The 53220-nt window shown below is 40.1% G+C and overlaps 2 protein-coding genes and 3 long non-coding RNA genes across 6 annotated transcripts; 2 read left to right on the top strand and 3 right to left on the bottom strand.

Moving 5' to 3' along the window:
* Nucleotides 1-3084: 3084 nt before the first annotated feature.
* Nucleotides 3085-4436, bottom strand: LOC112553303. Its single transcript, XR_003097028.1, has 3 exons — nt 4290-4436; nt 3434-3685; nt 3085-3200 (listed from the first exon to the last, which is right to left on the bottom strand). It is a non-coding gene; the product is annotated as an uncharacterized LOC112553303 (long non-coding RNA).
* Nucleotides 4437-6520: 2084 nt separating this feature from the next.
* Nucleotides 6521-7654, top strand: LOC112553302. Its single transcript, XR_003097027.1, has 3 exons — nt 6521-6672; nt 7004-7298; nt 7579-7654. It is a non-coding gene; the product is annotated as an uncharacterized LOC112553302 (long non-coding RNA).
* A 2218-nt stretch (nt 7655-9872) lies between these two features.
* Nucleotides 9873-11438, bottom strand: LOC112577381. Its single transcript, XM_025260443.1, has 4 exons — nt 11376-11438; nt 11091-11240; nt 10249-10533; nt 9873-9991 (listed from the first exon to the last, which is right to left on the bottom strand). Exons 1-4 carry the CDS (start codon nt 11436-11438, stop codon nt 9929-9931), a joined length of 561 nt encoding a protein of 186 aa, XP_025116228.1. The 3' UTR covers nt 9873-9928.
* Nucleotides 11439-12159: 721 nt separating this feature from the next.
* LOC112577208 lies at nt 12160-13143 on the top strand. Its single transcript, XR_003102023.1, has 3 exons — nt 12160-12261; nt 12642-12933; nt 13063-13143. It is a non-coding gene; the product is annotated as an uncharacterized LOC112577208 (long non-coding RNA).
* A 2968-nt stretch (nt 13144-16111) lies between these two features.
* Nucleotides 16112-43484, bottom strand: LOC112553127 (GTP-binding protein REM 1-like). Of its 2 annotated transcripts, none has more exons than XM_025220151.1 (5): nt 42823-43484; nt 29762-30481; nt 22466-22548; nt 18337-18529; nt 16112-17895 (listed from the first exon to the last, which is right to left on the bottom strand). In XM_025220151.1, exons 2-5 carry the CDS (start codon nt 30417-30419, stop codon nt 17621-17623), a joined length of 1209 nt encoding a protein of 402 aa, XP_025075936.1. In that variant the 5' UTR covers nt 30420-30481; nt 42823-43484; the 3' UTR covers nt 16112-17620. The 2 variants fall into 2 exon arrangements, with proteins under 2 accessions (XP_025075936.1, XP_025075937.1); XM_025220152.1 differs by lacking the exon at nt 42823-43484 and adding an exon at nt 31731-31962.
* Between the last annotated feature and the right edge of the window lie 9736 nt (nt 43485-53220).

Genomic DNA, 53220 nt, shown 5'->3' with positions numbered 1-53220 from the left:
GCTGGATAAAAGATGGCAGATACAGATTATGAATAAATAGTTCCCCTCTCTCTCTCTCTCAAATATATATATATGATGGGTATATATTGCACAGACTATACCATGTGGTAAATCTGATGTTATAGATGTGCCAGACTCTATCCAAACTTGCCATTTTTTTGAACTGCTTTTATTTTCAAGCCTTACTCCATTCATGTAAATGTCTGCATTACTATCGACAATGACCATGACTTTGATTGTGACAGTGCAAGTCATCCATGAATAGTAAGTACCAGACTAAGAAGCCCTGCAAATCTCTATTAATACCTGCTGTCGGATCAACGCAAAGCCTGAATATTAGTCTTCCACCAATGGAAATAGAAGTAATGGCCGTTGAGAGTTTCATGCATAATGTTGTTAAAAAAATGTTTACCAGTACAGGTGATAGTCAACATTTTGAGGAAAGTCTGCTGTCGTGTAAAAAAAGTCTCCTTTGGTTATTCACTAGAAGCATGTTCGTTGTAAAACGCTTCAACGACTTAGAAGGGACTCTCTTCGATCTTCAATTTTTGCATCACATGACACTGTATCCCGTACCACACTCTTTCAAAAACATTTTTGAAGTCTACTACGTTGTGGTCAAGGTCTCTCTTATGCTAAAGATGTTTTTTTATCAGGATGTGACCCACCCACCCGCTTATTCGCACGTCCACATGCGTACGCACTGGTAACCACTTTCACCCGCGTGTGCAAACACAACCGACACGACAGTTGTACGATGAATAAAATTATTCAAGAAAGAAAAATAAGGTTAATATGAAATCAGAGGTTATGAAATAGAATATGAATATAAACTACTTAAAGCGACCCGACATTAGGTCGTTAAATCGAGAGTTACAGAATTGTAAATTTGGAAGATAACGAGGTCTTATCTATACATACGCCTGGACACGCGGTCCGTTCCTGACCTGCAGTTCACCTCCTCGGAATCTGGTAGATCACCGGGATACGATTTAAATACTTGCACGGGTCATAAGGACAAAGAAAACTACTGACAAAACAGCAAAAAATGTGAATTGTATGTACAGTAGTAAGCTAATCTACAATGTTACTAATGTAAATAACTCAGATGCTATATACTAGGAAAGCAAAACTCTGCGGTTGTAGCATCAATTTTGACTAGCATTCTTTTTTTCAAAAAAAGGATTTCCAAAGGCTCAATACATTATTTCTAGACTGTACGCAAGAAAAAATAACCCTGTTCATATTTATAGAAAATATTGTACAATGCATCAATCCCTTTATCTTAATTTACTTGCATTTTGTTGTATCTCCTGTTCATCCACCAATCTCTTGTTGTACTTAAAACCTGATCATATTTTCATGTACAAATTTAAGTTCACAACACGCATTGACGCTTATATAGGCAATTTTAACAATGAAAAGGATAGATCATTCAAACCAAGCACTGTGAATCAAGCATGCATTAAAATACCATAATGGAACATTTGTCTGTCCAAGGATTTGAGAGAATGTCTAGAATCCATGGGATGCACCGCAACATCAAAAGCTTTTATTAACAAGGATGCTAGCAATACAAAGTACACTTGTATAATTCACCAACATGTATGTACATGACAGAATGTGTTTAGGTGTCATACTCGATCAGAGCTTGACTCTTCATCACTGTATTTCTCATGTGTGCAGAACATCTTACCTTGAACTTAGTAAGATCAGTACCATTCGTCATTAACTCACCATTGTTGCAACTAAAACTAATTTGTGCCTTTGTGCTTTCGAGGATGAACTGTGGTAAATCTCTTATGGCCGGCATCCCCAAGTATCTTGTTTACACACTTTAAATGGTTCAGAATGGTGCTGCTCGACTCATCTGGAAACCATGAGATGTGAGCAAACATCACCCATTATTCTCTGTCTGGGCCAAACAATAAAGACTTAGACCTGTGAGATCCATTGTATGGCTGGACAGAAGCATTGGTAGCCTGGATAAGTTTTTCAAATGATTTGCGCACTGTGGAGCAGCTTGTTACTAGATATCTGTAATCTCATCTGGCATTCTCTAGTTAACTATTTAGTATGTTATGTTGCATGCATCCATGTCTGTCTAGTTTTTTATTTTTTTATTTTATTTATTTTTTTTTTTTTTTGTAAAGAGTCATGAGCCTATCCATAGGACCGTGCTGGGGCGCTATACTAAGTTAACAATAATACAAACAAAAACAACAATAACAACAACAATATAATAATACAGTCAGTACTGACCTTCAGCCTGCATAATGTGTGTTTGTAATTTACTGTGTGTATGAAGTTAGTGTGTCTATGATATTCGAATATCAATGCATGATTATTTGCGATTCAGTCTGTATGTCATTTCTTTAAAGCGCTTTGAACAAATCATTGGAAAGCACTATAAAAAGTTTCATTGTTATTATAAATATAATTAGTTAAAAATTATTTAATATTTATTTATCAACCTTATCCCGTGAATAAACAGGGAGAGTACACTATGATTATATATATATACATAGAAACTACAAAATACACATCTTGAATTGTTAAGCAAGATCCATTAAAAAAAAGTAAAATAATAATAACTCGGTCTAGTGTGCACTGCATGTAGTGTAGCCTTGTAATGACAGCAATACCAGTTGCAGTCCCTAACATTGAATGCTGCTGCCTGCAGTGTATCTAGTGTTTTCATAATTGAATTCAACGTCCGTTCATGTCGGGAAGATGAGGCTTCTATCAATCCTCGTTTATTTTGCTAAAAGCCTGATTGACATAAACTGTTTATCATAGGGAAACCGTTAACTCTTAGACAAACCTGTTATTTGATTTTTGTTTGAACTACTTTTAATTTTAAGTTTAGAAGTCATCAGACAATCGCGATTTTCCAGTGTTAAAGAGACCTGTGCACCAATAAAGTTTAAAAACAGTTTCGGTGTTTGTCATATAGCCTCTCTTTAATTTTCTTACAGGAACAGCGTCGTATGTATTTAAATGTGAGCTGAGAATTGTTTTGCGTCTTTGTCTGTTTCAGTCACCTGCCATTCAAACATAACAATAAAACTACAATTCAAACAGTTATGTTTTTGATGACATTTTATTGGTTCCACATGAAGAAATTAGTGCAAATCAAGAAAACGATTCACCGGTAATGACCACATTATGACCACTTTGAAGGAAAGATGTACTGCAATCTGAAACAGAACAAACAAAAAAATGCTGAAATTTTCATGACAGCCAGCTTTTACTCTTTGCTCATATATTATAGTCAATTATCTAATTAATGAGTGCTTCGTGGATACTTAAAAAAACAGTTCCTGTCAATAAAATGAGAAAATGCAAAAAATATAAATTCAATGCTGCTTGTTTAAGATTTTGATGATAATCAGACCTAAGATAAAAGATGAGTAGAGATGCTCTGACTCACCAGTAGTACAAGCCGCCCTTGAAGCCTCCGTAAAGACCACCGCCCAGCAGGCCGAATCTACCGAGGCCAAGTCCACCGCCAAAGCCTAGTCCACCAAGTCCAAGTCCACCAAGTCCAAATCCACCTAGACCTCCAATTCCACCCAGACCCCCCAATCCACCAAGACCGAGGCCGTAACCAGGGTAGAAGCTGGCGGAGGTGATGGCCAGCACGGCGCACAGCATCAGGACAACAGCAGACTTCATTTTGAGGCTATGAAGAAAGACAAACATCGACCTTCCTTTTTTTTAATACAATGATATTAATTCATTTATTTTGTATTCTAATTAGCACAGTATTACATTTTTCTTCCTTGCCACTTTATAAATAGTTTTGCGCTATCAAAACTCCGATGAACAACTATCATAGATATATAGATATATATTTATTTATACGTAGACATATGTATAACTGTAGAAGTTAGTCACTATTACATGACAGTAGGCAACAGAGAAAATAAATTAAGAAACGAAAATTTAAAGACGAAAAAAGAATACATAAAAGAAGCAAGGAACAAAAAAAAACTCCTTTGAAAAAGAAAGTTTACAATAGTATGTTGCTCATACTGTTGTGTTACATTCTACAAGCTGATTGTATTTGATTATAAATGTGACAGACCACTCACATTTTCGTTGACATTAACCACTATGGTATTACAAGACACACGTTTATAAAGACGTACATGGTGGTTTTAAATACATTTACACCTTACAAAATGTCAACTAGTGTAAATCTTTGTCACCAGATGCAGAGTTTCTCCACATGAAGAAAGCTCTTGGTGATAGAATGACATGGAAAAATCTGCAAGACTACTTACATGTGGAGTGGTCAGAAGTTGATTTTCCCAAGGTGGTCTGATGTGATTCTAGCGGTGAGAAGTGAGTGTCGTACCTTTCAGATATCGTCTGTTATATACTCACCTTTTTCTCATAACCTTACATGACAGATCGGCCAGGTAAACACTAACGGATCGCCCATCACAATTTTATTTGACGCCCTCCTTCTTAGTACAGATTATTGCCCTTTTACGCTTGACAACCTCATGTAAGAAATTCGTTTATTATCTTCCCTTGGGCACTATTCCAATGTTCATGAGCCCAAAGTTTGTGGGTTAATCACTTAACCAAAGTCACAACCAAACTGGTTTTTTGTTTGTTTGTTTGTTTTGTTTTGTTTTGTTTTTTTTGTTGTTGGTTTTTTTTTTTTTTTTTGTTGTTGTTTTTGTTTTTACTTTTTAAACATATAGAGTTGCAAGTTTTTCGTCCTAGGAACATTTACAATTAATACTTTAAAGCGACTCACAGTCACGGGTATGAAACGCGGAGGATTTCTTCAACAAACGCGGGTTACTTCCCCCTTACATTGTGTTTCCACCAGAATCTCCTTCCAACCTGAATCTTACTCTCCAAAAGTTGTCACTGGGGTTCACCTTGGCACCTGATACTTGGAGATTCCAGACGAATCTTCCGATGAGAGTACAAATAATAACTTCTGTAGTCTCCGCTGAGAGCAGTTGCATTGGCTGTCCGAGGACGGTTACCTAAGATGGCCAATACATCTACAGTTGATCTCTCCAGACCGTCTCTCGTCGACATCCTGCACATCTGAGTTGCAGCAGCTACTTTTTTTTTTACCTAAACCATTTCTAACAATTATTTATCTGTATTAATTCTCTATGCATAAAATGTCTTCTCTTTAACATCACTAGAATAATTGTAATAAAGTATTGGGAAAAATAAAGCCTACTTTATTTTTAAAATAATTGGAGAAAATTACGCCGAGGAAATATTTTTAAACAGATGGTAGCTTTATTCATATTTATTGAGTTTGTTGGCTATGGAGTAGTAGAGTAATAGAATAAATTGTTATTGAAGGAGATTAACGACAAGCAAATACTTTTTTTAACAAAAACACGCAGACATGCAGCTGGATAAAAAAATGGCACATACAAATTATGAATAAATAGTTCTCTCTTCCATCTCTCTCTCAAAGATATATATATATGTGATGGGTATATATTGCACAAATTATACCATGTGGTAAATCTGATGTTATAGATGTGCCAGACTCTGTCCAAACTTGCCATTTTTTAAAGCTGCTCGCCTTTTCAAGCAGTCCTCCATTCATGTAAATGTCTGCATTACTGTCGACAATGACCATGACTTAAATTATGTCAGTGCTAGTCATCCATTGATATTAAGTACCAGACTAAGAAGCCTTGCCAATCTCTACTAGTACCTGCTGTCGGATCAACGTCGTCTGCAAAGCCTGAATATTAGTCTTCCACCAATGGAAATAGGACAAATGGCCGTTGAGAGTTCTATGCATAATGTTGTTTAAAAAATGTTTGCAAGTACAGGTGATAGTCAACATTTTGAGGAAAGTCTGTTGTCGTGAAAAAAAATCTCGTTTTGTTATTCAGTAGAAGCATGCTCGTTGTAAAACGCTTCAATGATGTAAAAGGGATTCTCTCCAATTTTAAAATTTTGCCTCACATGACACTGTATCCCGTACTACACTCTTTCAAAAACACTTCTGAAGTCTACTACATTGTGGTAAACGTCTCTCGTATGCTAAAGATGTTGGTTTTTTTTTTTATCAGGATGTGACATTTGATGATCCGAAACCAGTCTTTACCTGTGCTGGTCAGCTAATTAATCAAATAAAAAGAGTGATATTATTCTCAACCCCAAACTAAAACGTTTCACTATCTTCCTCTCTTTATTCGCATCATTTTTATTTGAATTCTACTATTATAAGTCGTGTTCTACTTCAGACACTACTTCTAGTACCATACAACATTGTCATCTATCTTCGTAAGGGTGTTACTATTGCAAAATCTTCATATGTCTTCAACCTCCTGGAACAAGAATTCAGTTCTCCTCCCCTCTAGCGACTGTCTACAGTGACGAAGCTATAAAAACCGCCGATGGTGACACTTTAAAGACACTGGTCCTTGTACCTTTCGATGTCCATACCCGTGTTTTTATAATCCCTCTAGGTAAGAAAGATGTGTTTAAAGTAGAATGTTAATGTCAGTACTTAATACCTACTGGTGAAATTATGATGGACAGTCAGTTAATGACTGCCTGGGGTTAAGAGAAGAACATATAAAAACGGTCGCTGTTAGAAGGAACATCATTCTGCTCTCGTCACAAGAACAAGTCCCCGTGCAACTTGGGAAAACCAGCTTTCAACTCGTAAGTACTATTGTCAATATAATCACTTGGTATGTAAATCAGCCGTTTTAATTTACGTAAAGTCACGGAAGCTAATGTTTTGTTCATAATTTATCCATAAAACAGTTCCTTACCTTGGTTTCATTTCTTGTTAACGTTGTTTGAAGACATTCATTCTTTAATTTAAAAAGCTAGTTTGTTTTTTTCAAGTCGTTGCTTGTCCATCTTTTTCGATCTCTCTTTCTCTTTTCTCGCCGCTCTCGATTTTTATACAATAGTTTGTATTATTGTTACGTTTGCTCCATTTACACTGTTATATTCTCTTGTGTTTGCGTAAATATTTCTCATGCAGATTCACAATGAAGGTTGCTGTCCTCCTGTTGCTGTGCGCCGTCGTGGCCATGAGCTCCGCTTTCATTAACCCTTACATATACAAGTACGGCGGTCTTGGTCTGGGTGGTCTGGGTGGTCTCGGTGGCCTGGGATTCGGCGGTCTTGGATTTGGTGGACTGGGTGGACTGGGCTTTGGCGGTCTGGGACTCGGCCTCGGTAGGTTTGGTCTCCTGGGCGGCGGTCTGTACGGAGGCTTTCCTTTCCTTGGAGGCTTCAAGGGCGGCCTGTACTACTAAATGGCTGTAAACCATCAGGTATGTCGGTCATCCCTACAGTTTACACACGTAAGCACGTAAAGACGTTTACGTCTTATCTGGTAATCCTTTGAATATCCTAATGAGATTTAGTCTGTAAAAAATCTGTACTATGGTTTCTTCCTGATACAGGACACGAATCAATAATATGATCGCTAAATACAGTAATTGCCTGCTGTTCTATATTCCAATTCGATGTAAATTAAAGCTTTTCTTTCTAAGTGATCTTGGAAATGTTTTTTTTTTTTAATTTATAAAAATATTTCATTTTCTATTTCAGATTTGACCATTGTGTCTTCTTCGTGAGTAATCAGATGTTGGTCCTTTTTGAAGAAGACAATAAACTTTAAAATATACGCAATTTGTGCTTTTTTCATTATCTCAGTTTGTTGATTCTTAACTGTGAGTGCTCTTTCATTTCTCTTCCTGGCTTTTGTTTTCTTCTCTCTTGCTCGTTCCTTATGTCTCCTTTCTTTTTTCTCTGCCTTTTACTACTTTCTCTGTAATTGCTTGTTTGTTGACTGCGTGTGTTTGTTTTCTATATGTGCGTGTGTGTGTGTGTTTGTGGTTTTTGATGTTCGTACCATATTATCGCTCGCAGCAGAATTGGTTACAAAATCTAGTGGTTAAAACTGCGGATGGAAACAACCGTGTAAATGATGTTAGTCCATCTGTAGGAAAACTGAAGTAAGACTAGTAGTCTGGGCACGTGCACAAAGCAATAAATAATATAAATTTTAGTAAATTACTAAGAATAACTAATCCACCTTTAGCTTTTTATACAGTTGCAGAAATTTACATTTAGAAAAGTGTCAGCTTTATCCAAATTCATCTACCTGTTGATGATTGTTTAGTATAATAACATTAAAAAATTCTACTTTGGAGGATATTAATTATTAGCATATTGTTGTATTTTTAACATAACTCTCTCTCTCTCTCTCTCTCTCTCTCTCACACACACACACAAGCAGGTGTGAGCACACGCACGCACATACACATGATATAGTTAGACATGGAGATCATTGAAGGCAGGCAAATATTTATTTCCTAATTGGAGGTTTACTGCAGTTTTACTTTAATACTTAATGTGAATAGAATACACGGAGATGAGCGACTGGCATAACTGTACTTGATAAACACACACACACACATAGACACAGACATAAGAGTGACTGACAGAAAATGAGACATATTTGACATGAATACAATGTCGACACAGATACAGGTTCTGATTAATGTTCTCTCTTTGTCTTCCCCTATTATTTATCCATCCACCTATCCATGCATGCGTACGTACGTGGATCCATCCATCCACCTATCGAGAGAACTATTCTCAACATAATGAGAAAGACAGCAACAGTCAAACAAATAGATGGTTAGAGACTAATAAAAGAGTTTTTCCTGCTTTTTTTCTGGGAAAATGCTTCCATCTATAGGCGATCTTTCATTACAAAAAAGAGATGTCATGGAAAATGGAGGTTCACAGTCATTCTAAAACTATCATGTATTCTTTTAAAAAATCAAACTGTTTTTGGAGACTGGCAATAGAATATGATGTAAGTGCAGCATCTGCAAAAATCAGTAAAAGGACCTTACTATGTCTGGAACAAGTTGTATGCCATAAATGCCGTTCTGAGCGCTAATTTATGAAAAACGTAAGGAGACTGAGCGACAAATACAACCTTGCCTTAATCCAGTCAGACAGTAAAATTACTTTGAGAATCAGTTATTGCACCTTACACATGCTTTGATGTTTTGTTAGTATGTTTCAAAATGGTGAGCATGCTGACTTCAACATAGAAGATGGCAAAGTTTGTTTCCATTAACTGTGTCAAATGCCTTTCTAAAATCCACAAAACATGCTTACACTTTACCCGATCGTTCATGAAAAATATCGTTGTGGAATAGTATACAGCATACAAATATGATCCATAGTGCAATGTCCTTCCCTGAAATTACTCCAACTTCAGCTGTCATACCATTTTCTTCTGACCGTTTTGTTAATCTCAAATTGAAACTATTTGAATACATTTTGCTTACTGTAATTATTAGTGATCCATATCTATTATTGTCCGGACTATCTTGCTCTCCTGTGTTGAATAATACCACGATTGTTGCACCGCTCCAAGCTTTTGGGTATTCTCTGTTGTAAAACACTTTGTTAAATAAGGTCACTAAGAAAACTATTATGTGTTCATAACAGGCTTGTAACATTTCTGCAAGTAATCCATCATGCTCCAGAGCCTTACTAAGTTTTAGATGATTAACAATCACTAATCACTTCACCTGGAGTTATTAAATGATCTAGATCAATTACTTTTGGGCACACTTCAGTTTCCAAGGCCTCATTATCCCATCCACTATCTACCATGCCTCATAATTCAATAACGCAGAATTGTAGAGGGAATCATTCTGGACTAGTGTTTGGTCAGTTCTTGTGCATTTGTAAATGCCCCTATAATAATAGATTAACCCACAGTAATTCACAGGAATAAAGATAAATGTTACCTAACAATTACTGATACATGATACTGGAAAATTTTATCAAACACACAAAAATACAAACAAGCATGCTTACTGTTATACTCTGCTTTATTTTTCTTACAAATGTGTGTAAAATATGTTATTTTTCATTGTGAAAATGAAGAAACGATAAGGCAGCAATATCTGGATGAACGACGCAAAACTTTGGACTGAAACAAAAAATAAAGAACTATTTCATTGATTGTCTAAATTTTTAATATTTTAAAAACTAAATTATCAGTCAATTTATTTAATAAGTGTATGTATAGATTGACACGCGCATCATCTTTGCCACGTCTCTTTTAACTAGCAGACCTATGTCAGTGTGTGCACGCGCACGTACCTACGTGCGTGTATGTATGCATGTGCTTGTTTGTGATGCATTGCTTTCGGTGTGACAGGCGTGTGCATCGACACTTTGACTTACCATGTGGACGATTTCGCAGTTTAGTAGTACAGGCCCCCCTTCAAGCCGTAGAGACCTCCGCCTAGTAAGCCAAATTTGCCAAAGCCGAGTCCAAGACCACCATATCCCAAACCATATCCTAGACCGCCGTAACCCAAACCATATCCCAATCCACCAAATCCAAGGCCGCCGAATCCCAGGCCAAGACCGCCGAACTTGTACAAGAGAGGGTTGTAGAAGAAGGTGGCGGAGCTCATAGCCACGATGGCGCACAACATCAGGAGGACAACAGCCTTCATGTTGAGTCTGAAACAAAATCGAGTCGTAAAATGTTATCTAGCTGTCTAGTACTAGGCGTGTATGTGTTTTATGGATATGTAGTTATGTCTGCATTCGTATCTTTGCCCACATGCTGGTGTTCGTTCGTGTGCCAACAAATTTGTCTGTGCATGTAACGACCTCTTGAGAATGGAAAAAATGTTATGTCATGAGTTAACAGTCGTTGACCTATATTTTAACGTGACTAAATACAAAAGAAGAATTTACCTACATATCTCCTTCTAACGATCTCAAAGTGAAACACAGTTAGGAACGTTGCTTAATTTTCAACATGCAGTACACAAGAACAAGGTGACAGAAAATATAAGAAATTCTGCAAATTTTCAGACATGACTACCCTAATAATTTGCTCACATACCTTCTCTAAACGCTCTCCAGGTAATTAAACTTTAGACTCTCAATGTCATTAAGCTTTAGACATAGCGCTTTCAGTTACCATACCTCTGACATCTTGTACAAGAAAAAACAATACAAACACATGTCTATCAATCAACTTTTCACCCATTGGTTACAAATCGACTTACATCTGTGAGGAGGAGAAAATCTTGTTTCCCAAGCTGGACGGGACTTGCTGTGGTGTCAAGAGCGGACTGCTCCTCCTTCAAAGGGCGGCCATTTTTATACTTGTCTTCTCCTGACCCTGAGGTCAATCTGCTAGCCACTGATGGATGTCTCTCGGGATTAAATCGTAAAATCACGGTTATATGGAGTACTAGGCACCTTGGGGGGAGCAGTTTTGACACTTGACAACGGAAAGAGCTCTGTGTATAGAAGCTAAGCTGAAGAAATATTGCCAAAGGCAAACTAACTCTACTCTGATAGTGGGCTGAAGTATCGCCACTGTGAAATATTTTGATAAGACATTCCCTCATAGGTCAGATGTGGGATTATTTGTGTGAGATAAAAAAGATTAAAGATTTGTTAGTTTTAATTAGTGTGGGTTTTAATGGCCGTTTTATTTAATTGTTATCTTAGAAGAAGAGTGGTCTCAGAGATATACCAAAAATGCAGTGTACTTTGCTCGTCCTTCTCAGAACCTTATGCACGAAGATAAAAAATAATATGTTTATTTATATATCACATTTCCTCACCGTTAAAGGTCAGCTTAAAGCGCTTTACTAAAAAAAAACATAAAAATAATGAATGCTGGCCTCAAAAACAATGACTGAGAATCAGCCCAATTCTTGTAGTAAGATCATCGTCAGGTTAGTTTTACAATCACCAAGAAGTAGCCAGATTCTGTTCAAGAATGTCCAGATTGAAATACTAGAGGCAACCACCAGCATGTTGGGGTGGTCATAGAATGTTCACAAGCGCTGGCCTCCTACGACTGTGGAGAGATTACAAAAAGCTTGTTTACAAAAGGTATTTTTGAAAGAGTTGGCCTTCGTAATATTTTTTTATTTCGAAACTCGTCAAAATTTGAATGAGAACCGCGTCTTGTCACTCCTCACACCACACACACACCTCAGATTCCTTGCTGTAATTACCCGTGCATGGACGATCATTAATTAGTCACTTGTCAGTCAAATGTAAACAGTGACAGCTCATCCATCACTGACCATCAGGCGGAATAGACAACCGGGGTCAGGAAGAGGATGCGAGGGTATATAAACGACCCTGCAGCATCCAGGTCTTATCACATCTAGCCCCCGTACAACTTGGGAAAAGCAGTTCCTCGACTTCTACATCCATGTGAGTGCCTTACAATAATAACTGTGTACTACACATGTTCTGTATTTGTTTGTCCTTCCGTCTTGTTGTTGCCATGCTCTAGAGATATGTGACAGTTGAGTTTTGTGTTTGTGATTTCTCCCTTAACTATTGTTCGTAACGCCAAGCGATTATTTTAAAGTGTTGGATAGCCTTTGCCAATGGGGATTGTTGAAAAATTTTCTGTTTACAATTAATTACAATTAATAGTCTTAATATTTTGAACTATTTGTTTGTATTTTCTTTGCCATACATCATTTTAAATTACTCATGCTTTTATGTCATATCCCAGATTCATTTTGTTATAACACATTTACAATACAAACTTTTATTTTTTTTTTCTATTTTTTCTGTCTTTGCAGACTCAACATGAAGGCTGTTGTCCTCCTGATGTTGTGCGCCGTCGTGGCCATGAGCTCCGCCACCTTCGCCCCTGCCATCTACAACCCTCTCTTGTACAAGTTTGGTGGTCTTGGCCTGGGATTGGGTGGTGGCCTGGGATTCGGTGGTCTTGGATTTGGTGGACTTGGCTTTGGCGGTCTGGGACTCGGCCTCGGTAGGTTTGGTCTACTGGGCGGTGGTTTGTACGGAGGCTTTCCTTTCCTTGGAGGCTTGAAGGGCGGCCTGTACTACTGAGCAGTTGGGCTCTGACAGGTGAGAATGTTTACATGAACGCTTACTTGAATACTTGTTCTATGTCCAGAAAAGTAGAAGCATGAAGGTATAAAGAACTACACTACGAATTTTTTACATCAATATTTCTTTCTTGTTTCTCTTTTTCAGGTATCAGAATAACCTCTTTCATCCATTAGTAGCTACGATCCTTAATTTTGTAATTTTGAAAATAAAAAATGATTTATAAAATGTCTGTATTGTCAGCGAGTCACTTTCTGAGCCGATGTTTGTGTACATAAAATAAGCAGTGACTATAACAACTATTGACTTCGATCTCTCTATCAGTCTCTATATTTTTTTCTCTCATTACAATTTTTCCTCCCTTCTGTTTGTTTTTATGTCCAGTTCTTTCTTTTAAAAACCTACATTGATATTAGTAAAAACTTTGTGCATTACAGAGGCCAAAAGATCACTAATGTGCTATACACAGACCATATCTCTTTTTTTATTACCATTCTCAAAGAGTGGGTGAGGGAGGTGAAAAAGGAAATGAATGGAAACAGGCAGAAATTGAAGAAAATGCGAGAAAAGCTAACTTTAGAACATATACTAACACTTTCACCAAAACATACAAAAACATCACAACACACGCATGAACATGTTTATACACACAATCAAACTAACAAATTCACAAACACACTAGCGCATATTAGCAAACACAAAAGATTATTTGACAGATTATTTGACAGTCCGCTTTGGCGATTGCGTGTCTGTCGGTCGGTCTGTCTTTTAGTCTTTTTTCCTTCACGAAACAGACTGACAAAGGCAGCAGTCTACAAATAGAGAGAGGTCGCGAAGTATAATAAAATATATAATTTAGTAGCTCATAGAGTTCATAATCATGACCATTCGCATAGACAAGTTTAGTAATAAATGTTTAAAAGTCTTTGAACACTTCACTACATCTTGAGAGATCTGTCTTGGTTGATTGACACTTATTGCAAACACACACACACACACACATAAATACAACATCAGTATTTATTTGACTGGAAGACGTGACTGTGTCGTTTTCATTTTAATACAAGAGGCCAGCTCATAACATCGACAGCTTCATCGAGACGACCGAGCTGATAACGGAATTATAAGCAGCCGCGGGGATCATCGACTGTCAGATGACACCAGCAGTCAGTTCTGTTCGCGACTGTCGAGAAGTACACATGTAAGAACGAAATTTGAAAAATGTACATCTGGAATCTGCACAGTATGATATGATGTCATGACAAATTATACTCGACTCTGAAAGTCGAAGATCGATTTGTTTAAACTCACACGAGGCTGACAATCCGTCATCGTTATGATACACACTTTGTTAGTAATGATAAGAAACCTTTCAAACACCTTAAAATAAAAGAGAAAAAAATAAGGCATGCAAAACAAAAACAAAAAAACCGAAAGTGTTCACTACGGCTCACTTCTCAAAATATTAAATACCACAAAATCAAATAAACAGCAAAACATCTATGGTGTCAAAACTAAGTTTCGATTTACAAAAACAACTGAAGCAAAAAGCAGCTGAAAATATATTTTAAAATATTCTTGTAATAATGGAAGATGGAGAAATATTATTCTTGTTGTTTTAAAGAACAGAGAAAAGTATAAAATTACATAATTAGAAAATCAGGATTACCATAAACGTAAATCTATTTTAAATCACATTTATAGTTAAATACTTTGCAACATATATTCTAAAAGCTGAGAAACATTGCTGGTGCAAGTTTGTTCGTAAATATTGTGCCTATCAATGTAGGTCTATTAAAATAATTTCTTATTACCAAGACTATCAAGAGGCAATAGCTTTAAGTTCTCTCCCTTGGACTGCTGCTGACTATGTGGAAAGTTTGAAAACCTTCATACAGAAATACAGAAATATTTCTTCTTACCAGCGTCACAGTTCCAAACATGAAATAAAGTTGTGGAGTTTCTTTAGAAGGAAAGGAAAGTGTGCTTGAAATTTTTTTCTTAAAAACTTAGAATAACAGCTGTTTACCTTTCAGTTCTTTACGCTCGTTTTAATGCCAAAACAAAACTATTAATGAAGAGAAGAAAAGAAGACTACAACGACGATGATGATAAGAATAGTAATAATAATAATTTACGTTTCAACATGCAACTATTACCACAGGCACATCAACAACATAAAGGGTTAATATCCCTATTTACTACAACTACAACAACTGTTGTCTCCTCTATCCTGTAGTCTGTAGTTCTGAGGCCTGGTACACACGCGCTCGCTGGCTGCTAAATAAAATAGCTGTAGCTTATAGATATATTAGTAGCTTAGCTGACTGTTGTGCACCCGGCCCCTAGCTCACCTGACGACACTGACAGCATTACTCAGGTAAAGTCAGTCACACCCAGTGTGTCAGTATGCATGAGAACAGGTACACTGTGTCAGCTGATGACAAATAGATACAAGGGAAAAGGGAATTTATAATATATATATTTAAAATTCGTGATGTTTCCGCCATTTAGCCGAAGGACATTTTGCTGACGACGACAACGACGACGACGACGATGACGAGTCAACTTGAACTGGTACAAAAAGTAACTGTTACATTGCCAGCAGATAAAAGTCACACTCAGGAACCACATCTCGAACATCAACTGGTGACAGTATTCGACTTCTTTTATAATAACAATCTGAACAAAATTTTTGATGCACCACTAAAACCATCGAACACAGATATAAAACAAAGGTGAAACCATTTTCAACCCCGCTATACAGGTAAATGCATTTAGCGACTTTAAAAAAACTCTCAGATCTTTTTTCTCCGTGTCTTCGGTCTTGCTGCCAATTCTTTCCATTTTTCCAGGTCTTCACTGGGATTTCTTGTCAACCATTCACCGTTTCACTTGTTAACCGCCAACTGTTTCCCCGCAATTCAGTTCATGCTTTCATGCCGCGATGTACTTACTGTATCCTACACCATCTTGCACCGCGTTGGGTCATCGAATATTATTGTCATCTTTTCATTCTCATTACCATAGATATCACATATTACCACATATTACCATGTCATATGCGTGTCCTATTTACCAAATTTTGTTTATTGAGAATAAGCGCGAAGACATCTCATTCCTAAGTCGGTGTTTTGAAAATTTGTCGGTATTATTCATTCAGGCAATAACAACACTTATTTTTTTTAAAAAAAACTCATTGTTAATTATCAGCAGGTGTACAAAGAGTATCCATTTCTTTAGCATTCGCTTTTAATTAGTATTTAAACAAACATACCAGTTTAATATTGCAATGTCATTAATTAAGACTGAACAATGGACGGATGACAAAATTTGGAACTACAGGGAAAATGACAATGAAACTATGCTGGGAATAGTTTACAAGTAAGTGTGCGGTCCTTTTGACACCAAAAGAAGGGTGCTTGATGTCTGAGGACTAATATAGTTCATCTAATTATCCTTTGGATAGCTTTAGAAATATTGATGGTATTACCTGGATTAGCGCGTGAGATCTGCTGACACGAGGATGCCAGGAAAATAACAGACAAGGGAAGAAACTCCAATGTTCGTTATTGTAAGAAAAACCGTGATTTTAAAATCGGTTACCTATATCTCAAGATCTTAACCCATACTACGTCTTTGTAAGGCTAACGACATTCGATTATATATATATATAAACTTAGCAATAGCCTGGAATTATGTTCAATATTCTAATCTCGCTAAGTGAAAACTATTGCAGTTGCTGTTATAGATTATGAAATAAAAGTCTTATGGGTGTAGCTTTAAAAACTAATTAGGTGAATTTGCAATATTGCTTAAGTTTCTGTGATTTTGGTGTTTTTATCCCTTTATTTATTTAATTTTTTTTTTTGCAGTAATTATTTTTCTTTCAGATTTTGTTCTGCACACCACAAGCGGCCCTCTGTATGTTGATAGTTCTGTCTAGTCTGTCAGCAATGACTCCCAGAGTTTGATTGAGGTAGGTAGTCAACAGCGGCTAAAGTATTAAGTCCCGCACCATCCGTCGACCTCCTTGTTTTACATTTTCGCAGATGAAGTGAGTATATGTTCACATATGACAAAAGGGATTTTTATTGCGATCAGAATTACATTTGATGTACCTTCCCACAGCTTGGCCAAGTCTCCATTGTGCAAGCACAGATGGCGTGTCCCAATTTTGCTGTGGAGGAACGAAACACTTTTGGGGTGACACAGAGGTGAGTTGGGGGTTTCTTCTGCTCACCATGTTTGACCAGATGTAATAGCAAATTCCCACTTTGCAAAATGTTGCTTGGGGAAGCAATTGGCCAAGCTGTGTGTATGTGGCCATGTTCCGACAGGTTGAAAATTGTTCGCGATTTCAGGTCGCAACCATAAACAGCGATGACAGGCGCCAGTAAATTTTGAGAAGACAACAGCATCCTATTGTTTTCTCGATGCACTAACACATCGAGGAACGTGTGACCATTATCATCCAACAGACTGGATCTCACAAGTTCCTGTAACAAAAATAGTCATCTTTGTTTTTGTCCTCTGGACTTGTAAACGCCTTTGGGAAACCATCAAAAGATCACAAAATGGACGAATGGACAAACATTTCCATTTTGCAGCTGGTGGGCTGATCCTGTGCCGACAAAATGGATGCAGTTGCGCATTGGAACAGTGTTGGGGGGGGGCAGCGGTAGGGGATAAAATGTTGCTATGGCTACTTCACAAACAGTGTGTCGCTGGTCTTTGTTTTGCTTCGGCCGCTTCCGTGACGAAAGAGCTTCTGAAAGAAAGACATGGCGCGGCCGGGAGACTTGGATCGACATCGAGGCTTGGAGCTCTCCGGCGGCGAGAGACGCGAAAGGTCCGGGTGGTGCAGCTTCTGGCGGATTTGGCTGAGGATGCCGACGAGAAGCTCGTCAATATGCTGATTCAGCGCCGCCGTCGTTTCCGTATAGCGACAGTCATACTTAGAGGCCAAGGACGTGGCTTCTGGCAGCGAAAAACAAAAACAAGAAACCAATTATCTTCACGGTGCCAGACTACCGTCTTCTGGAGTAAACGTAGCAGACTACATCATAAAACAAAGCTGCCCTACCTCTTTCTTTCTTGCTGGGTTAACACTCATTCCCTTACTTATTTTTCTATGTTTGAAATTCGTTACTTTATTTGTTACTATACTTCTTATCTTGCGGAAGTCATATACCATTTCGTTCTTGCCATTAACGGAGCAAGATTCCATTAAGAAGCCTATTCTTGACATTATTTTCCCAGACAATGAGCTGTTAGCCTATTTAGACCACGGATCCATCATTTAATAATAAGCCAATCAGCCAATCATAGGGAGTTTAACCATGAGATAATAAGATGGATCAGACTATAGAGAGCTTAATCCGTCCATCCATCTCTATATCCAATAAACAAGAGACTAACCGTGTTTGGTGACCCGGCGCTGGCGCGCCAAGTCGATCTTGTTGCCCACCAGGATGATGGCGCGGTCCACCCCTTTCTCCACCCGGAGCCGCCGGACGGTGGAGACGGCGTAGTTGTAAGTGCTGACGTCAGTCACAGAGAAGACCACAACGTAGGCATCTATAGACAAGTCCTCGCCCTCCCCGTCAGGGTGCTGAACATGGAAGCAGACACATGCATTCGGTGTTAATGCATCATCATCAAAAAATATATATATATATATTAAAGCACTTTGTTACAAGATAAGACCATTTAAGTAAATGATGAAACTATCTCCAAGGTTCAAAGTTCAATAATCGAATCAATGGACACCACAATTTAACACAAAATTATATTTCTTAATATTATTTTATATATATAACGAGATGCCAGTCAACATTACACATTTCAAACAGGCATTTATTGAGTTTTGACAGTTGACTATACGAACGGCCAGAAAAAACATAAATGCATAATGTCAAGGTTAGACAAAAACAACAACAACTACAACGAATTCGAAAAAAAAACCTGTTGTTTTCCAAAAGTAAAGGGCTTGTAGAGGTGACAGTTTTTATAATAGAGTAGCAAGAAACAGAAGACCTACAAAGCTACTCATTCTTTGGACTGTCACATGAAAGAAAGTCCTGTCAGAAAAGTTAAAGCTCTGGTAACAGCAAAGAAAAAAGAAACAGAAAACCGCGGCCTTGAAGCCAACGAACTGCATTTGAATCATGCAAGCCACACTTTTTATAAATGTAGGCCAGAGAACTTGGCATGTCAGGGAAACCTCTCTGGTCCTTTTTTGAAATAATGAGAAGACCCTTGCAAGCTCGCACAGCAGGCATTTATATTTTTTTGGAGAGGGGAAGAGACTGGTCGTTGATGAGAAATTTAGCCTGACTTGCGACAAGCCTTATGAATTGCAAAGAATATGTAGAAAACAAAAATTTTATCAAAATCAATTTCTTATTCCACCACTTTCTCCGGTCAACATCAATTTTTTTTCGTATCTTAATCATTTCATCTATCTCTCTTACGTGACACACACACACAAGATGACCCCACTAACTCCACTCTCAAAAAAGTTTTCACACATTTAATTTTGAATCTAATCTTGCAAACCAGCTCCCAACAAAGAAGTTCTTTCATTGCCGGGTGCTTGAGGTCAGAAGTTGGACATCCAAGAGGACAAGCGCCTCGGCAGCTGTGTGAAAGAAGCTGAGAGTAGACACACTCTGTAGACACACTATGTAGACAAACTCTGTAGACGACTCGTCCTTTGATGAGCTCAAGCCACTTGTTCACGCAGCAACGAGCTCGACAAGGGTGGGATCCAGCGAGTAGATGAAAACGGCCGATGGCGGAGGCGGATGAAGGAGATGTTTGCGCGCGACGGGAGAGGAGGGTGTTGCAGGCAGGCTGGAAAAAATAATAATGGCGGCTAATACAGGCTAAATTGATGATCACGGGTTTCTTATCAGACGCCAACGGATCCTGGCAGAGCTTCTTTTTCTTTCTTGTTTCTTTTTCTTCACACTGCTGTGAGCGCCACGATTGTTTACGCAGAAGATTAGATCACCCTTAGAATAAACAAGAGTCGCATTCATAACTTTTATGTCTGATTTTATTATTTAAATTTTCAATGCTTGCTTTCAAGCATAGAAGTTTATATTTTCACCTGAAACCTGCATCCACAATTCTCTGCTGTAAGCTCATACAAGTATCTTCTTTCATCTCCCACACCACCATCAACACTACCTCAATTTTTAGGGTTCTTTCTCCTTCTCCTTCTCTTTTATTGATAATTTTCCCTTTGGCTGTTGTTTTCCTCTTTCTTCTCTTTTTTCCAAAATAACCCAATCAGTCCAGCATAATGTAACTGTTATAACATTTTTTCTTCTAAAAATCTCAGAGTTCAATGAATCTGCCGACAACATTTCTTTAGAGAAAGTGCTAATAAGCTGGTCTGAAAGAAATAGATGAAAGGATTTCCCTGTTCTCTCCTCATAACCTAAAGATTTACTGTTGTGGTCTCGCTTCAAGAATAGAACTAAAACTTATCATGAAATAATAATTAGTTTTGGGTATCTTGCCATAAGATGAAAGATACATCTTTACTCTCCATTTGTAACAACAAAATCACTTCCCATGACAACAAAAACCTCTGGTTGGCTCCAGTCAGAGGATAGTGGCAGTCATGTGGAACAGTCTGTGATGTTGCCAACAGTTGATAACAAAGGAGATGACCCGCGGCTTTTTTCTCATCTCTCAGACCCTCGAAGATTGGATGAAAATACCTTCTACATTAGTATGATGTTGTTGTCAGCATACCCTCCCTTCGCAGTGTCGGAGGACAAAAAATATACCCGGATGAGCGAGTACTGATTGTCTACGGTCACGAGCAATATATCGTTAACCCCTTCGGCCAGACTGAAGGATACCGCCAGACTATATTGTTAACCCTCCGCGGCTAGAATGATAGAACACATCAACCCTCTATAGCCAGACTGATATTTGTCACTAACTACCCCACCTCCAGTGTTTAAAGACCTACAAGAGTACGTATTTATTTAGTGGCTTTGCAGAGCTCGGTATAATACCTTCCTATCTCCTGATTAGGCTTTACTCAGATGAGGGTAGAATAACGCCTGGTCTGTACATCTTACTAAAGTCAGGCACTCTTAAAGACAGACACGAGTACAGAATAATTTTTTTTAATTAAATAACGCATAAAGCCAGTTTAGGTTGCTCAGGTCCGTTTGTCAATAACAACAGCACAACAAACAGCAGGTGCAGGTCTTCTTACTTAATGCTGTGAATCATCTGTTTAGCTTGCACTGCCTTATCGTTGTCATCTTCTTTCAACCAACCAGACAGCCCTCCTGACAGACACAACCAGTGCTAGAGAAACATTAATAACAGCCGCGCGTTCCAGAATGTTCTCGCCTGCTTGCGTGCACACGTGTATATAATATCTATGTGTGTGTGTGTGTGCAAGAATGATGGCAAGAGCACGCACACACACATATACACACACACTAACAACAGACTAAAAATAGAGGACCTAAGGGGAGATAATTGAACTGCTTTGCTACTAAGGTCAGGATGCGGTTTTATTCTCCTCACCCTCCATTTCTTACAAACAGAAGCCCGCAGTGGGTGTGATCTCCAAACAAATCTTCGTATTTTCATTATCTCAACGGCGCGCCGTGCAGACGGACGAAATTCTCGAGAAATGGAAAAGAGTAATAAACAGTTGCAGCCGCCCAGCCATCCTGTGCGCGTCTGACTGAATGCACAGAATGTCTTTGATGTGGAAAAGAAGATTTGCGAATGTAGCACCGGCTTGCAGCCAGTTTGGAGACTAAAACACATGATGACAAGGCTAGAGGGCAGTGTAGTTCGGGGTCGGGGTAGAACACAGTATATATAACGAGTCAGAACAGAGTTAATATCCAGGAGACAAATTAAACTCAGAATACATTGTCAGTGTAGGGCATGAGTCATCAGAACTAACTAACCTGATGAAAAACATTTTATTTTAATATTTTCTAGACATGATAAAATAAAACCTTTGCTACTCCATTTTTTGCATGATTTTAATTACACGGCATTTAATTCAACTGGATTTTTCCATGACAACAGCTTTCTAAAACACAAATGATTGCCCAATCGATACACCTTTTGCGGAAATTAATCAAAAAAATTGGTTTGTGCTTTAGAAGCATTAATCCACTTCATTGTGACAGTGGGCAGCTCTCTCCAAGGACCTCGAAGACGAGCTTCTCTACAGAAATTCGATGAAATTGTCGTAAATTGTGAAACAGAACAATTACATTAGGAAGTAGTTTTCCTTAAACTTTTCAAATCCATAAACGGTTATACAATATAACATCGCGTGTCAGGAGCGATATAATAAAACATAACGTCTGGTCGTTATGACATCATGGAAGACTGGGTCACGTGAGGAGCGTTATCGGATGTGTCACTATGGAGACATAATGGAGTTTATCCCGTCTACGTGACAGGAGCATGTGCTGCTGTGTATAAGACATGTTATTTAGACAAGTATGTCACAGTTTCATTGTGAAATCCAAAATGAGAAACTTACCATCTCCTCGTCCAGAAAATCCATGACAGATTCTTCACCATCGAGAAGTACGGACACCGACATTCCATCTTCTTCTATTTCCGCTGGAAAAAAGATTGAAAGCCTCATCTAATTATGATATCATAAGTAAGTACATTAACCAAAGAAAACAGGGCAACAGTCCAGAAGTAGTTTTACACAGCATGTTATGATTGGACTTCAATTTTGAAAACATTTTCTCAAGGTAGAAGTAAGTTGCTACATTCAGTAATTACTACAGTGTTGGGAACAAACATGTTTAAGAAACAACCAGTTCTCTTTGTGCTTGGACCTCTTGTTGAGATTCCGAACAGCTAGGGGGCGTGTTTCTCAATGTGTTTATGGCAACTATACCCGGCTGTACATGACGTACACAGAGAATGCTTAACGACCGAATGAGCAGACACGATTGTGCTACACGGGATAAAAATGTTGAATTTTCGAAAAACAATCTTCTTGACATTTTCAACAAAGAGTTGAGAGAACAACGGAGAAAATAACTGATCGTGTTTGTCTGGAAGCTAAGTGTAAGAAATGATGGTGGGAGAGTTGAGGGTGGAGTTTGAAAGCTTCAACTTCTCCACGATAAAAACAAGGTTGGAATTGACCTTTCTAGGAGTGAAAAAAAGGAAAAAAAGATAATCATGTATACACATCAGGAGAGCCAAAACATAGTGTTAAAGACGGAGTTTAACACCTTAGGCTTAAGACTCAAACAACTCACACCTGGCTGATTGAAGTTAAACCAAAAGGTTTGTCTTTCGTTTACATGTAAAACTGCTGTCGTCTTGACAGTTGTCTGTCATCGTTTCGATAATGGCGGGACAATAAAGTGAATGAAAAACGCTCCAGCATATAGAAACAACAAGGATCTTAATACAATAAGTGCTTTTAAACTGTCGTACAAACAGCAGGGATCCGTGTATAACGAAACTTGTTTGAAAATAGTACAAAGAAGAGAATAATTTTATGAGAAATGAAAGTCCTCACAGTTGGTTTATAGGCTTTTATATTTAATAGACACTTTCAACAGATATTAGTTCTACATTGACAATGATGGGCAAGCGTGTGGGAGGGAGGAAAATGTAAGGTCATGTGTAGGGGGATTCAGGAAATTTCTACTCCATTGAAAACATCTTTTTCTACTATCTTAGGTCACCCAGCTAGTCACCTTTGAAGAAGCAAGGAGATAAAGGTTACATATACGAGTAAAGCTCGATAAATCCCTACCAGGCCAGGTCATCACCAGGGCATCGCACCCTCGTATATCTCATTCATCATCTGAAGCACAAGACGATAAAAGACAACGCCCTAGCAACAGACAGAACTCTTCCTAGGTTCTCGAAAAGAAAAATTCCTCCTAAGACGGAAATCTTACTTCCATTTGCATCCTCCCAATACCCATGACCTTTATGTTTACAAGTTTAAAATTTGTGTCTAGATAAAAATAATTCTTTTGTTTGTAACGAATTGCATCCTTGGGAGAAAGTATAGTAAACAAATTTCGCCAAGCTACCGTCCAGTCTCGTGACCTCTCTCTTCTTGTCTCGTCTGCTTCCGGTTACATGCTAGCTGCGTGACGTGCTAGGCGTTGCCTGAGGTAGAGAAAAACACTTCCGTAAGACATAAACGGCGATGATATTTGATAAGACTCCATTATGTGAATGGGCAGAAGGGAACGTTTGTAAACATGAAAGAAAAAAGCGGTTTCCTCTTCTGAACTTGGCTGCGCTGCCCTTTCCCTCGTCTGTCGTAAAGGTCATAACTTAAGACAGAACTGTCGATACCAAAGAGAATGTGTTGAGTTTTTAATACTTCTTTCTCTCTCTCCTCCAGGTAGCCGGCAATATTGATAACGAAAGCAACTGCAAGCAAAGAATGGCTGGCATATGAGTTAAAAACATTTTTGTACTCACGAGCTGACTGTTGCCAGGAATGTTTGCGTTTGTCAGGGTTTGTTCGCATTTGAGTGATTCTCACAAAGAAAGTTTGAAAAGTGAGAGAGAAGGCCAATGTATGTTATGAGAAGAGAGCGTGCTTTGTTTCGTAGTGTCATCAAGCTGGATGTAATCATGTTCTGACTACCATAATCAAGGGGATATAAAAATGTTAAAGGAAAAGAGAAAAAAGCACTTAAACGACCGTGCTACAACTGATGCAACCCTGTCATTACATGAGGTTGGGCGGTCGAAGTAGTTCGTACAAGTTGCTTACAAGCCAGCGTTTCTACCCGCTCAAGAAAGATATTTCAGGGGGTGTAATTATTCTCCAGCTTTTCGCTACCCATCAGGTGTGTTTTCCCTCCCTTTAACATCCAATGCAGTGTGAAACCTTTGTATTTTCTTTGTTTTGTTTCTTTACTAGCTGTAGCGGTGGTTCTTACATTAGCACCTGTCCTCTAGGTTATCAGCCTGTTTCCATTTACAGCAAGGCTTGTGGTACCGTGACTAATCCTGGGGTAAGATTATCTGAGCTTCATGATGACTGCCCCTACATGTATCAACTACAGGTTATAAGCTTCTTACATCACACAGAAGATAATTTTGTATTGTTGTTCAAAGCAATGAGCACCAGATTGGCAAAATTAACACACACACATCATATATGACAAAAACAGGTCAAGTCTACCTAACACGGTAGACAGCCAGTATACAAGTCTGTGTAGAATAAGTATAAATAATAATAAAGTCTTTAACAGTCAAGTTCCTTACAGCGCCGCTCGCTGAGACAGGTGTAAGATCTTACTTAAAAGAGAGCTCTCTGTTTTCGTAAACATTTTGATTAAATTCTAAACAAAACGAACAGGCAGGTCCTGGTAGCCGTTGCCATTTACAAATTTGAAAACAGACGTGAAGCACATGCCAGTCGCAATACACGCCGCCTGGGGCGGTAGTCACAAAGTGAGGGCAAGTCTCTGCCCTGGGGTAACATGGGAAACTCAAGGACAAACGTTATCTCCATAGTGACGAGAAACTGCAGGTGTAGCTCTACTCCAGGGGCAATAGTGATAAAGCTGTGGCAAGCATGTCCTGGAGTGAAGTAACATACAGCAGTGTTTGCGGAACCTGTACACAGCCTGGTGACTACAGACACATGACTCGTGCCCTTCACTTTGTCCCCGGGGCAAAGTTCCATCCTTATAACTACAGTTTCTGGAGATTGTTAGAAGAAGAAATCTGTACACAGGTGATGGGCCCTAAATACAGTGAGCCACCGCTTTCATTAACAGAAAGCACAGCATGTGATGTGTTACTGGTATTCATGCACAGTTAAATACAGAAATGGATGTAATCCGGGTATTTAAGCGCCACCTACCAAGAACCACAACTATATGTTTCTCCCATTAGCAATGTCATGCTTCAAAAAAGATTGATGTTTGTTGTTCCAACAAATTTAATTTGTACCTTTTTTTAAATCCTGAAAAAAAAAGATGCACAAGGCCAGCGCGATATTGAGCTTGCAGCCACCGGCTAATAAAAAGGCCGGCAAAGTAGGATTATTATACTCGTGGGATGAGCTCATGTGCAAACAAATGCTTAATTTCATCTGACACTTTCACAGATTACTTGTCTAACATTCTGCCGCTGATGTCATCGCTCAACTTTCTCTCTCGGTCCCTGGTTTTCATGCCAGCAGATTGCAGACAGACGCCAGAACACCTGCTGTGTGAGGATGGGCTTGAACAGAGAAAATTCACCTTCAAGAAGAAGAGAGTTTTGTATTGTGAAATCCTGTTTAAGAAGGTCACTGAATGACTCAAATCTCATTTGTAATATTTTTATTCCCACGTGCACCGTATCTTTGTTTACAGGATAAACGCGTTTATGTAGCATATGCACACTGAGCTCTCTGTGCACGTGTCTTTCTGTTCGCTTTTAGTAAAGAGCATGTGTGTATGTGTGTCTGTGTGTCTGTGTGTGTGTGTGTGCATATGTGTGTGTATGTGTGTGTGTGTTGGGGTCTGAATATGTATTCGTAAAACCTCAGTCTTTTCCTTAAAAGGTTTTAGTTCTTAAATCTCTTCTTATGAAAGAAGCTCACGTGGATGTCGTCTGGTATCGATGAATACGACAACAACTTTCAACAAAAGGACTAAGACTACTCAGCTGCTGGTACAACAGAAGCACAAATCCCACGATCCTTATAGCTTCTTTGGTGTGATTTTTATTTTCAGCACGGTTTTTTTACGGTTGTTTTATTTATCATTCTCTTTTGTACGTGTTTTATGAAAAAGAAGACAAACTGGAAAGGAACTCCGATACAGATTAGGCAACAATATACAACTACACCTAATGCCGTAAACCTATTTCCTAACTAGTGTTAACTTTGTCGTTTTTAAGCACCATCACAGTAAAGTGAGCAAATAGGTCTCACAGGTTGTTAGATGAGGCATGAAAGTACATCTTTCTGTCAGACACCAATGACTATAATGAGCATAATTTTCGCAAATGGATCCATTAACAGACTTTCTGCTCTGACCTTTTCGCGACAGGGTTTTCATTCTAAAAGGCTCCCTCCCCACCTCCATCTCCCTCTCGCCGACAATGGCTAAGGGGAGATAATGGCTTTTGCTCGACCTATGGGAAACAGCTTTCTGTAAACCTTGATGACAAAGACGTGATAAACTCGTTCGAGGCTTTTTTGGTTTTAAAGAACTTTCACAAATGTTAAAAGTTCATGCAATCACAGCTTTAGCGGCTTGGCACCATTTTGCCGACACGCCGCTACCCACAGCGCGTGACGTCATCTCGGTGAGCACGTGCTGCTAAACGCGTTTAGCGCGCGCACAGACATGCGCATGTTGTCTTTGCTTCAGCAGGATGTATTTCGATGTTTTGTGCTCATGGGCCTTTATATTCTTTGAGTACACTGAGTCCCATCTTTACATTCGCAATCTCCCTAATTACTGTTTCTTTCTTTATATCTCTTTCTTTCCTTGTGACGTGTTTGCATGTGTGTATGTGTGTCTAGGCAAGTGGGTATGTGCGTGGGTGTGTGGGTGTGAAATGTATTCCCCTAGATAAATAATGCACTCTTTCTTATCTCCTCGAGAAAGTTATTGCATTGCGCAAGATAAGGACAAGCTTATCACTGAATCGCAAATAACTTGTTTCTGATGAACATCTGGCGCATCCAGCCTCGCAGCTGCTTCCCCAAGCATGACGTGGAAATGTGAGAACATGTTGCAATCTCAAGTGAACTCCAATAGCACTCTCCTTTCTGTCCTAAGCATACATCTGTGCACGTGTGAGTGTGTGCGTGTAGATGGGTGGGAGGGTGACAAGGGGGATAACAATCGCACTTTACGATGCGACGTCACAGGATCCCATTCATGATGCGACAGCTGGTCCATATTGAACCAGTCTAATTAGCTTCGCAAAGAAACCACTGAACCCGAAAATAAGGGAGATACGTCATTTCTAAGTCAACGTGGGACCAGTAATAGATATCAGATATATATATAATACAATTTCCCACTAAGACATGATGCATGCTTTACCGAAACTAATGTGTCCCCTGACGAGGTCAACAGGTTCTCAATTTCTTTTTTTTTTTCAACTGTTATTAAAGTTTTTGTATTTAGCTTCAAGACCAATTAATCAAAGATGTATTTTAAAATGATTGTAGTCTCTATTCTCTCTATTTTTTAATTCAACAGAAATTCAGTGGTAAAAGTAGCCAATCGCGATAAAATTGTCAACAGTAAACTTTTTTGCTTTGCCTAAGAGAATCCAAGCTAAATAACACTTTGCGGCTAAAACTTTAAATAAATGCAATAGAATAATACCGGAAATAGATGTTATACTATAAATAATCTACAAAGGCTGATGTTAACATGCACGCACACACTTCCATACACGCAAACATACACATGCTACCTTTCATTGCCCTCTCCTATAATAGCCTTATAATTTTCTCATTATACTTCAAAAAGTTTGCTGTAGTACTGCTTTAATAATACAACTGCCTATACAACAGCTGGTGAACACGTGTCATCAAGCTTTGATATAAAATGTGCGATGATGATAGATTACAAGACGATCTGGTGACACTAACTGCCTCGCACGCCTATAAACTTTTATTATTTCTTGTCACCTAGGACTACCACGTGTCGCTGGAGTCCCCCTGGTGTTCTGCTTAGTGCGTGGTTGTTGTGGTTTGGCAGACAAACTCATGGTACCTGATGTCATGAAACATTGAAGAAACCTCTTGAGAGAACAGAGGTGTACAATAAACGTACTTTCTGATGAAATGTCACTATTATTGTTTTTAGATGAATGGTGTGCATGATCAACCGCGAAAAAAGGCAACATAAACCCAATATGATAAACAAATAAACCAAACAAGTTTTAAAAAATTCATAAGGTTTTTTCGATAATTATCTGTTACAGGTTGTGTGTGGAAGTAAGGACACCAACCTGTCTAGAAGTCGTATATCATGTCAACGCTACAAAACTGAGTCAAGAACAATAAACCTATCAAGGACGACAGACTATACCCCAAGGCGCACGCGCGCTCGTTCACACACACAGACACCTTGAACCACTGACAAAAAAAAGGTCAGGAAGCCAGACTCTACTCCAGTCGCCGCTTGCGACATCCTCGCGACAAAGACGTGCGTGGGCAGCCTGCTGCAGCTGCAGTGGTTTGGCAAGTAAAGGAAAGGTCAGCCCATCACACAACAGCGAGATTCGATATTGAACGCCATCCTAAGGGAGCCACTGTTCGAAAATTGATGATGGCATACTTCAGGCATGCTCTTTCAAACAAATGTGCTTCCTCTACTGCCCTCCCCACCATCTCTTCCTCTACTACCCTCCCCATCTCTCTCTCTGTCTGTCTGCCTTCTCTCTCTCTCTGTCTGTCCCCTCTCTCTCTGCCCCCCCCCCCTCTCTCTCTCTCTCTTTCAGTAATTCTTCTCGTACTTGTGTTCTGTCGATTTTTCAACTGCAGTTTGATTGAACACTTTGTCGTCCGCAACACGTGACAGGCTACAAATAAAATTGATCCGCAGCACGCAATTATGCGGCACGCGCGGAAACACAAATGAGTTCCTGCATACAGCATGTAGATTGCAGTGTTATTCAAGCTACAGAGTTAATTAACCTGTCGGGTACCACAAGATTAATCGAATTTCTGCTCAGGCTGAGTACACCAGACATATACATCCTTTCATCTACTGAGGCACACTTCAACAGCAGAAAAAATACTTAACAAAAACACAGCAACGAAGGAGAACAAAAGCAAACAAACAAAAAAAAGTTGAAGCCTACTCACGTGTGGTCGTTTCGTAGGTACCCTTGTACTCAGAGGTCATAAACTGTCGGGTCAAGGCTGTCTTTCCGACACCCGGCGCTCCCATCATTAGAACCCTGTAGTGTGAGATAGTCACGGAGGAGGTCACACTCTGGGTCAAGCCACTGCTCTCCACAGAGTTTAAGCTTTCCCGTCGGGGGTTGATGCCACCGCCACCCGTTGACGACAGCGACGACAAAGTAGTGGGGACGACGTTGCCACCCGCTTGGGTCACCGTTGATGTCCCTCCTTGATGAGCGTCAGGGTCCATGCTGCTGATGCTCCCGTTGGACGCCAGGCTGTGGGTGGAGCGTTTAAAGGAGTCGCCGCTGTTGACGATGCCTTTGGAGGTGGTCTTGAAGGACCGCACCCGACAAAGTCCACTGCCTCCTCCGGCTCCTTCCTTCATCCAGTCTGGAGCAGGGAGAGGCAGAAAGGCCGGGGTGTTGGGTAGGGAGTTGGTGCGAGGTCTCTGTGCAGCCTGGATGTCCAAGGAGAGTTTGGGACGCGGGCGGTTCCTGAAGGAAGAAGACCTGGAATGGGAGGAGGAGCCGGACTCGCGAAGAGGAGACACCCTCACCAGCTTCTCATCCGGCACTCGCTCGCCTTCCACCAGGATGTCCATCATGATGGTGGCCATGACTGCTGTAGTGGACCCACCTTGATCGTAGGGACCGTTAAATAGTGCTGGTTTTGAGATCCCTGCAATTCAGAAACATTCAGCGATCAAAACCATAACCTCTGACAACATTACCTCTCACCTTTTGTCTTCTCTCTTTCTTGTCCATATTGTTTTTCTTTTTTAAGGAGGTTTGGCGAGGATCCAGCGTCCCGCGTTACATCTCGTTTAGAGGCCACTCAAGATGGGGCATCTGTTTACAAGACGACCTCTTGGTTCAGTTCCCGGCTTGTCTTAAAATGTCACTTTGATCATCAACTAACATGTCTATCTACTTTACCGTTTTTTATTTTTCTGTAATGTTTAGTTGGTTGTTTTTTTCTCTTCCGCTTCTCATTTACTCGCATCGGGGTGGGTTTCCCAAGGGTTCTGACCTCAATACGGTTTCCATTGTCGGAGCTAATCCAGAAAATCCAGCTCTGGCCTTGTGGAGTCAGCACTGACCAAAACAAAGCACTAAAGCATGAGTGCCACAAACTGATTAAAAGGCTGGCCGATAATTCTTTCGCAATTGCTTGGCATAAAGATAAAATTGATGCTCGCGCACGCGCTCACACACATCCACCCACACACCAGCGCGTGCAGGCAAGCACGGACTGCTCTCGCCTCTCGTGACCTCTCGTGACTGCACGTGTAGTACAACCTAACCTTTGCCTGGCAGCAGCATGCTCAGTCTCTCCCCTTTTTATCATTTCAGATGTCGTGCAGAAAAAAAGTCTCGGCAGACATATTGTTTACCAGGTGTTGTTGGCATTTCTCGTTTCTCCCGAAACCTGTTCTTCGCTCACGTTGCATACGGGTCTTTTGCACATAGACACCTTTCCACTAATTCTGCCAAAGCCCTCATCCACTTAATGCCAGATGGCGTCCTCCAGAAAAGATAACAATATGCAAATGAGGGGCCAGGAAGCTCGAGTCAATGTCTTCTTGAAGTTGCTGCTGGAGGTAGCCTGCCCCTTGTTTTGTTGACAGCGCAGCTTTTTTGCCTTCATGTAACGATAGCTACTTTAGCTACAATGTTCAGTTTTATCTCTGTAGAGTGAGATTATCAATTAATGAAGTAAAGACAGTATGAGTGAAATGTTTGTCCATAGGTAGTTTACTATATGTGTAGGTTATTTATGTGATTTCTTTTGAACTAGACCAAGCACTTTATCCACCTATTTTCTCTACTCAAAAAAGCACTATCATCAAAACAAAAGGTCATGCGTAGATCGAAACCGTCCCATGAACACCCGTCCTACCCATTACCTTCTAGTATGACAAACTTACCCAGACATCAAGGCCTTCCCCACTGGGTAAACATGCCCGTACTTCGAGAATACGAACCCAGAAAACTCTAGCTAGACAGCTCGGAGCATGTGTGACTGGAAACGAGAATGAAAGGCGCTGGGGAAGATAACTCTTTCTCTCGACAGTGCGAGTGCCAAGTTGCGTGCGGAGAGTTACCGGCGCTGGTGTCGTTATCATCGCCTGCGTCTACACCGCCATGCCCCAATGGTCCCTCCAACCCCCACGTCCCCACCCACCCCTCCCAAAAAAAAGTGACTCCCCACCTAAATTGTCCCCATCCTTCCCTCCATCCCATTCCTTCCCTTTGGTGCGCTGTCTGGCACCGAGCTCGGAGCCTGCGTATCGCGGCTTTTTTATTTCTTTGCATCTTTGTGGGAGTCTCGTTTCATGCATGTCGAAATTTTTATAGCAGAGGAATTGGGGAGTTGTGACGTATGTCTTCCAGTTTATTTCTTTCCACTCAGGTAAAAGATTTCATCCTCCGCGCGCACACACACACACACACACACACACATGTACATACAATAATACTTATCTACACACAGACAAGCAATCACACATACGTTTACACCAACAATAACTTACATTTTCACACACATGCACACACACAGAGTAACACATTTACACAACACAGGGACAAACAATACTAAACAGATTTATACTTAGGCAGGTATATACACTGATGCAAAAACAATTACAAGTGAACACAGAATTTTTCTCTATCTCGAGGCTTAGTAGGCTGTAAGCTGTATAACCGAAGGTTGCTGGATGTAGACCTGCTTTGGTCTCTGGCTGAAAAACTCCTCCTTTCCTCCACCATCAGTTGTGATGAGTACCTACATCGCGGAGGTGATGAGAACCCAGGTTATGTGGAAGTCAAGGAGGAGAAACGAGAAGGTTGGACATACCACACATTGTCGCTCCCTTCACTGAATATTTTACCTGCAGGGTACCAGACTCTGTACAGCAACCCTCCCACATCCTTCCTGAGATAAACCACGTTCCATTCTTCACTCACTCTCTCAACATATGGTTCCTTGTGCTCACCGTGAAGTGTTTTTTTTTTTCAACCCCTTATCTTCAGCCAGTCGACATATCTTTTCTTTATCAATTAATCTTATTTAAACTGTTTCTCACAGAGGTCCTTTTATTGCGATGAATCAGCAAAGTTTTTCTCTCAAAATGAAAACTTCTTGTCCTTATAGAATAAGCATCCAGAAGGTAAATATTTGACTTACTGCAAACTATTTGTATGGAAATAAACTTCGTTCTGTATTCCTACTTTGAGCAAACCATTCTCTGCAAGCAATCTTTGCTAAACATTGTGGCAAACTGGAGGTACCCAGTGTTTGTGGAGGTAGACCAACATTTCTGTATATTTGTGGGAAGGTAATCGGTATCGACGATCTTCACCACCGAGAAATGTCAAGCATGTTGTCAAAATAGTAGGTTAAACAAGAAATAATATTAGATTTTCTTATCTGTTCGACCAGCCAGCGCATGTTATAAGATTTCGGTGTGAATCTTTGAACCCTAAATGGCATGTACTCAGAAATCCGATTGGCTGCAACTAGAGGCCCGTGATTGATGTTCTAGGGGGTAGGAGGAGGTGAAAGGGGGAGACAACATGTTTCTTGAGAGGGAGGAGGGCGGGAGGACGAGCTCAAGCTTAATTAATAGCTTCCTCCAGCGATCAAAGAGTACAGAAGAAGGTCACTCACGAACAAATTTTAATTAACCCAGACTACTTCAAAGACAGATACCTCCATGTGGGATGTATTGCACGGTGTAACCCCTACTCAGATCTTAACGATAATGTACATATTTCTTTCCCTTTGGCAACAAGGAAAACAGTTTTGGCAAGGTTTATCATTCTGCATTGAGACTGCACTACTGCGAGTGTAGAAAGTATGGTGTCAGAATCAGTAAACAAGCCAGAGAAAAGCAAAAAAAAAAAACAACAAAAACCCATCACAGTTTCCTATTATTAGGTAGGATGGTTTGGAGCTCGGCGGAAAATTAGATACAACAATAGGTTTACTAGAACTGCTGTCTCCAGCCCCGAATTGTCCTTTATCAAGGACTCCACAAAAAGTCACCAGAAATGGACATCGCCATTTTTTTGTTTGTTTTTTGATTTTTGTTTTTTGTATTTTTTTGTTTGTTTGTTTTGTTTTGTTTTTGTTTTTGTTTTTTTGTTTTTTTCACTTTATTTATTTTTTTTTATTTTTTTTTGCTGTAGAGGATTAGGGAGGTGCACATTTTTAAGTCTGATGAGTGGGTGAACATCAATCTCCCTACCTCTTGGTTAATAACCCTTGCCGATCTCTACATACTCGCCTTCAAACATCTCCATGCACAGAAATTAGTCAACAACACAGACATCAGGGTTGTACAAAGACATTATCATTCATCCATTGACTAGCTGATCACCACGGAAACTGGTCCCAAGGTGCCGGTCGTAGGGGCAAGATGACTACACGCAGTCTGACAAGGTTTGACAATAGAGTTTGTCCTGAGTGGCGGGGACAACCAGTCCACTTCTTCACACTTGCCAGCCACTCTTCCTCCCCGTCGACCTTCCTCCACGTAGTCCTACAGAAAGGTTTCCATGTGTCCCACGAGTGGTGACCGCCATGTGTAAGACACGGTTAGTCTTTGTTCTGTATAAAACTTCTGGAGCATTTGTTTAGGCACTTTATCTCAAATGTATTTGTTGTTCGGTATCAGCAAAGAAAGTCCACATCTCGCTATCATACAGAACGATGGACACTACCAAAAAACTTAGTAGACATGTTTACGTTCGCTTCAACCCCTTGTGTACAAACGTGACGTCACGATGTTGACCTTTTTCTATGGACTGTGATGTGTGTTGTCGTGTATCTCGAGCACTGACTTGGGTATTGTCGACATTTGAGCAAATAGTATTTTGCACCCTGTTAGACCTTTAACGGGCTACGAACATCTCTAGTTTGCGTTCTTTGTGAAGAGTTGAGATAGGTTAAATAAAAGAGAAGGGAGGCTTTGAAGATGCTAATAGAAGTCATCCACACTCCTAGGTTCGCTGTCACAGGTGTCAGTAATGTGGGGCTGTGACGTCCAGTCCAGCTTGCAGTGTCGTGACACCTGCATTGTATTGATCTTCACCCACACCTCCATCCCACACCTTCATCTTCCCCACACACGGCGACATGTGCTTAACACGTGTGCTGTGAGGTTGGATGGTGATGCAAGGTGATGACAACTTGAGGGGGCGATTGATTAAATTCTTTTTGTCTTTCTTTCCTCTTTCTTATTTAATCTGATTGGGGCTCTTGATCTCTTGTGAATAATCCAGCAACCCCTGACTCGAGTTTCCTCTAAGAGAGAGTGAAGAGGGAGAAGTAGGGAGAAAAAAAAAGAGGAGAGAAGAGAGACAAGTAAAGAAAGGTGAGAATAATAGAGTAGAGTCAGAGTAAAAAGATTATTTGTTCTCACAAGCTATTGCAAGACAGTCACACGTTCACACGAAATGAATAAAGAATCATTGAGAAAGAAAAACGAGCAAAAAGGTGAGAGATTTTCAAAGGCATAAAATTAGGCAAAAAGAGATGGGAGAGAGAGAAAGTGTGGAAGAAGGAAAGATAAGTGAAGAAAAAAGAAATGGCGTTACAGAGGAGTGCAAAAATGAAAGACGGGGTGATAAAGAAACAGAGAGCATGAATTCTAATGACAACTCGCAGAGAGACATCTTTACATTAGAGAAAACCGTTACATTATCATTTGCACACACAGTCACCACTTCGACCCCTAAGACACGCATAACACACTCGACACACCAACACCAAAGGGTGGATTCGATGTAAATGTGTGAGAGGTTGGGTCCCTGATGGTTGTGGGTTTCGTGTCACGAGCCTCAGTCCCTCTAATACCCGCACAAACTTGTCAGGGTGGCTGCTACAGGCGTGAATGAGACCTTAATGACCAGTCAGGGTTGTACCTGAGATAACAGAGGCTACAGGTCGATAACGGACTGATCACGTCTTCACCTGTCAAGGTCCACTTGACTTCTCTTTGATGTTTACCGCACTGTGAATGTCCTCGTTAATCTTTTACGGCAGGACGACTGATTAGCCTGGGCCAAGATGGCAACGAACCTCTGTAATAACTGTATTGCATGACCTGCAGCACGAGAAAACCCTGAGGAGTGTGACCTCACTGTCGATCATGCAATCCAGAATTCGTGTTGGAACACGTGAGAAAATGTTCCCAAAATCTCGTTACATACTCGGGTGAGGAGGTCTTAAAAATCTTTCACGTCCAGGTACGTTTCCTACTTCAGGCCGATCTGAACCACCAAAGACCAACCCACATCTTTCAGTTTTCAAAAACTGACTTAAAAAGGACGAAAGGTTTCAAGTGAATCAAGATTGTTCGCAAAAGGAGGACGTTGCCTAACAACTCTTGATGAACCTGGCGGTTGACTGGAAGATGATAAACCTGAGTGTTGTAATACTAATCGATCATGACTATTTGTTCGAGTCAGTTTACTGGTTGTTTCCCTCTTATTTATATTCCCGCTCTCCATCAAAAATAAACACGGTAGTCAAAGCGAAGGCCATTCATGAACAACAGAATGCACCTGTCAGGTAGGAGCCAGCGTGGAGGTAGTCAGGTGGCTTTGACAATGGCAAGTAGTATTTTTAGAGCGTGCATTACAGCCTTCGCTCCCGACTCGTAAACTTGTAAATTATTTCACAAACAGCAAGGGGTGGGAGACAAATGGCTACCCGAACACACATAAAGCAGCCAACAGGATGTGTTAGCCACGTCTGACGCCGAGGCAATATTTCTGTCACTCATGTTTTGCACTTCACAGTTGTATTTGTAAATGTACCCATCCCGGCAGTCCCTTGATGATGGTGGTGGCCCTTGTAGATGTGGTGAAGGGGTGAGTGGATGGGGACGGAGTAAATAAATCCGTTGTGTGCAAATGTTTGACTTTGCGACATCTGGCTTGTGTCTCAATTCTTTTTTTTTTTTGACAGACATTTTTATAGAAATCTGAAACCTCTCTGTGGAGCTTGTGATTATGTATCAATCAACCCTGAGGAAAAGATACCAGCTTTGATTATTTGACCAACAAAGAGCTCCATTTTGCAATACCACAAAGTGGTTTTTCCCAAAAATAATTTAAACATTCTGGCATATTCATCACGATAATAACCTGGGGTAAAGTTACAAACTGTTGTGACACTAATGAGTGATTGCGGTACCTCGTGACCTTTAGGACATTAACAAGTGGCAATGAAACACTATGGCCTTTACGACATTCATAGTTTCTAATATTTCTTTTCGCCATTACCCGACATTTGCTACTTACGGGTTCTTAGATGTTCTTAATCGCTCAACAGATTCTGAAAATGTAATATGGTTTCATCATTTTCACGGGTAGCCAAATTATATCATAGTCTTAATGACATTAATTTAATTGAGATTCTGTTTTTTAACATACTTTACACCTGCGACCTCACAACATGGAGTAATAACAACGAATTTTTATGTTACAAAAAGATATTAAGGTGTTAGCGGTTAGTAACATGGTTGTAACGATTTTAACAGGTTATAACAATGTAACATGATCTTAAAAACAACGGGTTGGAAATTCATCATCTAACATCAACGACTTTAGCAGATTGTAACATTGTCACTTGACCTCGGGTAAGTACAACTACATCATGCTGTTACCGGCCTTACGATTTGTAAATTCACAGCAACTGTCTTTCGAACGGAGTCTCCAATCAAACAAAGCAAATACCTGTTATAAACAGAAATTACAGCTGACAAAAAAAATAAAAATAAAAAATAAAAACAAAAAAAACAAACAAACAAACAAACAAAAGAACAAAAACATAATTTTTAAAGACATGATGTAAAAAACAAATCACACACATACACCTTTGTACTGAGACTCAGGTTCCGGGTGGCTCGGGCTATTCGACATCAGATGCGGCGGAAGTCAACAATACCCGTTAACCTCGTGTTGCGTCGGTTGTAGTTTTCAATGGATTCGCTCGATAAAAGCGCGTTTTCTGTCGAGTGTTGATCGTGAGGCTGCAGCAACATGTCGACAAGTTGTGTGAAAAGACTTGAACACGGCTAAAGCTTTTCTGAACCCGACAAGGATGGTCGAATGATTGATTAGCTTCGACAAAGCTTTGTCACACGTGGTCGGACGTTCGTCATAATAGTCGCTTTAAGTCCTGGCTAAAGTCTGTGTGTGTATGTGTGTGTGTGTGTATAATCTATAGAACTGAATGTGCATGTGCATTTTGAAAATAAGTCCCAGCAAAAAAGCAGAGATAGAATGTATAAAACGCAAACACGGAAGCGCACACTGGGAGAGAATAAGAAATAGAACAAGAAATGTTCTTACTCCAGAACAGTTTTATTTCGAAGTACACACAATGTCGTCACCATTTATGCCTACATACAGTTCCATCAAATGATAACCCCACAATTTTTCTCATAATCACTATGATAATTTTCATCCCAAATCTCAGTCCACCATGTGAGCTGGTTAGCTGTTGCAATACGTCAACGAGTTGACGGGTGGACCAACCTATGCTTAGCAACAGAACAGAGGCAACGGGTACTATCCCACTGATCAGAGGGGAGCGAGGCGTGGAGCTGTGTACCGTTAATTAACTGCCATTAATAAACAGCTGGAAGGTAAGGATAATTTAGTTTATCTTTGCATCTGTTAAACTTATCCCTGGCAGAGAAGGATTGTGGCGTCACGTGCCACGTGGACGTGTACAGGAGGGGTTCTGTCTGTCTACCAAGACCAACGCTTAGCCTCTTGCGAAATTCTCCGCTGTTAGTCTCGGCGAGCCTAAACAATGAAAGTGACTAAACCGGAAGAATGACCAATAATGTCTACTACTAAAACGTTTACAAGACATACTGAGCCTGACTTTCAATATGTTTTTTAAGTGCGGAGTGAAGAAGCTCACCAGATGTCTTTTACTGCTACTTCTCTTCCTGTCTTTAATGTTTTCACCTGCACTATAGAAGGTAAGCTTTTCCAGGTTCATCGACTTTCGTCAGCGATGTCAGGCAGTTTTCATTCACATTTCGCGCAGACTACACAGTATGTCATCGTGTTATTTTTTGGTGAAAACTTTTCTTGTGTCGGGAGATAACAGCGTCCTCGATGGCGCTAACAGGTCTTCGATCACAGGCTTGTAGACTGTAAGATGCTAATTGTCTCTCCTGCGATATTCACGCCCCACGAGCACCAGACGACAGAGTAGACCGGACACAGTCCATAAACCTCTCATGCGAGAAGAGATGTTTTAATGAGATGGATGTACGGGGGGAAGAGGTCTGTCGAGTACAGAAAGATGGGGGTCACGTGGGTAGTTGATGCTAAATTAAACTAGATTATTCTGAGAAACTGAGTGCAAAGACGTGTAAATTGGAGAATTAACAGTGTATCCTTTAATTTCTAACCTTCAGAGAAACAAAATCGGTTTTGTTTGTCCTTTTCTACTTCATTCAAAAAATTGCAGGTATTGTGAAAGGTAAGGTTCAAAAGGAGCGCGCGCGTTTGTGTGTGTGCAAAGAGAGATGGGGGGATTTAAGGCAAAGGATGTGAATGAGAAAATTATACAGAGAGGATAAAGAATAAGAAAAGAAAGGCAAATGAGGGGATGAAAGACGTGAAAGAGAGGAAGGCGAGAAATGCGAGACAAACCAGTGTCAGCATTCTCTTGTCTCACTTCATTATGTATCAGTCAGACAGAAAACATTAGCGGAAAATACCCCAGCCAACAAACGGAAAGAGAGGAAGACATATCTGAGCCATCAGACAAAGAAAAAGAAAGCAGCAAATGAGGAAGGAAACGGAAGGAAGGAAGCAAGGAAAGAAGGAAAGATAGGAAAAGAAAAGTAGAAAGAAAAACTAAATAGAGCAAGAAAGGTCAAAAGCAACAAGATGAAGAAACAAATAAAGAAAGAAAATGTTGATAAAGAACTATGAAGAACGAAGAAAGGACAGAGGAAATGCAGTCCTCAGAGGAACAAGTCTTGTGTGGCACGGTGCCAGAGAGTAGGGACCGCGTGGCACTGCAACAGGGAGCCTGTGCCAAGCCAGTGAGCATGCGCACTGCGTGGTATGTCAGCCTCACACACAGCATCATCTCTACCTGCCTACCTGCCTCTGTCTCTCTCACTCTCTGTCTCACTGTCTACCTGCCAGCCTGTCTTTTCTTTCTGTTTGTCTATCTGTCTTTGTCTTTGAGAGTTAAGCAAATACTTTGAAATGTATTTTTTACATTTGTATATTTGTTCGCGTGTTTGCCTCCTCCCTGTCTGTGTGTCTGTCTGTGTGGTTGTCGGGGTTGTGGATAGATTTAATAAACAATTATTAGAGAGTAGGCAGGATGTATATAAATTAGTGGATTGCTAGTTTCGAAAAGAAAAAGAAAAAACACGAAATATTTCTAGAAGAATCACATACACCAAAGAACTTCAGACATTATGCTCCATATATATATATAGTCTAAAGCTCATACGAGGAGCTCAAACCTGTTATTTCAGGAAAAAATTAACTGCTTTTGTTAACTATAAAAGATTAAAAGCAGCTTCTATGCCATATAATTTTATAGTTGTCGGCAATGTTGCCCAACACAGTGGGAGGAGAATAGATGCTGGCAGGTTCTCTGCCCGAGATGCCTTTTGACATTCGAGACACCTTCCTCCGCAGACAGTAAGCCGTCCAACAGGTCATGTGGCGAGCACCCGGATGCCAGACACAGAAACACTCATTGCCCAACCCTCTAGGAAGGGAACCTCATATGTTTCAAGAGCACCCAACGACCTTCTCAAATGTTATTTTTGGGAAAGACATCAAGAACAAGACTCTGGAATCACCTGGAATCGTCAAGACCTTGTCTGCCATGAGACCTCACGTAGCCTTCTCTTACAAAAAATTATATGGCCTGATCCCAAAGTCATATTTCTGAAATTTCTGTTTCATTCCAACAACAATAATAATAGCAACAACAACAACAACGTTTGATTTATATAGTTCTCCAGAAGGAGCATGATCTCATTGTCAAAGAATCAAAGAACAAACTGTAATGATAGAGTGTCATAAATCTTCAAAGGAAAAATAAGCAGGCCGACTAGTCAACTGACTGTAATCACAACTATTGACAACTCTATCGATGGTGTAAGGAGTAATGAGCAACAGACATGCTTTTAGTGTTCTAAGGGATTCGTTGGTGGGTAGAGGGCGGATATGGAAATGATACCTAAAAACGTCTACAAGCTTACAGACATGGCACAATAATAAATATAGAACTCTTCACAAGAGTCTTCGGTCCAAATACAGGGGACAAAATGGAACCCATCCTCCCTGACATCGAGAAAAGATGACGATACACGCGCGAGAACTGGCTATTACCACGTGACTCTCAAAAGCTTTCTAGTTGGAGGGCGAGAAGAAGCGAGAAGAGAGACCGAAAAAGAAATTTTGACGAAAAAAAAAAAGAAAAATATAACCAAGCTTAATGTGGGTGCACGTCTGACTTGAGGGCCGCCAAACGCTTTGAAGTCAGTCAGGTACATGCTGATCGTCGCGTGTTCTCGGGTACCTTATGCGGGTAGAGTTCCTGCTCTCACTACACCCTTCTTCCTTTGATGACCACCACTTAACCACATTTACTCCCACACTTGCAGACGCCACTACACTACCCACATTAGTATTTACATATTCCAAAGTAATTTCTTCCACAAGCACATGTAAATATACACAAACTATCTCTCCCCTACTCCCTCACTTCCTTCCTTCCACATACACTTTACATTATCCACCCCAAAGATACCAAAACACATTCTCGCTGGCACATGTGCACTGTACATGATCCTCACAGACTACGAGATGACACATTTAGCTATTACTACCAGTCCCAAAACTCGCTAGAGAGAAGGGGAGAGATACATACACAGTTTGTTGATTGTTTTTGAGAAAGCTAGCGGTTTGGTTTACATCCCATCGAGCACTAGAACGGAGTTTTAATGAAAAAAAATAAACAAACAAATAAAACTATTGTTTCATGGCGTTTGTGCTCTCCCTTCCGGGAAATGAGCATCTGATAGTCTCATCCTTTACTCCAGGTCCCAACCGCTATCAGTAGCCTCCCTCTGTGTTACCTCCCCACCGAGCTGTGTGGAGGGTTGGTCGGCCTTCGCTAGGTACTCATCCGCGAACACGATATAGCTCCCTCGCCCTCCCTCCCGTGCTGATGTTGACAACACACTAACACCTCGGTATCTCAGTTTCAGACGCCATGTTTCCCAGAGCTCAAAATGCTTTTAGCAGACTGAAGAGCTCCAACGAGCTGCCAGATGTCCTGAGCGGATCTTCAGAGATATAATTTCCCCCACCCACTCCTACACACATATGCTTACACCCATCCTAAATCACCCACACTGTCTTGTGGGATGCCTGAAAAACATAACCATGAAATGGAATATAGACGATGATCACAACTCACTAAGGGGCTGAAGCCAGTTCTGACTCTCTGGTTGTGGTTATTATTGTGAAAGTCGTGTTTAGAGATTTCAGGATAATTATAAAGAAGAAACTTCGCAAAATCTTTTAAATCAGCACTGCAGTGATCTTCAAGTACATTATCTAAAAACTGAGCATCTGCATCATATGCCAATGTCAGCCTGTTTTGAGCCTGAGAATGTAACATAGATCATCAACACTTTGTGTAAAAGGAAGAAACACGTTCGAGAATATTTTACGAAGAGTCTAAGCAACAAGGAATAAATCAACCAAAACAAAGAATTTTCATACATTATAATAAACACGACCGTAGGACAAAAGAAAGTTTTTCATAAGTAACTTATAAGGTCCACTTGCAAAATCCTACAATTGTAGATGAACTTATAAGAATATTCTACATCATGAGCATGAAGTTATGAAACTCCTACATCACGATGTACTTATTACAAACTTCTTAATGTCTGAGGATGTACTTATCAAAACCCTTGTAAAGTCTGAGGATGTACTTACCGATTGTGCGAGATGATCTGGCCGACTTTGTCACATAATTCCAACCTTCACAAGAAAATAAAATCTCGTTCCTGACGGCGGCATACAAAAGGTAACACAGACATACGGCAAGCCGTCACATACGAAAAAAAAAGTTTTTCTTTGAAGAGGTAAAATCTCACTTCGACGATGAAAGGAGAGAGAGAAAGAAAATAGTTTCCGAAGGAACAGCGGAGTGAAGCAGCAGAACGACCAGTCCTCGCGAGGTTTGACGAGTTTTTTAGAGAACACATCCGCTGGTGTGCAGGTGACGTACAGTACTAGCGCACACAACACGTACCCACAGCATGCACGCGCAGCACACGCGGCAACTGCGCAGCAGTCGATGCGTCAGCCGCTGGTGCTGTTCCCAGCTGCAGCTGCTGCTGCTACCATACACGCGATGCTGGGGGGGATGCGGGGCAGTGCGCGCGCAGTCGCGTAGGTACAGCAAGCCACGGAGGGATCGCGAAACGGGATTCGGTTTCGATGGTTGCCTGCTGTGACGTAGCGTCGGTAAGGGGGAGATAAGCCATGCTCGCGTCGATACAGCCGTCTCGCTTATCTCCCTTCCCCAATAAAAAAAAAAAAACTTAGGACGAAGATATTTCATCTGATTATTCCTTTACCCTCCCAGTCCCTCTTCGGTTTTGTTTTCAGCAAATCGCATTGAGTGTAGCGTCTCCTTATTTTCCGCTTCATAAAATAATTTATTTTCTTCCCGAGTTCGATTTTCTTTGTTTACGCAGTTTCACGACTACTGTTTACTGCATATCATAGTTGCGCAAATGATTGCTTTTCCACTATCTCGGTATCTGCGCTGGAGAAACAGATAAAATAGGGGGAAAGGCAATGTGACTGAGCTTAGACTCTGTAAAATGCCAACGACGTGTATAGAGGGCAAAGTTCAAGTAAAAGAATGGTAAAAGTAACTTCTCAGATCGTTGGACTGAAAATGTTGTGTACATCAAACATAGTTAAACGACGATAGTTACCCGGCTTTAATTTTAAATATTTTGAGGGATGATGGTATTTTTCAGAGATGATGAAAAGGTAAAATAAAAGAGTACTGTCTGGAGATGTTTTATTTCTATCTAGTCCACTTGAGAGTGGTCATTGCAAACACGAGACACACCACAGATTTCCTTTGGATGTGGTTCTTCCTCTACAATGCGTCACAGCTGATGCTTCCCGAAATTGTAGTAGTAATAGAATTTTATCAATTATTATTCAGTAATTTTTTGTCCTTTGCTCATTTTCTGAAATATAACTGTTGAGAGAATGTAGTGGATTCACTCCAAGTCGCTGGTTGACGGTGATGTCATCTTCATCACGTTACCCGCCATGGCACGTAGGCGAGCATCTTCAGAATGACGTATTTCCGACGCAGTCGGTCCTTAACCGCTGTCTTGAGGTTACCGCCTGTCTCCGGGAAATTGAATCTCATCGTGGCACCCATCTGCACTTGAGGACTGAGTGCCGTGGGCGAGCATCCTGCCTGACATTTCTATCGTGCCTTCTTTGGAAATATTCACCATCACCATCACCATCCTCATCATCCTCATCATTCTCATCCTCCTCCTCATCATCACCATCATCACCATCCTCATCACCATCACCATCACCATCATCATCATCGCCAATCATCATCCTCTCCTGACTCCTGAAGCGCCTTTCTCTGCCTTGAAGTCATTACCACCAGAAGGAAAGCCTCACTGTCAGCAGATGATCTCCCCTCTCTCTCTTTCTCGCACCCCCTCACCTCTCACCACCACAACCACCACCATCACCACCACCATCATCACATCTCGTCTGCGGCTGATCCAATCCATTGCGGCGGCATTACTTGCCACCCATTCATACCCTGTCTCATCTCAACGCCTGGAGACGCGAGATGTGGGAGGGAGGAGGCAGGAGTTTCATTGATGTCTTGAAATATTCGTCTGGCCTTGTGTCTATTTCCTTTGCTGCTCAGCAACATCGCCATTGCGTCTGCATTACACTCAAGCAAAATGAGAAGCGGGGAGAGTGGGTGTGGGTACTCAGACGGTAGGGGCAAGGGAGGACAAAAAGATGCTCGCTTTTCTTCGAGTCGGAAGAACTAAAGGACGAGAAACATGAAAAGGAATTATTCTTGGGATTGTGTAGGAGTGATTTAAAGATGTTTTAAAAATGATATTTGATAAGCAACACTTTAAGTTAACTTGGATGCAAAAATGTCGAACATCTCTCAAACTGGTGTGTGAATGTCACATGAAGTCTGTGGCTGTCCTCCAGTCCACACTTTGAAGAGGCGATTGTCCATGGTCGACTCAATATAGAATATGTAGACTTTTCCTAAATTGAGTTTCGAAGAAATGTTTGATTTTCGACAAGTAAATTTTTATAGGTGTTTGTTTAGGGAGAAATATGTTGGAATAAATGATATATTATTTTTAATATTTACTCCAGTAGAAAAGAAAAGAACAGACAGACAAAAGAAGGTCTCCCAGACAGGGCAAGACAGTGTAATTTGATTGAAGAGGTTCCAGACGAGTCATCGCGATTTTTATCAAACCAGGCTCCGCCAGCCTTGACTCACCTTTTCAGACAAATCCAGTCATCAGCAAAAATGCAAGTTTCGGGACGAAAATAGCTTCTGTGTCTTCAGTCACCAAATCACCCACGCCCACCTTGTATTTATAGAACAAATACTTGCATCATGCTAGGTTGGCCTGATGCTGTAGATTAGTCAGGGCTATTTTTAAACCTTTCTGGCGCATTGTTGCTACCCTGGATGTTCTACCTGCGTGTCACCTAAGTCCTGCCAACTCAGCACAGAAAAAAACGAGCTTTTTTCTAGTTTCTTATGAAACCCACAAATATATTCACATTTTAAGTAGAAATAAACATTTTTTTCTGAAAGTAGGGGTATTTTACTTTTAAAATATGTTAAAATACCCTTGCTTACGTGTACACCTTATTTTTGTTGAAATCAAATGATGATGATGAACAGGAGGAGGAGGAGGAGGGACAACATGATGGGTAGGGTAATAGCTTCCAAAGCCCATGGCGCTTACTCCAAAGCCCATGGCGCTTACTGACTGTAAACGGTTGCGGAAGATAATACAATGAGGGAGAGGAGTTGCTCACCGCCCTCTTTTAAAAAAAAAAAAATCTCACAAAAGAAAAGTGAGGTCTTCAAACTATCACTCCCCAACGATCGTTAAGTGACATAACTACTCTTACTTTTTGTCTTGTATTATCTATACCTCGTTGTGGCAGGAACGCACGTTACGATGCTTCTCATAGCTTTCATTCCAAGCTTGTTTCTTCCACAAGCTTGCAGGAACTACATCACTGCAACACATTGTTATCTCCTCACATCCTGACTCTGTAGCCAATAGCTTTCTCCGTTAACACTTTGAACTAGACCTTGTTGCCGCGAGACAAGACATTCCCAGTTCGCGGTCTAAAAAAAAAATTCTGAGGGTATAAATCCTGTCCTTTTAAGTTAGGGATGTGTTGTCACTTCCTTTCTTTTCTTTCTGGCTTTCTTTTGTTCGTTCAATATTCATCTTATTTCTGTCCTTTTTTTTTAATCTCCAGTGCCCTGCTTTTGCTCTTCAATCTTCACTCTTTTCATTTCTTTATCTTTTTTGTGCTTTTTTTGCGTTCTCTGATTCGTCACCACAAGAAAGAAGTGCCAAGGTAAAACCACTCGTAATGCTCACTGTTGTCTGGCTACATAATCTAACGACGAGAATAAAGTAAACAATGAGTCACCCTTGTCTTCAAGGGTTTGACTAGTGTTACTGGCACAACATGAGAATATGCACTGAAGCGACATCTCTCTCTCTTGCATCGTGATGTTTATACATTCCATCTCCAAAAGCAAATAATGAACAGCATTCCACTGGGCGAGACCAAAAGACTGTTTTCACGAAGGTCGACCAAAAGGAAACCACTTCAACTCGACCAGACAGATGCTTGTTTCGCTCCTCCTATCGGAATCAGCTGGGCGAGGTCCAAGCAATTAAGAACAAGGTTCAAGATTCCTTTCTTTTCCAGTTCCCATGCTGTGAGCCAAGTACTTGAAATAATCAGCAAATAGTAATAAAAGAAGCGCAATAACAATAAAAAAGGACATTTCCTTTTTCTCTCTCTCGATACGCAGGTGAATGGCATTCCTTCATACCCAGATGTAAAGAGACTTACCTGCTCCTATATCATTGAATATGCTCTACCTCTGTTAAAATTTCCTGAAGTAAGCTAAAATCGTATTTATTTGCCGAAAGAGTTTGTGGATGGTAAAAAAAATAAATCCACATGTCTAAATCGCAACATGTGTCATCAAGTGCAATGCCGTTTGCGCGGGCAGACTATCAAAACACACTTTAGGTTCTAAAAGCATGTTTATTGGGGGCGTGACCTACCCTATGGGGTAAGCTTATTATAAAGATAACACTGGGAGTAAGGGGTTGGGGGGTAAGGGGTATTCTTAACCGCAACGCAGTTTATACCAAATGCAGCTGAGGACATTCTCGTGACTCTTGCGAAATATAAACAAATTTATTTAGAGAGCATTTTTTTATTCATTATGCGAAGTTCTATCAAAACGAATGAATCAGATACTAGACATGGTGTTCTGTGGAAGATAAGGCCTGGAGTGGTAAAACTCAAATTACAACGGTACAGAATAACCAGCTGAGCTTGAGGGGATCTCATCTTTTGATTATATAAATGTAAACGGTTTCGCCCTCTCTCTTTCTTTGAATAGAAAGATGAGTTGATATGTGTAAATCATAATAATTGTACAGCCAGAGTTAATGTGGAGGGTGATTACATGGAAGCAGACGAAGGAACAAACTGACTGTTGCACTAACAGACTTGCCGTGAATAATAGATAATAGATTTCGAGTTCCTGTCATTGATGTCTTTCCAGCTGTTGTTACATGCTGCCAGTAGGTGTCGTCACTTTTCTACGCCTTGTTTGTATCTCTGCAAGATAAAAAGCGTTTTAAACATGTCATTCCAAATACAGCCTTTCTCTGGTTTATGGCCTTGGTGGTTCTAGGCTGCAACTGTCTCAGTCTTGTAAAGCTTTAAAGTTTATTTCTTTCTGTAGTCACTTATATCTCTGTCTTTCTTTTCCTTAAATATTAATAATCAGATTTGTTGAACAAATAATTTGTGTGGAGGTGATCTCAATGCGCTGAGCACAAACAAATAAACAGCAATTAACGATAAAAAAAATCAAACAAATTTTGGTGTAAAGTTTATACCGGTCTCTTTGGCAATGTTTTTCAAAGGTCCACCTGAATTAAAATATTGTTTAATTAATTACTTAGTCAAGCTACTAAAATAATACTCAAGCTAATAACCCGAGCATTTTGACTATGTGCATAGACGCCATACTAAACAACTCATTCAAACTGGCAGAGGAGAAACTAATCAAAGGGACGTAAGACACATAAAAAAGGTTTTGCTTGTTATCTCCCATTCTTCAGTGTTTTGTTTGTTACCTGATCACAACTGAAAAACTGTTTTCTCAAGATATACATAACATATATACACAAATCAAGTCCCATAATGCAGGGCTGGATGTTTCCATTTCGGTTTAGTCAGATGTCTCAATCAAAGGGCTGCAACTCCTAAAACATTTCACCCTGTGTATTTACTTGCTTAATATTATTACTTGCGATCTGATGAGTGAATGAGAAGATCTTGTTATTATTATTTGTTGGGTTTTCTTGTTTTGTTTTTTTTTTATTGGTTTTTTGTTTGTTTGTTTTTTTGTTGTTTGTTTTTTGTTTTTTTTGTTTTTTTTTTGTTTTTTTTGTTTGTTTTTTTGGTGTGGTTTTTTTTTTTTTTTTTTGTCAATGATTGATTGTTGATTATTTTTTAATTTATAATTTTCACTAACACACTCAAGCACCGACTTACAGCTTCACGCACTCAATGAATGGCCGGGTAAGCAAACGAAAAAAACGAATGAGCAAGTGAAGGAATGACGAATAAAGTTACAGTAACGTTGGCTTCCAGGAAGAACCTCTTCCCAAACTCTGTCTTTGTGTGCTGCGTGGTATGCAAAGCTAGCTGAAGCGGAAGCAATAGTCATCATCATCACCCCGGGAGACCAAGATTTCTCTTAAAAGTCTGGGGATCAGACCGAGGAGAAAAGCAGTCCCAGACGATGACTAAGCTGTGTGCGAGCAGCTATAAATGACTTATCATAAGTGTAGCAGATAAGACAGCCAGAGGACCACAAGTAAATCACATGAGAATATTCTACCCAAGGACCTTTGTCTTGTCCCAGAAGTATCTGACTATTCCTCGAGGATTCGCTACCTGCATCCCATGACTACTGTCCTCAGCTCCTGAGACAAAAGATGGTAATCGCAAGCTGTATGCCTAGCAAGCAAATAAAGTGATAATATTTTATAAGAATGTTAGCTCATGGCCTAGTCTCTAAAGTAGCTACTGAAAAAGGTAGACCTTCATGATCACTGATGATCCCTGAGGCCAACAAAGTGGAAGCGTAGACGATGTTTCACTAAATCTGAGCCTAATTAATATTGTAATTAATCTCTTTTTTCTCTCTACTTCTCTTGCTTGCTTGTGCGTGGGTACACACATACACTAATGACTAATCTGTAGTTTCGGCCGTCATCAAGACCGCCTTTAATCCATGGTGAGACCCAGGGGACAACAAACGCCAGCATCTTTAGCAACATTGTCGGACAAAAATGCAGATCACAGCCCTTGTCATTGTTTACTGTTTAATCTTAGTGAATTGATATTTTGTCGGCATACTGTATATGCAAACTCTTTAAGCGTGTTTTAGTATGTGCTATAGAGTGTCTGTGGATCTCGCTATGGCTCGTTAGATATTGACAGGTATGTAAAATTGTCACCCTCCTCCAACCACCACCAACACCTTTATAATTGATAATGTAATTAAAAGCTAGATCAACATTTTTATTTAATGAGTACATGGGAGGCAACTCCGTAAACGCTTAACTTGTGACAAGTTGTTTCCCCTGCTCTGTGTTTCCTTCAAGAACCTTAAAGGAAATTATAATTATTGTGTCAAGAATAAGGGCGACGATGGGGTATGCATGTGTCTGTATGTGTGCTTGTGTGTGAATGCGTGTTTGCTACTCTGTGTGTATGTGTTGTGTTGGATGGTTTAGGTTGAAGACGTACTTAGATTTGTGGGGAGGCCATCGAAATGTTCATTGCTTTTTGTATGCTGTAGGGACATGAAAATGTGCGAAGGAGGATGTGGTTTGAAAAATGAGAGAGGCAGAAAGAAAAAATAAAAATAAAAAAATGACTGGATGCGTGCAGACAGCTTTATTCTAAAGGCATTGGTATTAAATGTCTAAATTTAACTCAAACAAACAAACGTCGAATGAAAGAAACGAGGCACCGAGCGAACGAACAAAATCTGGCATTGAGTAAAGGAACAAACAAAAAAATAAGTACCAACAAACGCCTCATTAACAAATAAAAAAAAATACCAACAAACGCGAGAGTAAGAAATAAAAAAATTGCAATAACTGCTCTTCTACTTCCGCTCTCTCCTCTTTGGTGTCTTGACCACTGTGACTGCTAGGTAAAGTTTACACCACTTGGCCAAGTATATAATCACCAAGTTTATATATTTGCCATTCTTACATAATAACCAAGTTTCTGTACTCGCTCTAGTTTACAATAGTTTGCATACTCTTGACTTTTACTTTCTTCCCACTGATGTGAAGATCACTTGCACTCTTACTTCTAGTGCTATCAATGTCCGATGATGAGGCTAAGGGTTGGGATTTCGAATGCTTGGAAAATTTCCTCTTGATTTATTAAGGAAGATTAAACACAATAAACCACTTCAGCACTCCTTCGCTAATTACGCCACAAACTGCTGTTGGTGTTGGCTAAAACTGTAAATTTTTCTATATTTAGTGACAAATTTAAATTTTAAAAAATTCAGAAAAGGACAATCCTGTGAATGTTTTTTATTCATTTCATCAAACAAAAGGCAATTTTAAACACCGTAAATCATTTTTTTATTATGTAGCCGAATCTAAAAATAAAAGACAACAAACAGTGACTCAGCGTGAGAACTGAGGATATTTTGGGAACAGTTCTATTTTTGGTGACAGCTACAAATAGAAGTTGAACTGCAGCTGGGGTATTGGAATCGTTTCTTAGATTGGAAATATTTTGTTGCAACGGCTATTAAAAGATGTGCACTTAATTTGTCTTTTTATCTTTAACCATGTTTAACCTCGGGAAACATGTTGTTCTTTTGTGAGAAAAAATGATTTCAGAAGTTCTGATGAAGGAAGACTATGCAATGATAATGAAACACAATAGCATGACAGTCGGCGACAGCGGGGGCACGCTAGTGTATGTGAGTGTTTGTGTGTTTGTGTGTGTGTGTGTGTGTGTGCACTAGCATGTGTGCCTGTGTGTTTGTGCATGTAGATATTCATGTGTGTGTGTTAGAATATGTGCGTGTGTGTTTGTGTAGGGTGTGTGGGTGTGTATGTGTGGGCGCGTGAGCGTGTTTTTGTTTGTGATCATGTCGGTGGGAAATGTTCTGGGTAATTATTTGACATCTTCTCTAATGCACTTTCTGCCCTAATAAACTATTAATCTCTCTTTTTTCCATTTTTCTAGAGGTACACGCCCACCATGATCACTATCAACAGGAAAAGGACAAATTATAACATCACAAATTTCCAAGGATAAGTGGAGTCAACATATAATTTCAACTGTACCATTGGCTGTAACTTTAACTACAGCGGGTCTGTTCATTTCTGAGGTTCTTGATTCATTTTTGTGAATGATAATGTTTGTACATCTGCATTTTGATTACGTGAAGGCTAATATTTCGGTCAGATTCATGAAAATAATATTTTTACAGAGTTCATTTGAAATGGAAATCACACCCTACTAGGCATTTAAATTGAAATTTCTGAAAACTATTATTTATTACCAAGCTTTTTTTTCACTCTTTTATACACTGAAATAGCACTGGAAGGAAATTAAAACACGAATTTGAATTATTTTTACTTTAACTTTATCTTATTTCTCTTGTTTCAGTGGCTCTTTGAATGTGATTAGTGTTTGTGTGACTTGAAGATCCTGTTGCCATAAGACAGGACCTTTGATCTTTGGAATCCTCTTCACTGTTAGCCAGACACAATGAGATTATTTTTCGTAGACTAATCATGTAACTTTTTCTCATCGTGTAACTAGTATTAATGTTGTCTTACACGATCTGACCTTTGCACATCACGTGTGAGCATTGTCTGATTTAACTCTTCTTGTCTCTCTTTCTCTCCCTCCTGCACTCTTCTTCTCTCTGTCCCTGTCTTTCTCTATTTTCTGTGACAAATTGCTGCTGCTGCTGCTGCTTCCGTTCTTCTGATTTGTGAATGTGCATCCTAACAAAATTAAACATGCCGAAAAAGCAAACAAATAAAAAATTGATCTAGCCCTGTCTAGCAACTTCTTCGACCCACCTTTCACCCTCCTGGGTGATGTATGCGCCTTTCATGACTGGGTCACGTGACCAGTAATTTAGCAAACAAGCTTAAAGATGGCGGCACTGTTTCTGCATATCATCCTACAATCACGCAGAACGTCCCAACTCATGCAAGTGGATATGTAATCCTGCATATCGTCTCAGTCTAGAACATTCTAGTGTGAATAATTTACCGCAAATCGTCCCGAATAGTGCAAATTGCGCCGAACGGTGTGCAGTCGGTGTGCGGTGCAGATTCCACAGACCAAGAAAACCGTGAAATAGGCGTGAGAAGCTCACAAACAGGTCTTTACTTGCTGTTCGTAAACAGTCGGATCCCCAGTAGCGGCAGCAGCTGCAGCCTGCGGAAATAACCAGCATCGTACATCACCTCCTTTTACCGACCTTGTCTATCGACGATCTGGAGATAAGACGTGGGGCGTGAACGTTGGTAGAGTGCGCAGCCAAAGAGTCCTCTTTCATCGCCGCAATTACTGGTGTGAGAGATAAGCATGTTAAGCTCAGTCTGTTTACTCAGAAAGTGAGGGTCTGAGAACTTTCTCTCCTCCTCCCTTGCCCTAATTGCTTGGAACGGAAATTACCTCGAACGCACATGGAGCTGTAGTTATTAACCAGAGGTTTATCATTACCTCCATGTTTCTTTTACTTGTGGTCGATGTCTGCGATCAAACCCCTGAACCCACAGCTGTAGACACAGGTCGGAGATCTCCATACTATACTCTGCCTTGGTTAACACCTTGTTGTTGCAGGATTCCGCAACTTTTCCGGTTCGTAGCTAACCCAGTGGTAACGCTTACCTCTACTCCATGCCTACAGACCCAGGGGCTTGGTGCACAGGACAGCGATGA

The sequence above is a fragment of the Pomacea canaliculata genome, linkage group LG12, assembly GCF_003073045.1.
Source record: "Pomacea canaliculata isolate SZHN2017 linkage group LG12, ASM307304v1, whole genome shotgun sequence".
Taxonomy (NCBI): domain Eukaryota; kingdom Metazoa; phylum Mollusca; class Gastropoda; order Architaenioglossa; family Ampullariidae; genus Pomacea; species Pomacea canaliculata.
Note: the sequence above shows the minus strand (reverse complement) of the source record. Positions and strands in the feature narration are given on the sequence as shown.

Coding starts and splice junctions, on each gene's coding strand:
- LOC112577381 (XM_025260443.1), bottom strand. CDS start 11,438: ATGAGGGAATGTCTTATCAAAATATTTCACAGTGGCGATACTTCAGCC. Junction 11,241..11,375: donor CAGCCCACTATCAGAGTAGA/GTTAGTTTGCCT, acceptor TTTAATCCCGAG/AGACATCCATCAGTGGCTAG. Junction 10,534..11,090: donor ATTTTCTCCTCCTCACAGAT/GTAAGTCGATTT, acceptor ATTTTGTTTCAG/ACTCAACATGAAGGCTGTTG.
- LOC112553127 (XM_025220151.1), bottom strand. CDS start 30,419: ATGGCCACCATCATGATGGACATCCTGGTGGAAGGCGAGCGAGTGCCG. Junction 22,549..29,761: donor TACCTACGAAACGACCACAC/GTGAGTAGGCTT, acceptor TCTTTTTTCCAG/CGGAAATAGAAGAAGATGGA. Junction 17,896..18,336: donor GCGCCGGGTCACCAAACACG/GTTAGTCTCTTG, acceptor TTTCGCTGCCAG/AAGCCACGTCCTTGGCCTCT.